This window comes from Emys orbicularis, chromosome 12 (assembly GCF_028017835.1).
Source record: "Emys orbicularis isolate rEmyOrb1 chromosome 12, rEmyOrb1.hap1, whole genome shotgun sequence".
NCBI lineage: Eukaryota > Metazoa > Chordata > Testudines > Emydidae > Emys > Emys orbicularis.
Window position 1 is genome coordinate 40,874,079 of NC_088694.1, and position 72,089 is coordinate 40,946,167.

Below are 72,089 nucleotides of genomic sequence, written 5' to 3' on the forward strand. Positions count from 1 at the left end.
AGATTAAAGACAGAGAATATCATAATACCACTATAAAAATCTGTTGAACATGTGCAGTTGAATACTTCATGCAGTTCTGGTCATCCCATCTCAAAAAGATATATTAGAATTGGAAAAAGTACAGAGAAGGGCAACAAAAATTATTAAGGGTATGAAACATCTTGTGTATGAGAAGAAATTTAAAAAGTTTGGGACTGTTCAGGTTAGAAAAAAGATGATGGGGGGGATAAGATAGAGATCTATAAAAACATGTATGGTGCAGAGAAAGTGAATAGGGAAGTGTTATTTGCTCCTTCACATAAGGAGAGCATCTTCGCCAGCAGGCTGGCTAACCTAGTGAGGAGGGCTTTAAACTAGGTTCACCGGGGGAAGGAGACCAAAGCCCTGAGGTAAGTGGGGAAATGGGATCCTGGGAGGAAGCACAAGCAGGAGAGCGCAAGAGGGGAGGACTCCTGTCTCGTACTGAGAAAGAGGGACGATCAGTGAGTTATCTTAAGTGCCTATACACAAATGCAAGAAGCCTGGGAAACAAGCAGGGAGAGCTGGAAGTCCTGGCACAGTCAGGGAACTATGATGCGACTGGAATAACAGAGACTTGGTGGGATAACTCACATGACTGGAGTACTATCATGGATGGATATAAACTGTTCAGGAAGGACAGGCAGGGCAGAAAACTTGGGGGAGTTGTGTTGTATGTAAGAGAGGAGTATGACTGCTCAGAGCTCCGGTATGAAACTGCAGAAAAACCTGAGAGTCTCTGGATAAAGTTGAGAAGTGTGAGCAACAAGGGTGATGTCGTGCTCGGAGTCTGCTATAGACCACCAGACCAGGGGGATGAGGTGGACGAGGATTTCTTCTGGCAACTAGCAGAAGTTGCTAGATCACAGGCCCTGGTTCTCATGGGAGACTTTAATCACCCTGATATCTGCTGGGAGAGCAATACAGCGGTGCACAGACAATCCAGGAAGTTTTTGGAAAGTGTAGGGGACAATTTCCTGGTGCAAGTGCTGGAGGAACCAACTAGGGGCAGAGCTTTTCTTGACCTGCTGCTCACAAACAGGGAAGAATTAGTAGGGGAAGCAAAAGTGGATGGGAACCTGGGAGGCAGTGACCATGAGATGGTCGAGTTCAGGATCCTGACACAAGGAAGAAAGGAGAGCAGCAGAATACGGACCCTGGACTTCAGAAAAGCAGACTTTGACTCCCTCAGGGAACAGATGGGCAGGATCCCCTGGGAGAATAACATGAAGGGCAAAGGGGTCCAGGAGAGCTGGCTGTATTTTAAAGAATCCTTATTGCGGTTGCAGGAACAAACCATCCCGATGTGTAGAAAGAATAGTAAATATGGCAGGCGACCAGCTTGGCTAAACAGTGAAATCCTTGCTGATCTTAAACGCAAAGAAGAAGCTTACAAGAAGTGGAAGATTGGACAAATGACCAGGGAGAAGTATAAAAATATTGCTCAGGCATGCAGGAGTGAAATCGGGAAGGCCAAATCACACTTGGAGTTGCAGCTAGCAAGAGATGTTAAGAGTAACAAGAAGGGTTTCTTCAGGTATGTTAACAACAAGAAGAAAGTCAAGGAAAGTGTGGGCCCCTTACTGAATGAGGGAGGCAACCTAGTGACCGAGGATGTGGAAAAAGCCAATGTACTCAATGATTTTTTTTGCCTCTGTCTTCACAAACAAGGTCAGCTACCAAACTGCTGCACTGGGCAGCACAATATGGGGAGAAGGTGACCAGCCCTCTGTGGAGAAAGAAGTGGTTCAGGACTATTTAGAAAAACTGGACATGCACAAGTCCATGGGGCCGGATGCGCTGCATCCGAGGGTGCTAAAGGAGTTGGCGGATGAGATTGCAGAGCCATTAGCCATTATTTTTGAAAACTCATGGCGATCGGGGTAGGTCCCGGATGACTGGAAAAAGGCTAATGTAGTGCCCATATTTAAAAAAGGGAAGAAGGAGGATCCGGGGAACTAAAGGCCTCACCTCAGTCCCTGGAAAAATCATGGAGCAGGTCCTCAAGGAATCAATTATGAAACACTTAGAGGAGAGGAAAGTGATCAGGAACAGTCAGCATGGATTCACCAAGGGGAAGTCATGCCTGACTAACCTAATTGCCTTCTATGATGAGATAACTGGCTCTGTGGATGAGGGGAAAGCAGTGGATGTGTTATTCCTTGACTTTAGCAAAGCTTTTGATACGGTCTCCCACAGTATTCTTGCTGCCAAGTTAAAGAAGTATGGGCTGGATGAATGGACTGTAAGGTGGATAGAAAGCTGGCTAGATCGTCGGGCTCAACAGGTAGTGATCAATGGCTCCATGTCTAGTTGGCAGCCAGTTTCAAGCGGAGTGCCCCAAGGGTCGGTCCTGGGGCCGGTTTTGTTTAATATCTTTATTAATGATCTGGAGGATGGTGTGGACTGCACTCTCAGCAAGTTTGCTGATGACACTAAACTAGGAGGCGTGGTAGATACACTAGAGGGTAGGGATCGGATACAGAGGGACCTAGACAAATTAGAGGATTGGGCCAAAAGAAACCTGATGAGGTTCAACAAGGACAAGTGCAGAGTCCTGCACTTAGGACGGAAGAATCCCATGCACAGCTACAGACTAGGGACCGAATGGCTAGGTAGCAGTTCTGCAGAAAAGTACCTAGGGGTCACAGTGGACAAGAAGCTGGATATGAGTCAACAGTGTGCTCTTGTTGCCAAGAAGGCTAACGGCATTCTGAGCTGTATAAGTAGGGGCATTGCCAGCAGATCGAGGGACGTAATCGTTCCCCTTTATTCGACATTGGTGAGGCCTCATCTGGAGTACTGTGTCCAGTTTTGGGCCCCACACTACAAGAAGGATGTGGAAAAATTGGAAAGAGTCCAGTGGAGGGCAACAAAAATGATTAGGGGTCTGGAGCGCATGACTTATGAGGAGAGGCTGAGGGAACTGGGGTTGTTTAGTCTCCAGAAGAGAAGAATGAGGGGGGATTTGATAGCAGCCTTCAACTACCTGAAGGGGGGTTCCAAAGAGGATGGAACTCGGCTGTTCTCAATGGTGGCAGATGACAGAACAAGGAGCAATGGTCTCAAGTTGCAGTGGGGGAGGTCTAGGTTGGATATTAGGAAACACTATTTCACTAGGAGGGTGGTGAAGCACTGGAATGCGTTACCTAGGGAGGTGGTGGAGTCTCCTTCCTTGGAGGTTTTTAAGGCCCGGCTTGACAAACCCTGGCTGGGATGATTTAGTTGGGAATTGGTCCTGCTTTGAGCAGGGGGTTGGACTAGATGACCTCCTGAGGTCTCTTCCAACCCTGATAGTCTATGATTCTATGATTCTATAATACACAAACTAGAGGTGACCAGTGAAATTAATAGGGAGCAGGTTTAAAACAAACATAAGGAAGTACTTCTTCACACAACACACAGACAACCTGAGGGTTTTGTTGCCAGGGGATTTTGTGAAGGCCAAAATACAACTTGTTTAAAAGAAGAATTAGATAAGGTCATGAACGATATGTCCATCAATGGCTATTAGCCAAGATGGTCAGAGATGCAACCCCATGCTTCAGGGGTTCCTAAATCTCCAATTGCCAGAATCTGGGCCTGGATGACAGAGAATGCATCACTCAAAATAGCCCTGTTCTGTTCATTCCCTCTGAAGCATCCAGCACTGGATACTGTTGGAAGACCAGGTACTGGAGTAGCTGGACCCCAAGTCTAACCCAGTATAGCCTTCTTATGTATTTATGAGCAGATTATGAAATAGACTAAAATTTAGCCAAACTAAATGAAAAAAAGTACTTTAATTTCATTGGTGTACAATTTTTCAGAAATCGTCTGCTTCAAAGATAAAATGTGCTATTTATTATGTATTTTGATGTGCTGAATTCAAATATGACAATTAAAACAACTGATTGGCTACTGTTTCTAAGATATTTAAGTTTTTACATTTTATGTCTATGTATATTGTGTAGATAGTAGAGTTTTAATCATAAATTGTAAACCTAGGTCTTTTCATGTGTTTAGGGTTGCTTTACATGATAATATTTCACCTGTCCTGTTTATGTAACACTTTAAAAATCAGCCAAAGGGTTATATAAATAAAATTTATTATGAAACAAAAGGCAAAAAACTATTATGTACATAGTTTAGTCCTATTCAATGTCTACTCGGCGCTTCTTGGCTTGTCTCTTGTATTCATTAAATGGAGCATCACTTGTCACTGTCCAGCAATAGTCTGCAAGCATTGATGGGCTCCATTTGCCCTGATAGCGTTTCTCCATTGTTGCAATGTCCTGGTGAAATCGCTCGCTGTGCTCGTCGCTCACTGCTCCGCAGTTCGGTGGAAAAAAATCTAGATGAGAGTGCAAAAAATGTATCTTTAGTGACATGTTGCAACCAAGGCTTTTGTATGCCTTGAGGAGGTTTTCCACCAACAACCTGTAGTTGTCTGCCTTGTTGTTTCTGAGAAAATTTATTGCCACTAACTGGAAGGCTTTCCATGCCGTCTTTTCCTTGCCATGCAGTACATGGTCAAATGCATCATCTCGAAGAAGTTCACGAATCTGAGGACCAACAAAGACACCTTCCTTTATCTTAGCTTCACTTAACCTTGGAAATTTTCCACGGAGGTACTTGAAAGCTGCTTGTGTTTTGTCAATGGCCTTGACAAAGTTCTTCATCTGACCCAGCTTGATGTGTAAGGGTGGTAACAAAATCTTCCTTGATTCAACAAGTGGTGGATGCAGAACCTCTTGCACAACTATCCCATTCACAGAGAAAACAGAAGTACTTTGTGTATCCAGTCTGCAGACCAAGCAAGAGAGCAACAACCTTCAAATCGCCACAAAGCTGCCACTGATGTTGGTCATAGTTTATGCACCTCAAAAGTTGTTTCATGTTGTCATAGGTTTCCTTCATATGGACTGCATGACCAACTGGAATTGATGGCAAAACATTGCCATTATGCAGTAAAACAGCTTTAAGACTCGTCTTCGATGAATCAATGAACAGTCTCCACTCATCTGGATCGTGAACGATGTTGAGGGCTGCCATCACACCATTGATGTTGTTGCAGGCTACAAGATCACCTTCCATGAAGAAGAATGGGACAAGATCCTTTTGACGGTCACGGAACATGGAAACCCTAACATCACCTGCCAGGAGATTCCACTGCTGTAGTCTGGAGCCCAACAGCTCTGCCTTACTCTTGGGTAGTTCCAAATCCCTGACAAGGTCATTCAGTTCACCTTGTGTTATGAGGTGTGGTTCAGAGGAGGAGGATGGGAGAAAATGTGGGTCCTGTGACATTGATGGTTCAGGACCAGAAGTTTCATCCTCTTCCTCGTCTGACTCAAGTGAGAATGATTCTGGTGCATCAGGAACCAGCAGTCCTTCTCCGTGGGGTACTGGGCGTATAGCAGATGGAATGTTTGGATAATGCACAGTCCACTTTTTCTTCTTTGACACACCTTTCCCAGCTAGAGGCACCATGCAGAAGTAACAATTGCTGGTATGATCTGTTGGCTCTCTCCAAATCATTGGCATTGCAAAAGGCATAGATTTCCTTTTCCTGTTCAACCACTGGCGAAGATTTGTTGCACAAGTGTTGCAGCATATGTGTGGGGCCCACCTCTTGTCCTGATCTCCAATTTTGCAGCCAAACTAAAGGTGATAGGCTTTCTTAACCATAGTGGTTATACTGCGCTTTTGTGATGCAAAAGTCACTTCACCACAAACATAGCAGAAGTTATCTGCACTGTTCACACAAGTACGAGGCATCTCTGCTCACTTTGGCTAAACAGAAATGTGTCCCTTTGCAAAATCAAACACTGACAAATAAGAGAGCACGACACTGTATGATTTCTAGAGCTGATATAGGGCAATTTGTTCAGCAGAGTGATGTAAGCTTCGTTATGATTGCATCATCCATGACTTCTAGGAATAACATGATGCAATTCATATCATGTATGACACAATACCAGCTTCAGATTGCATCATTCATTGTTTTGCCTAAAAAGCAAGTACTGTCCAAACCCAGTCATAGATTTATTCATAGATCCAGTCAAAGATGTATTTTAGTCATTTCTGGTTTAAATTGAGATCCCTTCCCTTTATAACTCACGTATCCTCCGCCATTCCCAAGTCAAGGGTCGTATATACTGACCCAATAGCATATCTTGAAAACTAGAGCCAATCAACAATTTTAAGCATCATTTTCGTTCTCAGTGACCCAGAATTAGTAAAGTTTGACTACATTTATTTCAGAAGCATTTTGGCTGTAGAGCAGTGTTTTATGTGTTTGTCATGGTACTGAACAGGATCAGGTCTTTTTGTACCCAACTGTGAAACTTGTTTAACACTCTTTAGTGTTGGACAGGAGTGGGTTATGTTAATGCCTTTGGCCCATTTATTCTGATGCAACAGGTCTGAGGAAAGTAACTCTACAGTGAGGATTGCAAATCATCCTGGGTTTGCCCCTTCCAAAATCTACCCCCAAATAAGATGTATTTGAATACTGCTACATAGTTAATATTAACAAGTACCATCTGAAACAGAAAAGGGCTTTTCAACTCCTCCAGCCATATATCTGTAATCATCAGTCATCATCATCATCATTAGGTTGTTGTGTGACATGATCTAGGGACCCTTTACTCCACTTCATAATTCATAAACTGCTGTCTTGTGTGACGGTGAAAATAAATATTCAATAAGTAGACAAATAGTGAGAATAATTACCATTAATTTTAATAGATGATATGTCCCAAAACACATTATTTTGGATTGAAATGCTTAATTCAAAAGTTTAGTTGATGTATTTATTGATATTTATTCCTCCAAGACTTGACATTCTGGCCATTGCCAGATGTGCAATGTTTCAATTCAACATCATTGTTCTGCTCCAATTAGGCACTAGATGGGATATGAGAGTAGAGGAACAATTTGTCTGATCTGTCATGTCAAAATTGGGTTACCAGAGAAGTGTGCAGTTGTTATCATTGTTATTGATCTGAGATGGCATGGGGAGGTCTGAAGAGATATTAGCGTTCAATTCTAGGATTAAGACACTTGCCCAAAGTCTAACTTTAGTCATAAAACTAGGGCTGGTAACCAGGTGAGGAGTTTTTATACTTTTATAGAATTAAATGGTGACATTTCATTAACTTTTAACTCTATGCTCTTCTGATTCAAATGCACCGTTTGTTTCATTGTTCCTAGTCTCAAACCATGGCAGACATGGACTGGGGAAACCAAACGACCATCACGAAATTCCTCCTCCTGGGATTTGGGGATTTCCCTGACCTGCAAATTCTTCTCTTCCTGCTGTTCCTAGTGATCTACATCACAACTCTGGCTGGGAACATCCTCATCATATTGCTCGTTGTGGCTGATCAGCATCTGCACACCCCCATGTACTTCTTCCTGGGGAACTTGTCCTTCTTGGAGACCTGCTACAGCTCCACCATTCTGCCCAGGATGCTGGCCAGTCTCCTGACTGGGAGCAGAACCATTTCTGTCAGTGGCTGCATCACACAACTATATTTCTTTTGTGCTCTGGCATCTACAGAGTGCTATCTGCTAGCTGTGATGTCTTATGATCGGTATTTAGCGATATGTAAATCCCTTCACTATTCATCTCTTATGAATACCAGAGTTTGCCTTCAGTTGGCTGCTGGGTCATGGGTAAATGGTTGTTTGGCTATTACCATCTTCACATTATTCATGTTGCAGTTCATATTCTGTGGCCCGAACAAAATTGACCATTTCTATTGTGATTCCATCCCATTGATAAAACTCTCCTGTGGGGACACACGAGTTATCATATTGCTGGATTTCATCCTAGCCTGTATATTCACCCTGCCTCCATTTCTACTAACCTTGACATCCTACGTTTATATCATCACCACAATCCTGCAAATCCCTTCCACTACCAGGAGGCAAAAGGCCTTTTCCACCTGCTCCTCCCACCTCATTGTGGTGACAATTTTCTATGGGACACTAATGATTGTCTATCTGCTTCCGAAACTTGATACACTGAGATTCTTAAAGAAAGTTCTCTCTCTTTGTTACACAGTCCTGACTCCCCTGGTAAACCCCCTCATCTATAGCCTGAGAAACCGAGAAGTCAAAGAAGCCTTGCACAAAGCAGTCAGTAAATATGTGACGTTTACAAGGAACATAGAGAACCCTATATAATGACTAAGCTCCAGATTTTTAAAGGTGTTTATGCCCCAAGTGGGATCTTGAAATCAGTGAAGGCCTCAAGACACTTTTGAAACTCCCACAAGGCACCAAAATACCTTTGTAAATCTGGCCCTTACACTGAGGTTTTCAAAGCTACTGGGGTGATTTGGGCAAAAAGTCCCAATTGAAATTAAGTTGAAAACTCATATTGAAAATCTCATTGCTCAGGTTAAAAAACAGAGATAATCTGCATGGATTTACTGAGATGGAGTCATTATGGTTGCTCACTGTGTCCACAAAAAATAGATAAGTGAGACTTTGAACCAGTCCGTTAACCTCTCATGTTCAGCATTGATACAGGCATTGGGATAGTGTCTTTTCTCTTTGGGCCTGGCTAAACATTCACTCTGCATCAGAAGGGTGTACAGTGCCTTTTTGTGTATATTTTGTTTAAGGCACAATCTCCACTAAATATGGAAGCCAATACCTATGTATATTCCCTGTTGTGGATTGTTTCTCTATAGTTTGCAGTGTTGTTGTAGCTGTATTGGTCCAGGATATTCTTTCTCTGTGTTAGATCATAAAATCTTGTAATCAAGTCTGTGGTTCCATGAGAAAAGCCATTTCATGTGAAAATAAATATTTGGGTGAAAAAAACAAAAAAACAACCAATTATCTTTTGGTGGAAAATATGTGGGGACATAACTACAGGAAACCTGCTACCTCTGAAGTTATGCTATTGTCTTCCCTGTCACATGGGCCTGGCAAACTAACTACTCTTCATTACACTCACATAAGCCAGATGCAAAGAGCCTGGCATTAGCAGCAACCTATGGACACAGCACCAGGAAAATATTTATCACTCTCATCTGAGCTCAGTCCCTGCTGGGAGGAGCTGGAAAAAGGAAACCGCAGATAGCTCATAGGGGCCTTGGAGACAGGGAGATTGGGCAAAGCCAAAGAAGCAGAGTCAAAGCCTAAGTCAATGAGGACAGTCCTGACCCAACTGGGCGTTTGCCAGGGCACTAGGGGATGCACACACGTAGAGCCGAGTCTGTTCCTGTGATCCAGGCCTTTCCAACAGTCCCTAAGCAGGGACTCAGCATGTGGCACTGCAGGGCAGTGGACACTCAGCTGCTGCCAAGTACATGAAGCAATTCCAAGGTTGGGAGCTGCTACAATGAGTGTCCCCAAAACTGACTGTAACAAGCATAAGGCCCGAGAGGGCTAGTTCTCAGGGCATGGTGCTACCGTCCCAGGTGCTATAGTCAGCTCTACTGCTCCATGCAGGTCGCCTGGCAACATACTGAGACCCCTTAGAAGCTTTGGGACATGACAAGGAATTATTTACAAATATATGGCTATGGTGGGAGTCACCAGGTGGCGCAGTTACATATTGTCTTAAAAGTTTGTGATTTTGTTGGCATGTGAGCAGTACGCAGCCTTTAAAGAAAGCTGCATTGCTCACACAGCACCTTGCTATTTTCTCCTTGTGAATGAGCTCCTCCTTCCACTCCCAGAAACCCAGGCTGGTCGGCCCACTTTGTAAATGAAGCAGCACACACTGTCCAGCAGGGTATCTGCCCTGAGTGTCTTTCTTGTTATTTATGCTCCAGGTACATCACAACATAGCAGCATTTATGTGGAGCCTCCCCCTTCCTACTCCCCGCCTCAGCCTTTTAGCTCCTAACAACACCCTGTCAGCCTTCTCCAATGGGAACCAATCTTCAAGGCCCTAAATTCTGCTACTGTTCACCAGAAGCGAGAGACTATTGTTAAATAAATGAATAAAGATTAAAAATCACATCAAAGTTCCTTGGATAAATATTTCCATTGGGTTTGTGTGTCAGTGTGAGAGAGAGATTTCCTTTCATTCAAAGCTTCCATTTGCAAACTATGGATTAAATTTACATTCTTTCTCCTTCATTTTGGTAAACTGCATGGCTTGACCACCCAATACAGCGTGCCTGACTCATCTTAGCCATTGTTACTCGTGGAGTTGTTCCACTGAAGGCAATGGGACAACTGACATGAGCAAAGATTACTCAGCAGAGTCACTCTGCATGGCCATGCACTCTATGGGCTCTGTGTTACATTTCAGCCATGCAGAGCAGTGATCTCATACAGCAGGGAGAAGGAGGTGTGGGAGGTTGATTGCATCAGGACAGTTGTTTGCACTGTCTGCACAGAAAACACAGCGCTAATTCCCCCAGCTCAGCCCCTTCGGAGATGGACTCAAGGGAAACGCAGCCTGCCATGGAGAAAGACAGAAATACAAGGAGACCTCTGCACTTTGTACATGGGAGGCACAGCATGTTCTAACACACATTGAAGCAGCTGCTCGTCCATTCAGGTGGATGCAGGTCTCTCCACTGAGACGATCCAGATTCTTCAGAAGGATGGGAGACGAGAACCTCAGCTGAGGAACCTGAGTCCTGTCTGCCAAACCCTTGAGAAATACGAGCTCATCGCTTCAAGCTTGGGGTGTCCTGTGGTTGCAGGTGAGCTCCATCTGCCAGAAGTCATTTCTATCCCACCTTCCAAGCAGGGGCATGAATGTGCTTTGTGAATATTCACAGTTTTAGCCTCACCTCCCCACAGCAGTGCCTGTCGGAGTTAATAGCACCATTTCAGAACAGGGAAATTGAGATGCTTGCCTGGTGCGAGGTCCTCAGCTAGGGATCTGGCCCATTGACTCCAATGGAGCGATGGATGATTTACACTGGTGGGAGAGCTGGCCTGGCCCCATTGATTCCAAAGGAGCTATTGATTATTTACACCAGCGGGCGATCTGGGTCAGTGTGAATAGGATGAAGCCTGGAACAGGAGAATGGGAATCCAAATTAAGCAAAGTGATAGAAAAGAACAAAACAAGGGCATGTAAAATATAAGGAGGAAATTAGCAGGGTAGCACAAGGTGTGCTGGCCGTTTAAGGGAAGATGGGCTCAGCACAACCTGTGCCTTCTCATCTGAACAGAGATGATGAATTTGGGTTTGGGTGACATGATGGCAGCTCATGGCTGGGGCTTCCTAAAAGAAGAGACCAGCCGAGCTCCCCTGCTCAGAGAGGTCTGGGGAGCTGTCAAAGAGCTGGGCCTGATAGCCCGGCAAAGAGCAGAGACCTGAAAGGAGACTTCTGTAGGGCATGCAGAGGGGACCCAGTGTCAGAAAGGAGTGGGAAAGAAACTCTCCATAGCAGCGGTAAGGGACAGGAGCAAACCCTAGATGGAATCAGGAGGGGCTTGCTGGGAGATTCTGTCTCTGAGTTAAACTGTTATTTCATGTCACAGACAAGATCTCAGAAGGGAGAGTAATTCAAATGCACCAGCTGTGGCAGATTGTTTGACTTGGGACGAGGAGAAATTAAGGCAGTGTCTGATACAAGATGAGATCAGACTCTCAGAGAGGGCCAGAGGGAACTTGAAGTATAAGTGCTCTAGGTAAAACGCAAGCAACAAACCAATTCAGTATGTCTGAGTCAGGGAACTGGAAGAGGCTCTGTGGATCCACTGAACCATCAGGGAATAAAGAGAAGGACAAGAGTTAGTGGGAAAGTGTCCAGTGACACTCAGTTTAATTGGAAAATGTCAATTTGGCAGAATGAAATATGTAGTAGAATCGTAGAAATATAGGGCTGGAAGGGGAATTGAGAGGAAATCTAGCCCAGTCCCCTGTGCTGAGGCAGGACAAAGGAAACTTAAGGAAATCCCCAACAGGTGTTTATCCAACCTGTTCTTTAAAACCTGAGATGATGGGGATTCCCTAACCTTCCTTAAAAGCCTATTCCAGACCTTAACTCCCCTTAAAGTTATTTGCAGTGTTGTGGTAGCTGTGTTGGTCCCAGGATATGAAAGACACAAAGTGAGTACTTTCTTTTATTGGACCAACATCTGTTGGTGGAAGAGACAAGCTATCGAGCTCCACAGAGCTCTCCTTCAATACAGCTGCCCATGCCCAACACTTGCTTTGACAATGTCTGTTCAACCCCCATTTGTGCTAGGTCTCCCAAAGAGTTAAGGCAGCCAACCTGACCTCAACCCCTGAACAAGCTCTTCTTCTAAGCTGCCAATATACATTGTTGGCCTTTTTCCACGCAAAAAATAAGGATCTGTTCAAGAACTGTCACTGGATAGAGGTTTGTGACTTGAACAGGAGCATACAAATGCATAGATGAAATCTTCTCTCTGCCCGTAAGCTGAAGACCTGAAGAAGAGCTCTCTGGAGCTCAAAAGATTCTCTTTCCCCAACATAGGTTGGGCCAATAAAAGATAGTACCTCACCCACCTGGTTTCTCTCATACCCTTATAGTTAGAAAGCTTTTCCTAATTAGATCATAAGTAACAGTCAGCATGGATTTGTGGAGACCAAGTCATTCAAATCAACCTATGATCCTTTTTTGACTTGTATATAAGGAGGAAGCAGTAGATGTGATCTATCTCAACTTTAGTAAGGCTTTTGATACTGTCTCGTATGACCTTTTCATAAGCAAATTAGGGAAATATAGCCTAAGTGAACCTATTCTAGGGTGGGTGCACAACTGGTTGGAAAACCATACTCAGAGAGTAGTTATCAATGTTTCACAGTCAAGCTGGAAGGGCATATTGAGTGGGGTCCTACAGGGATTGGTCCTGGGTCTGCTTCTATTCAGTATCTTCATAAATGATTTGGATAAGGGCACAGAGAGTACACTTATAAAGTTTGTGGACAATACCAAGTTGGGAGGAGGGTGTTTGCAAGCACTTTGGAGGACAGGATTAAAGTTCAAAATGATCTTGACAAATTGAAGAAATGGTTCAATAAGCACAAAGGCATAGAACTACACTTCAGAAGGAATATTCACTTGCATAAATTGTAAGCAAGACATGAGAAGTAATTCTTCCACTCTACTCAGCACTGATAAGGCCACAGCTGGAGTATTGTGTCCAGTTCTGGGCACCACACTTTGGGAAAGATATAGACAAATTGGAAAATGTCCATATGAGAGCAACAAAAATCATTAAAGGTCTAGAAAACATGACCTAAGAGGAAAGATTGAAACAATTGGGTTTGTTTAGTCTGGAAAAGAGAAGACTGAGAGGGGACATGATAGCAGACTTCAACTTTATAAAAGGCTGTTATAAAGAGGAGGGTGATACATTGTTTTCCTTAACAACTGAGGACAGGAGAAGAAGCAATGGGCTTAAATTGCAGCAAGGGAGATTTAGGTAGGATGTTAGGAAAAACGTCCTAACTGTCAGGGTAGTTAAGCACTGGAAAAAATTACCTAGGAAGGTTGTGGAATTTCCATTACTGAAGGTTTTTAAGAACAGGTTAGACAAACATGTGTAAGGAATGATCTAGATAATACTGAGTGCAGGGGACTGGACTAGATGACCTATCGAGGTCCCTTCTAGTCCTATAATTCTATGATTCTAATATCTAAGATAAAGCTTTGCTGCAGACTAAGCCTATTACTTCTTGTCCCACCTTTTGTGGACATGGAGAGGAATTGATAACCATCTTCTTTATAACAGCCCTTTACAGATTTGAATGCTCTTATCGGGTCCTCCCTCAGTCTTCATTTCTCATGACTGGTTTTTTTGTTTGTTTGTTTTTTTAACCTTTCCTCAGAGGTCAGCTTTCCCAAACATTTTATCCTTTGTGTTGCTCTCCTCTGGACACTCTCAGGTTAATCAACATCTTTCCTCAAACTGCAGTGCCCACAATTGGACATAGTACTCCAGCTGAGGCCTCATCAGTACTGAGTACAGCAGGACAATTACCTCCCATGTCTTACATATGAGACTCCTGTTAATACACCCCAGAATGGTTTTACAGTTTCTGCAATCCTTGTCAGCAGTACTACCACTGCTGCATTTTTTAACTTCCTAAGAGAACTACTTTGTACATTTTTTATTGAATTTCATTTTCTTGATTTCAGCCCAATTCTCAATTTTTTCAATGTGATTTTGAATTCTAATCCTGTCCTCCAAAGTTCTGGCAACACCTCCCACCTTGTTGTCATCCATGAATTGTATATGCATACTATCCATTGTACTATACATGCCATTAATTAAAATGTTGACTAGTATCAGAGGCAGGACTGAACCCTGTGGGACTTCGCTAGATACACCCTTCCAATTTTTACAGGGAACCGTTGATAACTGCTTTTTGAGTATAGTCTTTCAACCAGTTGTAGTAATTCCATTCAGACCACATTTTCCTAGTTTGCTTATGATACTATCATGTAGGACTGTGTCAAAAAAAAACTTACTAAAATCAGCAAATATCATGTCTATAGCTTCCCCCTGTCCACTAGGCCAGGAACCTTGTTTTAACAAGGACATTGGTTTTGTTCGGCATGATTTGTTCTTGACAAATTTATGTCAGCTCTTCCTTATAATCCCATCATCCTCTAGGTGCTTACAGAATGATGGTTTAATAATTTGTTCCTGTATATTTCCATGTATTGAACTTTGGCTGATTGTCTAAAATTCCCCAGGTCCTCTTTCTTCCCCTTTTCAGAGATTGGCAGTATCTTTGCCCTTGTCCACTCCTCTGGGGCCTCGCCTGTTCTCCATGAGTTCCCAAAGATAATTGCTTAGCTGTTCAGCTAAGTTAGTTCCTTAAGTGCTCTAGAATGAATTTTATCAGGCCCTGCCAACTTGAATACATCTAATTTATCCAAATATTCTTTAACCCTCTCTTTCCCTGTTCTGGCTTGTGTTCTTCCCCCTTGTTGTTTATATTAACACTATATTCAAATTTCTTGTATTAAACTTCCATCAATCATTATCTCCCCTCCCAGCTCCAGGGCCTGGAGAGGCAGAGCCCCAGGGTTCTCTGTCTCCCCACACCCCAGCTTGGAGGACAGGTAGTGCCTTTCTGGCTCTTGGAGTTGGGAGGAACTTGGGGAGCCAGTGGTCAAGGTCTCTGCCTCTCTAGAAGCCAGGCTGGAAGGCTAATCTCAGTTTCACTGATATTGACCATAGTTGGGCTTGACACAATTCCATTTTTCTTTGTCTTTTAATTTTGACAAATAACCTTGAAGTTTATTTTAAAGCATTTTTACCAATTTAAATATTCACGACAGTATGTAATTATAGGTTCCATGTATTTTTTTTCTGATTGCTATCAAAATACATTTTCACAGTTGTGGGATATTATGGGGTGGGGAAGATAATTATTTTATAAAAGAAGACATTGAGATTCAAAAAGTTAATGCTTTATAACTGTTAAACCACAAATTGTCAACATCACATGTCAAAATATACAAAGTGAATATCCTTAAATAAACAGTTCACACCTGTATTTACTGTTCATCCATTAGTCCAGTTATAACAAGCCTAATTCAAAAGTCTAAATCAGTGTATTCTAACTCTAAGAAGTTCTCAGGCAGCATTTTTCTTTGTTTGCCTATATGTATATTTCAATGATTATTTATGGAAATATTTTTGTCCGTTTGTGTGTGTATGGTGACATCCACATTACCAATAAAAATCAAATCCTGCCAAACCTAACAATAGCCAACATTAAGGGCCATTGGAAAGCTCAAAAATTCCTTTTAATCTCTCCTGAAATGAAATTTTTATTTTACCTTCCTTTATGGGAAAATGTTCAGGGTTTTGACAGTTTAATCCGGTTTGGGATAAAACATTTTGCTGAAAATCTCAACATTTTCCCTTAAAGGAATCCTATCCTTTTCAGCTATCTGTAGTAAGACATTGCAGAGAGGGTCAGGGTGATATTTCCAAAGTCACCTCAGAGATCAGGATACCCAGTTCCCCTAGACTGCTCTGAAATTCTCTTAATTGTATTGACCACAAAGTATGTTGGGAAGTTACTGATGTCCAATCTCTCTTTACGGGTAACAAAGACAACGTGCTTTCTTAGGATGAAACATCAAAGGAGTAGGTTCTTGAACCAACTTGAATTTTCATTTTTATGTGCCATGCCGCAGAAGGCCTTCCGTGGATAGGGAACAGTAGGGTTCTTCAATGGGGCCCTTTAGTTCTCAAAGAATAGAGGACCAAGTCCTATGCATTAGAGAGGGGTGAACCTAAATTGCAGAGAAGCTTATGCCAGATATTTAGACTGTGAGTTCATAGGCAGCATCTTTCTCCTTCAGTCCCTTTCTCATTCCTGTATTATCAATCCATGATCATTATGGACTGTTGAATGAATTCCGATGGAATCTATGATCCATAGGTGTTAGTACAACAATTGATTATAAATACGGTAGAACCTGAGTGTTACGAACACCAGAGTTCTAAACTGATCGGTCAACCACACACCTCATTTGGAACCAAAAATGCACAATCAGGCAGCAGCAGAGACCAAAAAAGAAAGCAAGTATAGTACAGTTCTCTGTTAAAAGTAAACTACTAAAAAAATAACGAGAAAGCAGCATTTTTCTTCTCTATAGTACAGTTTCAAAGCTGTATTAAGTCAATGTTCAGACTCTAAGAGCTTTCTTGAGTGGTAACAGCTAATTTACACCACATCATTTTGCATGTACAAGTAGGATTATGTTTTCCAGGGTTCATAACTCTAAAGTTTTGAAAGAACAACTATAATGTTTTGTTCAGAGTGATGAATATTTTAGAATTACAAACAACCTCCATTCCCGAGGTGTTCGTAACTCTGACTTTCTACTGTAGTTAAAAAAGGAAACACTTATTAATAAAGAGTATAGCAGTAGGAAAATAGTACTGACCACCTGACCAGGATGGTGACAGTGATTGTGAAATGGTCAGGATGATTTGAAAGGCTACCAAAACAGGAAACCTAATAGTTAAATGGAAATTAAAAGGATTAGTCACAACAGTGAAATGCCTACAAGCTGCATGGATACTATTTAAAAACACCATAACAGAGAAAGAGGTTAAATGTATACCCCCCCAATACTAAAAAAAATAACCCAGTAAGACGATCAGAAAAATGATACCATGGCTAACAACGGAGTAAAAGAGGTGATTAGAGGCAAAAAGATATACTTTAAAAATTGAAAGTCAAACCCTACTGAGGAAAATAGAAAGGAACATAAATTCTGTCAAGTTAAGTGTAAAAGTATAATTACACAAGTCAAGGAAGTACTTCTTCACACAACACACAGTCAACCTGTGGAATTTATTGCCAAGGGATTTTGTGAAGGCCAAAAGTATAACTGGGTTCAATGAAGAATTAGATAAACTCATGGAGGATAGACCATAGAATCATAGCACTGGAAGGTGTCACACCCCAATGGCCCCCTCCCCGGAGGGATTCCGCCTTGAGAGGTCATCTAGTCCAGTCCCCTGCACTTGTAGCAGGATTAAGTATTATCTAGACCATCACTGACAGGTGTTTGTCTAACCCACTCTTAAAAATCTCCAATGATGGAGATTCCACAACCTCCCTAGGCAATTTTTTCAGTGCTTAACCACCCTGACAGTTAGGAAGTTTTTCCTAATGTCCAACCTAAACCTCCCTTGCTGCAATTTAAGCCCATTGCTTCTTGTCCTATCCTCAGAGGGTAAGATTTTTTTTCTTCCTCCTCCTTGTAACAGCCTTTTACATACTTGAAAACTGTTTTCATGTCCCCTCTCAGTCTTCTCTTTTCTAGACTAAACAAACCCAATTTTTTCAATCTTCCCTCATAGGTCATGTTTTCGAGACCTTGAATCATTTTTATCGCTCTTCTCTGGACTCTCACAAATTTGTCCACATCTTTCCTGAAATGTGGCACCCAGAACTGGACACAATACTCCAGTTGAGGCCTAATCAGTGCAGAGTAGAGTGGAAGAATTACTTCTTGTTCTTGTATACAACACTTCTGCTAATACAGCCCAGAATGATGTTTGCTTTTTTTGCAACAGTATTACACTGTTGACTCATATTTAGCTTGGGGTCCACTATGACCCCCAGATCCCTTTCCACACTACTCCTTCCTAGGCAATCATTTCCCACTTTGTATGTGTGCAACTGATTGTTCCTTCCTAAATGGAGTACTTGGCTATTAGCCAAGATGGTCAGGGATGCATCCCCATGCTCTAGGTATTCCTACACCTCTGATTACCAGAAGCTGGGCCTGGATGAAAGGGGATGAATCACTCGAAATTCCCCTGTTCTGTTCATTCCCTCTGAAGCATCTGGCACTGGCTACTGTTGGAAGAATGGGTACTGGGCTAAATGGACCAATAGTCTTACCCAGTATGGCCTCCTTATGTTCTTATGAATAGGTGGCTCATGCAATTGATAAATCAAAATTTAGTCAAGCTCAAGGGGAAAAAAAGTACTTTACTTAATTATGTGTTTGCCATGATACTAAGCAGGCTGAGGTCTTTGTGTACCCAAACCTGAAACTTGATTAACACTATTTAATGTTGGACAGCAGTGGGTTATGTTAATGCTATTGACCCACTTATTCCAAAGCAACAGGTCTGAGGAGAATCACTCTACAGTGAGGATTGCAAATCATCCTGGGTTTGCCCCTTCCAAAATCTACCCCTAAATAAGATGAATTTGAATACTGCTACATAGGTAATATTGACAAGTATCTTCTGAAATAGAAAAGGAATTTACATCTCCAGATATCTGCAGTCATCAGTCATCATCATCATCATGATTAGGTTTCTGTGTGACATGATCTAAGGAAGCATTTACTCCACTTAAGAATTTATGGTATAAACTGCTCTCTTGTGTGACAGTGAAAATATATACTCCTTTGCTTACAGAACACTAAAATATTCAATAAATAGGCATATGGTAAGAATAATTAACATTAATTTACATAGATATGCCCCTAAACACATTACTCCGGATTGAAATGCATAATGCAAAATTTTAGTTGAAGTATTTACTGATATTTACTCCTCCAAGACCTCACTTTCTGCTCATTGTCAACTGTGCAATGTCCAGTTCAACATCATTGTTCTGCACCAATAAGACAATAGATGGGACATGAGAGTAGAGGAGCAATTTATCTGAACTGTCATGTCAATATTGGTTACGAGTTAAGTGGGCTGGTTTTATCATTATTATTGATTTGAGGTGGCATGGGGAGGTCTGAAGGGATAGCAGTGTTCAGTTCTAGGACTAAGACATTTGCCCAAGGCCTCACTTTAGACCAGTGTTTCCCAAACTGGGGTTCGCGAACCCCTCGGGGTTCGCACAATGTTACAGGGGGGTCGCCAGAAAAATTTCCTTAATGGTGGCCAGAGGACCCCAGGCATGGGAGGCAGCAGGTGTGACCCAGTTGCGGAGCAGACAGCCCTGTGGAGCGCTGAGTGGGCAGTTGAGCCCCAGTCAGCGCGGGGCCGGGCAGTTGGGACCAGAAGGCCGGGCAGTTGGGGCCGGCAGCCCGAAACCCAGCAGTCAGCAGGGGCCAGCAGCCCGAGCCCTGTGTAGTGTGGAGCCGGCAGCCCAGACCCCAGTGTGGGTCCAGCAGCCTGAGCCCCATCGTGGGCAGGGAGGCAGCTGAGACCCCAGGCACGCAGGTGGCAGCTTGGACCCCTTGGCAGATGGGAAGTTGGGTGGCATGATGGGCAGAGTGAGCAGGGGCCATGCTGTACGTGGGGGGTGGTCCAGGCTAATTTGTCCCTCACCGGGCACCCTCCTAGGGATGGCCCTGGTGGTGGAAGAAAAGGTGTTTGCACGCCAAACCAGCCGGAACCAGGTAGTAGTCAATGTAGCAGTGTCCAGGTGCCTCAGTAATTCAATACTAAGTCATTTTCTCTGGAGTGCTGTTTTGCTTCAGTGAGAGGTGAGTGAATGTTAGCATCACACTGAGAAGATTTAAACTTTAATCCCTGGAAATATTCATTTTTAGGAAAGGGGTTCAGGAGAGTTCACATTTTAGAGAAAGGGATTCACGGGTTGTTAAAGTTTGGAAACCACTGCTTTAGACCTAAAGTTAGGGCTGGTAACCAAGGGAGGGTAAGGAGTTTTTAAACTTTTATGTAATTAAATGGTGAGACCTGATTAACGTTTAGCTCTATGTTCTTCTAATTCGAATGCACAGTTTGTTTAATTGTTCCTAGTCTCAGCCCATGGAAGACACGGACTGGGGAAACCAAACCACCATCATGGAATTCATTCTCCTGGGATTCGGGGATCTCCCTGACCTGCAAATTCTTCTCTTCCTCGTGTTCCTAGTGATCTACACCACAACTGTGGCTGGGAACACCCTCATTGTGCTGCTTGTTGTGGCTGATCAGCACCTGCACACCCCCATGTACTTCTTTCTGGGGAATTTGTCCTGCTTAGAAACCTGCTACACCTCCACCATTCTGCCCAGGATGCTGGCCAGTCTCCTGACTGGGGATAAAACCATCTCAGTCAGTGGCTGCCTCACACAACTGTACTTCTTTGGTGCTCTGGCATCTACAGAATGCTATCTGCTAGCTGTGATGTCTTATGATCGGTATTTAGCAATATGTAAACCCTTGCATTATTCATCTCTTATGAATATCAGGTTTTGTCTCCAGTTGGCTGCTGGGTCATGGTTAAATGGGTGTTTAGCTATTACCATCTTCATATTATGTGTGTCACAGTTCATATTCTGTGGTTCAAATGAAATTGACCATTTCTATTGTGATCCCATACCACTGATAAAACTCTCCTGCGGGGACACTCGCCTGATCATATTGGTGGATTTCATTCTAGCCTGTGTATTCACCTTGCCTCCATTTCTACTAACCCTGATGTCCTATGTGTGTATCATAGCCACCATCCTGAGAATCCCGTCCACCACAGGGAGGCAAAAGGCATTTTCCACCTGCTCCTCCCACCTCATTGTGGTGACAATTTTCTATGGGACACTAATGATCGTCTACATGCTACCGAAAGTTGATACACTGAGAGTCCTAAATAAAGTGCTCTCGCTTTGCTACACAGTGCTGACTCCCCTGGTGAACCCCCTCATCTACAGCCTGAGAAACAGAGAGGTCAGGGAAGCCTTGCACAAAGCGCTCAGTAAATACATAACTTTCACAAAGAACATAGAGAATCCTAGATAATAACTAAGCTCCAGATTTTTCAAGGTGTTTACTCCCCAAGTGAGATTTTGAAATCAGTGGAGGCACCAATATGCTTTTGAAACTCCCATGAGGTACCTAAAAAACCTTTGAAAATCTGGACCTTAGCCTGAGGTTTTCAAAGCTACTGGGGTGATTTGGGCAAAAAGTCCCCATTGCAATTAAGTTGAAAACTCCCATTGAAAATCTCATTGCCCGTGTTAAAAAATAGAGATAATTTGCATGGAGTTACTGAGATAGAGTCTCTATGGTTCCTCGCTGTGTTCATGTAACACAATAGAAGGGAAAGTGAGGCTGTGGACAACTCCATCAACCTCTCATGTTTAGCACTGATACTTACAGTGGGTTAGTGTCTTTTCTCTTTGGGATTCGCTAAACGTTCACTCTGCGTAAGAAGGGTATGGCGTCAGATTCTATATGGAACTGACATGTTGTGTAAAGCACAATCTCCACTAAATATCAAAGCAAATCCCTGTGTACATCCCCTGTTGTACATTGTTTCTCTATAGTTTGCAGTACTGTTGTTGCTGTATTTTTTCTCTGTGTTAGATCATAAAACCTTGTAATCCAATACAGAAAACCTAATACAATCAATGTGGAGACAAAATATCCACATGGTTTGTGTTTCCATGAGAGAAGCCATTTTATGTCAAAATATATCCTCAACCCTGCTGTGAGCAATTGGCAAAAGGAAACTGCAGATGGCTCATAGGGCCCTTGGAGGTGGGGATGTTGGGCAAAGACAATGAAGCAGACTCAGAGCCCAGGTCAATGGGGACAGTCCTGACCCACCTGGGGGTTGCCAGGGCACTAGGAGATGCACACACATAGAGCCGATTCTGTTCCTGGGGCTGGGCCTGTCCAACGGTCACTGAGAAGGGACTCAGCACGTGGCACTGCAGGGCAGTGGACACTCAGCTGCTGCCAAGTACATGAAGCAGTTCCAAGGTTGGGAGCTGCTACAATAAGTGTCCCCAAAACTGACTGCAACAAGCACAAGGCCTGGGCGGGCTCATTCTCAGGTCATGGTGTCTAGCCAGACACAAGTACCCCTTCCTCAGGGAGTGAGGCAACCTATGACCAGAGGAAGTGCCTACCACCTACCAACAGGCAGAACTCCTGTAATGCCAAACTCAGAAAAACAGATGAAATGTTTTTTTAAAATAATCTATTTTCAATTTCTTTTTTTGCTGAAACAAAAATTATTTTTTGCTTGGCTTTTCCATTTTGAAGATTTCCCCCCCCTACTTTCCTTTCCCATTGTTCTGGAAAAGAAGGGTGATGGAGGGAAAAGGGGGGGGGGGATGGGAAAAAATACAAAACAATGTTTTTCTTTTTAATTACTAAAATTTAAAAAGAAAAAGAAAGAAAGAAAGAAAGAAAGAAAGAAAGAAAGAAAGAAAGAAAGAAAGAAAGAAAGAAAGAAAGAAAGAAAGAAAGAAAGAAAGAATTTCTGGTGTTTTCGACAACTTATTCATTGGAAAAGGAGGGGATAAAGGTAAACCGCCAAACTATTTTTTTCATTGTTTGAAAACAGAAAAGGAAAGCATTTTCATTTTCATTTAGTCAAAAGAATTGACAACATTCCCCAGCTTTTTTATTTTCTAAGGTAAAACATTCAATTTTTCATGAAGCTAATTAAAACCAAAACACACAAACAAAAAATGCCTGCCTCTATATGCAACTTGTGTGCGAACTGAAACAGTGAAAATTGATCATTCGTGAAATTGTGCCTATTGCTATCCCCATCACATGCCCCTGCAATCCAGCTACTGCTCATTACACTCACACGGGCCACAGGCAGCCAGTCGCAAAGAGAGGCCACCGGACACTTCACCATGAACATCATTATCACTGTTATCTGGGCTAAGCCTGGCTGTGACCAGCTCCAGCAAAGCAACAGCACCGGGCTCACTGGGCCCATTGATTCCAGGGAGGTTGGGCAACCACAAAGAAGCAGACTCAAAGACCAGAGAGTCCTGACCCAGTTGGGGGTTTGCCAGGGCACTAGGAGATGTGCACATGTAAAACTGAGGCTGTTCCTGGGGCTGGGCCTATCCAACAGTCACCAAGAAGGGACTCAGCATGTAGCACTGCAGGGCAGTAGCTGTTCTGCTGCTGCAATTACACAGAGCAGTTCCAAGGCAGGGAGCCACCACAATGAGTGTTTCTGAAACTGACTGCAAGAAGTGCAAGGTATGAGAGGGCTTGTTCTGAGAGCATGGCCACCATCAGTCTTAGGTACCATAGAAAGCTTTGCAGCTCCATGCAGGCCCCACTGCAATCTATAGCTGTCTGAGACCCAGAGAGTGGGTCTATACAGAGCTCTCTGAGACCCCCATGACAAGGAATTATTTCCAAATATATGACTGCAGTGGTCATCACCAGGTGGCACTGTTACACACTATCTTAAAAGTTTGTGGTTTTGTTGGCATACGAGCAGTGCGCAGCCTTTAAGAAATGCTGCGTTGGTGTTAGATTTGTGGTGCAGTTTCTTTTTGCAGCAAGCAAAAAGAGTTTGTCTTCTGCTTTCATGTCTCTAAATAGAGTCAAATATTGGGGTGGAGAGGTTTCTTGGGAACCAGGAGTTGGTACATGGGTAGAGATCCCCACAAGAGGGATGTTGTTTGTGGCCACCTCTGCTCCAGAACTGGTGTATATAGTGTCCATGAGCAAGAAATTACCCACACTCTATAACACCGCTTTCTCCTTGTGAACGAGCTCCACCTTCAGCTCCCAGAAACCCAGACTGGTTGGCCCTCTTTGTGGATGAAGCAGCACACACGGTACATATGATGGGGATTCCACAACCTCCCTTGGAAGCCTATTCCTGAGCTTAATTACCCTTAGAGTTGTTTGTAGTGTTGAGGTAGCTGTGTTGGGCCCCGGATATGAGAGACACAAAGTAGGTACTTTTCTTTTATTGGACCAACTTCTGTTGAATCATAGAAGGTTAGGGTTTTAAGAGACCTCAGGAGGTCATCTAGTCCCACCCCCTGCTCAAAGCAGGACCAACCCCAACTATATCATCCCAGCCAGGGCTTTGTCAAGCCAGACCTTAAAAACCTGTAAGGATGGAGATTCCACCACCTCCCTAGGTAACCCATTCCAGTGCTTCACCACCCTCCTAGTGAAATAATAATAGTTAAATGTAAATTAAAAGGAATTGTCACAAGACTGAAATGCCTACAAGCTGCATGGAGAATATTTAAAAACACCATAATAGAGACTGAAGCTAAATGTATAACACCTCCCCCCCCAAAATAGTAATAAAAAACAACCCAGTAAGAGGATCAGAAAAATGCAACCATGGTTAAACAACAGAGTAACAGAGGTGGTTAGAGGCAAAAAGATATACTTTAAATATTGAAAGTCAAATCCTACTGAGGAAAATAGAAAAGAGCATAAATTATGTCAAGTTGAGTGTAAAAGTATAATTGCACAGGTCAAAAAAGATTTTTTTGCAAAAGATACAAAAACGAACAGAAAAAAATTAAGTACATCAGAAGCAGGAAGCCTGCCAAACAAGCAGTGGGGCCATTGGACAACAAAGGTGCTAAAGGAGTACTCAAGGAAGTCATGGCCACTGTATAAAAGCTAAATGAATTCTTTGCATGAATCTTTACTGCAGAGGATGTGAAGAGATTCCCACACCTGAGCCATCCATTCTTTTTTTGGTGACAAAACTGAGGGACTGTCGCAGATTGAGATGTCAATACAGGAAGTTTTGGAACAAAATGATACATGAAACATAAATAAGTCACATTGGCCATATGGTATTCAGCTAAGAGTTCTGAAGGATCTCAAATAAGAAATGTCAGAACTACTAATTAGTTTGTGAACTATCATTTCAATCAAACTCTGTCTCAGATGACTGGTGAATAGCTAATGTAAAGCCTATGTTTAAAAAAGATTGCAGAGATGATCTTGGCAATTAAAAGGCCGGAAAGCCTAACTGCACTACCAGGAAAATTAGTTGAAACTATAGTAAAGAACAGAATGATCAGGCATATAGATAAAAACAATATATTTTGAAAGAGTTAATATGACTTTCGTAAAGGGAAATCATGCCTCACCAATCTATCAGAATTCTTTGAATGTGTGAATAAGCATGTGGATACAGTGTACTTGGACTCTCAGAAAGCCTTTTATAAGGTCACTCACCAAAGGCTCTTAAGCAAAGTAAGTATTCATGGCATGAGGGAAGGTCCTCTGATAGATCAGTAACTGCTTAAAAGATATGCAACAAAAGGTAGGAATAAATGTTATGTTTTCACAGTGGAGAGAAGTAAATAATCAGGTCTCCCAAGGACCAGGAGTCTTACCCAGTATGGCCTCCTTATGTTCTTATGAATAGGTAGCTCATGCAACTAATAAATCAAAATTTAGCGAAGCTGAAGAGAAAAAAAAAGTGCTTTCCTTACTTATGTGTTTGTCTAGATACTAAGCAGATGGAGATATCTGGGTACCCAACCCTGAAACTTGGACAGGAGTGGGTTATGTTAATGCTATTGGCGCATTTATTCCAAAGCAACAGGTCTGAGGAGAGTCACTTTATAGTGAGGATTGCAAATCATCCTGGGTTTGCCCCTTCCAAAATCTACCCCCAAATAAGATGAATTTGAATACTGCTACATAGGTAATATTGACAAGTATAATCTGAAACAGAGAAGGAATTTGCAGCTCCTCCAGATATCTGCAGTCATCAGTTATCATCATCATGATTAGGTTTTTATGTGAAATGATATAAGGAAGCATTTAATCCACTTCAGAATTTATGGTATGAACTGCTCTCTTGTGTGACAGTGAAAATCTAGACTCCTGTGCTTACAGAACACTAAAATATTCAACAAGTAGGCATATGGTGAGAATAATTACCATTAATTTTAACAGAAGATATGTGCTTGAACACATTACTGTGGATTGAAATGCTTAATTCAAAATTTTAGCTGAAGTATTTATTTTTATGCCTCCAAGACCTGACATTCTTGCAGTTGTCAACTGTGCAATGTTGCAATTCAGCATCATTGTTCTGCACCAATAAGGCACTAGATGGGATATGAGAGGAACAATTTGTCTGATCTCTCATGTCACTATTGTGTCAGTAGGGAAGTGGGCAGTTATCACTATTGATCTGAGATGTCATAGGGAGGTCGGAAAGGATAGCAGTGTTCAGTTCTAGGACTGAGATACTTGTCCAAGGTCTAACTTTAGAACTAAAAATAGGGCTGGTAACCAGGTGAGGGTGAGGAATTTTTAAATTTTAATGGAATTAAATGGTGACACTCTATGTTTTTCTGATTTGAATGCACAGTTTGTATACTTGTTCCTAGTCTCAACCCAGGGCAGACACGGACTGGGGAAACCAAATGGCCATCATGGAATTCATCCTGCTCGTATTTGGGGATCTCCCTGACCTGCAAGTTCTTTTCTTCCTCCTGTTCCTAGTGATCTACATCACAACTGTGGCTGGGAACACCCTCATCATTGTGCTAGTTGTGGCTAATCAACACCTTCACACCCCTATGTACTTTTCCCTGGGGAATTTGTCCTGCTTGGAGACCTGCTACACCTCCACCATCCTGGCCAGGATGCTGGCCAGTCTCCTGACTGCCGATAAAACCATCTCAGTAAATGGCTGCATCAAACAACTGTTCTTCTTTGGTTCTCCAGCAGCTACAAAATGCTATCTGCTAGCTGTGATGTCTTATGATAGAAATTTAGCGATACGTAAACCCCCGCACTATTCATCTCTTATCATTATCAGGTTCTGCCTTCAGTTGGCTGCTGGGTCATGGGTAAATTGTTGTTTGGCTATTACTATCTTCACATTATGGGTGTCACAGTTCATATTCTGTGGCCCGAATGACATTGACCATTTCTATTTTGATCCCATCCCACGGATAAAACTCTCCTGTGGGGACACACGCCTGACCATATTGGTGCATTTTATTCTAGCCTGTGTATTCACCTTGCCTCCAATTTTACTAACTCTGATGTCCTACATGTGTATCATCTCCACCATCCTGTGAATCCCTTCCATCATTGGGAGGCAAAAGACCTTTTCCACCTGTTCCTCTCATTTCATTGTGGTGACAATTTTCTAATGGACACTCATGATCGTCTACATGCTACCGAAAGTTGATACACTGAGAGTGCTAAAGAAAGTGCTCTTGCTTTGCTACACAGTCCTGACTTCCCTGGTAAACCCCCTGTGAAAGTTCCTTCCCCACTCTGAACTTTAGGGTACAGATGTGGGGGACTTGCATGAGAAGCTCTAAGCTCAATTAACAACTTAGATCTGGTCTGGCTGCCACCACTCCCAAGCACTAATTCTCTTCCCTGGGTAGCCTTGAGAGACTTCTTCACCAATTTCCTGGTGAACACAAATCCAAACCCCTTGGATCTTGAAATAAGGAGAAATTAACCATCCCCCCTCCTTTCTCCCACCAACTCCTGGTGGATCCAGATCCAACCCCCTTGAATCTAAAAAACAAGGAAAAATCAATGAGGTATATAAAAAAAAAGGCTTTTAATTAAAGAAAAGAAAGGTAAAAGAAAACCCTCTGGGAGAGATTAGCATACCAGCTACTCTCACAGACAACAGATTCCAAACACAGAGGATGTTCCCCTGGGCAAAAACTTAGTACACAAAAAATACCCAAATACCCAATTTGATTATTCCTCTAATTGCACAAGACAGGTTAAAAAGAAATAAATATAAACTTATTAATTTCCTAGGAGCTGTTAACTATCTCATAGCATCCCCCACCTCCAACATAAAGCCTAAGGTATACCATGTTAATTCTCTTAAGCCCTTTTATTCCAGAGAATTAAAGGTTTCCCAGTTTACAGCCCAGGAAACAGATGACGCGGAGTGGCCTGAAGGTGTCTTCTACGAAGGAAAAAGTAATGGTGGCGTGGAAGAGGTGAACCTCTCTGCGACCCTTGGATGTCTGCAGCGGCAGCAGATCAAGGAGCTGTGCACTAGCTTTGCAGCAATGTTCTCAGCCACCCGAGGACGGACCGAACGGGCATACCACTCTATTGACACAGGTAATGCTCACCCAATTAGAACCCCACCCTACCGGGAGTCACCTCATGCCCAAACTGCTATAAAAAGGGAGATCCAGGACATGCTACAGATGGGTATAATATGCCCCTCTAAGAGTGCATGGGCATCTCCAGTGGTTCTAGTTCCCAAACCAGATGGCGAAATACGCTTTTGCGTGGACTACCGTAAGCTAAATGCTGTAACTCGTCCTGACAACTATCCAATGCCACGCACAGATGTGCTTTTGGAGAAATTGGGACATGCCCAATTCATCTCTACCTTAGACTTAACCAAGGGGTACTGGCAAGTACCACTAGATGAACCCGCCAAGGAAAGGTCAGCCTTCGTCACCCAGGCAGGGGTGTATGAATTTAATGTACTCCCTTTCGGGCTGCGAAATGCACCCACCACCTTCCAAAGACTTGTAGATGGTCTCCTAGCGGGATTGGGAGAATCTGCAGTTGCCTACCTCGATGATGTGGCCATTTTTTCTGATTCATGGACAGAACACCTGGAGCACCTGGGAAAAGTCTTCGAGCACATCAGGCAGGCAGGACTAACTGTTAAGGCTAAAAAGTGTCAAATAGGCCAAAACAGAGTGACTTACCTGGGGCACCAGGTGGGTCAAGGAACTATAAATCCCCTACAGGCCAAAGTGGATGCTATCCAAAAGTGGCCGGTTCCAAAGTCAAAGAAACAGGTCCAATCCTTCTTAGGCTTGGCAGGATATTATAGGCGATTTGTACCACACTACAGCCAAATCGCCGCCCCGCTGACAGATCTAACCAGAAAGAAACAGCCAAATGCAGTTCAGTGGACTGATGAGTGTCAAAAGGCTTTTAACTAGCTTAAGGCGACACTCATGTCTGATCCTGTGCTAAGGGCCCCAGACTTTGACAAACCGTTCCTAGTAACCACAGATGCGTCCGAGCGGGGCGTGGGAGCAGTTTTAATGCAGGAAGGACCGGATCAAGAATTCCATCCTGTTGTGTTTCTCAGCAAGAAACTGTCTGAGAGGGAAAGCCACTGGTCAATCAGTGAAAAGGAATGCTACGCCATTGTGTACACGCTGGAAAAGCTACGCCCATACGTTTGGGGACAGCGTTTCCAACTACAAACAGACCATGCTGCACTACAGTGGCTTCATACCGCCAAGGGGAATAACAAAAAACTTCTTCGGTGGAGTTTAGCTCTCCAAGATTTCGATTTTGAAATACAACACATTTCAGGAGCTTCTAAGAAAGTGGCTGATGCACTCTCCCGGGAAAGTTTCCCAGAATCAACTGGTTAAACATTGTTCTTGGAATGTGGAACATATTGTTAGTTTTTATATAATCAGTAGTATGTCTAAAGGTGCATGTGTCTTATTAACTCTGTTTTCTCCTCGAGCTCCGGGAAGAAATCACAGCCAGTGTGGAACCGGCTGTCCAACACTATCTGTGATTTGGGGGGCATGTCATAACTATAAAGGTAAGGGTAACAGCCCTCCTGTGTACAGTACTATAAAATCGCTCCTGGCCAGAGACTCCAAAATCCTATTACCTGTAAAGGGTTAAGAAGCTCAGGTAACCTGGCTGACACCTGACCCAAAGGACCAATAAGGGGACAAGATACTTTCAAATCTTGGTGGGGGGAAGGCTTTTGTTTGTGCTCTTTGTTTTGGGGGTTGTTCGCTCTTGGGACTGAGAGGGACCAGATATCAATCCAGGTTCTCCAAATCTTTCTGAACAAGTCTCTCATATTTCAAACTTGTAAGTAAACAGCCAGGCAAGGCGTGTTAGTTTTTATCTTTGTTTTCTCAACTTGTAAATGTACCTTTTTGCTAGAGTGTTTATCTCTGTTTGCTGTAACTTTGAACCTAAGGCTAGAGGGGATTCCTCTGGGCTCTTTAATTTTGATTACCCTGTAAAGTTAGTTTCCATCCTGATTTTACAGAGATGATTTTTGCCTTTTTCTTTAATTAAAAGCCTTCTTTTTAAGAACCTGATTGATTTTTCCTTGTTTTTAGATCCAAGGGGGTTGGATCTTGATCCACCAGGAGTTGGTGGGAGAAAGGAGGGGGATGGTTAATTTCTCCTTGTTTTAAGATCCAAGGGGTTTGGATCTGTATTCACCAGGGAATTGGTGAAGAGTCTCTCAAGGCTACCCAGGGAAGGGAATTAGCACTTTGGGAGTGGTGGCAGCGGACCAGATCTAAGATGGTAGTTAAGCTTAGAAGTTTTCATGCAGGCCCCCACATTTGTACCCTAAAGTTCAGAGTGGGGAAGCAGCCTTGACAACCCTTAACTATCTGTTTATGACACCCCCTCATCTACAGCCTGAGAAACAGAGAGGTCAGGGAAGCCTTGCGCAAAGCACTCAGCAAATAGGTAACTTTCACAAAGAATATAGAAAATCCTAGATAATAACTAAGCTCCAGATTTTTAAAGGTGTTTATGCCCGAAGTGGGATTTTGAAATCAGTGGAGGAACCAAGACGCTTTTGAAACTCCCACAAGGCACCTAAAATATCTTTGCAGATCTGCCCCTTACCCTGAGGTTTTCAGAGCTACTGGGGTGATTTGGGCAAGAAGTTCCCATTGCAATTAAATAAAAAAGTCCCTTGAAAATCTCATTGTTCATGTTTAAAATAGAGATAATCTACATCGAGTTACTGAGATGGAGTCTCTGTGGTCGCGTACTGTGTACATGTAACACAACAAATAGGAAAATGAGGCTGTGGACAGCTCCATCAACCTCTCATGTTCAGCACTGATACATACAGTGTGATAGTGTCTTTTCTCTTTGGGGTTGGCTAAACGTTCACTCTACGTGAGAATCATCTGGTACTGCACAAAGCCGACATGTGGTCTAAGGCACAATCTCCACTAAATATCAAAGCAAATCCGTTTGTATATTCCCTGTTGTATGTTGTTTTTCTATAGTTTGTAGTGTTGTTGTAGATGTATTGGTCCCAGGAGATTGTTTTTCTCCATTAGATCATAAAATTTTGTAATCATCTTCAGAAAATCTAATATAATCTGTTCCTGGGCTGGCGCATCAAATGGCCACCGAGAAGGGACTCACTCAGCATGTGACACCGCAGTGCAGAGGTTGATTTGCTGCTGCCAAGTTCATGGAGCGTTCCAAGGCAAGGAGTTGCTATAATGAGTGTCCCCAAAACTGAATGCAACAAGCACAAAGCCCAAGAGGGCTAGTTTTCAGGCTGTGGTGTCTTGCCAGCCACAGGTATCATGTTCCCCCACCCCCTCTTTTGCAAGAGGAAGTGGCTACCACATACAAATGGGCAGAACTCCTGGGATGCCAAACTCAAAAGTCAAGGTGAAACCTTTTTAAAAATAATATACTTTAAATATTATACTTTACAATATACTTTGCTAAAAGAAAAGTGATTTTTGGATCGTTTTTTGCATTTTTTAGATTTTTTTGTCTTTCTTTTTTTATTCTGCTGGACAAGAAGGGTGGTAGAGAAAAAAGCGGGGAGGGGAGGAAAAAATGATTTTTTTAAACGACTAAAATTTTTAACAAGTTTTCAAGAAAGAAAGAAAGAAAGAAAGAAAGAAAGAAAGAAAGAAAGAAAGAAAGAAAATTGTTCCACTCACACATGCAAAATCATTTACTTTTGTTACGAATTTTTCATCGCATTTTTTTGGCGGGGGGGAGGTTACAAGTCATTCACTGGAAAAGGAGGGGATAAATAAAAACCTCCAAATTTTCTCTCCTCCCCAATGTGGCAGCCCACTTTTCTGACTCTGGTAACTAGGCCACAGAGTCCTGACCGTAAGGGCAGTTATACTGACCCTGGCCACTAGGCCGCAGAGCCCTAACCCAAGGACAGTTCTACTGAATCTGGCCACTGGGCAGTGGAGCTCTGACCCCAAGGGCAGTTGTACTGACTCTGGCCACTAGGCGGCACAGCCCTGACCCCCAGAGCAGATATACTGATTCTGGCCAATAGGCCGCTCAGCCCTGACCCCAATGGAAGTTGAACTGATGCTGGCCACTTGGCCGCTCAGACCTGACCCGAGGGCAGTTATATTAACTGTTGCCACTAGGCCGCTCAGCCCTGACCCCAAGGGAAGTTGTATTGACTCTGGCCACTAGGATGTTCAGCCCTTACTCCCAGGGCAGTTTTACTAACTCTGGACAATAGACAACTCAGCCATTATCCCCAACTCAGTTGTAGTGACACTGACCACAAGTCCGATCAGCACTGACCCCCAGCAGTTGTACTGACTCTGGTCACTAGGCCGCACAGCCCTGACCCCAAGAGCAGTTGTACTGACTCTGGCGAGTTCATCACACAGCCCTGACCAAAGGGCAGTTGTATTGACTCTGCCACCTGGCCGCCCAGAGCTGACCCCAGGGCAGTTGTACTGACTGTTGCCACTGGGCCACACAGCCCAGACCCCAATGGAAGTTATACTGCCTATGGCCACAAGGTCACGGAGCCCTGACCCCTTGGGCAGTTGTACTGACTGTTGCCACTAGGCCACACAGCCTGGATTCATAGAAGAATAGAATATTAGGGTTGGAAGAGACCTCAGGAGGTCATCTAGTCAAACCCCCTGCTCAAAGCTTGACCAACACCAACTAAATCATCCCAGCCAAGGCTTTGTGATGCCGGACCTTAAAAACCTCTAAGGATGAAGGTTCCACCACCTCCCTAGTTAACACATTCCAGTGCTTCATCACCTTCCTAGTGAAATAGTGTTTCCTAATATCCAACCTAGACCTCCCCCACTGCAACTTGATAGCATTACTCCTTGTTCTGTCATCTGCGACCACTGAGAACAGCCTAGTTCCATCCTCTTTGGAACCCCCCTTCTGGTAGTTGAAGGCTGCTATCAAATCCCCCCTCACTCTTCTCTTCTGTAGACTAAATAACCCCAGTTCCCTCAGCCTCTCCTCTTAAGTCATGTGCCCCAGCGCCCTAATTATTTTTGTTGCCCTCCACTGGACTCTCTCCAATTTGTCCACATCCCTTCTCTAGTGGGGGGGGGGGACCAAAACTGGACACAATACTCCAGGTGTGGCCTCACTGGTGCTGAATAGAGGGGAATAATCACTTCCACTGTAATCCCCAGGTCCTTTTCTGCAGAACTGCTGGTTAGCCAGTCGGTCCCCAGCCAGTCGTGGTGCATGGAATTCAACCTTCCTATGTGAAGGACTCAGCACTTGTCCTTGATGAACCTCATCAGATTTCTTTTGGACCAATGCTCCAATTTGTCTAGGTCACCCTGGGCCCTATTCCTACCCTCCAACGTATCTACCTCTTCCCCCCAGCTTAGTGTCATCTGTGAACTTGCTGAAGGTGCAATGCATCCCATCATCCAGATCATTAATAAAGATTTTGAACAAACTGGCCCCAGGACCGACCCCTGGGGAACTCCACTTGATACCGGTTTCCAACTTGACATTGAGCCGTTGATCACTACCCATTGAGCCTGACAATCTAGCCAGCTTTCTATCCACTGTGACAGACCCAGACCAGTGGGGTACAGGAGTCTGGTAGAGGGCAAATATACTGGTCACTGGATGAGTAGTTTTCTGTTCCCTGAGTGACCAGAGCAGGGGCTGCACTAGAGTAATCAGGAACCTGCTAGAACAAGGTAAGGCAGGCAGGCTAATTAGGACACCTGGAACCAATTAAGAAGAAACTGCTAGAACCAATTAAGGCAGGCTAATCAGGGCACCTGGGTTTTAAAAGGAGCTCACTTCAGTTTGTGGTGTGAGTGTGAGGAGCTGGGAGCAAGAGGAGCAAGGAGCTGAGAGTGAGAGGGTGTGATGCTAGAGGACTGAGGTGCACAAGCATTATCAGACACCAGGAGGAAGGTCCTGTGGTGAGAATAAGGAAGGTGTTTGGAGGAGGCCATGGGGAAGTAGCCCAGGGAGTTGTAGCTGTCATGCAGCTGTTACAGGAGGCACTAGAGACAGCTGCAGTCCACAGGGCCCTGGGCTGGAACCCAGAGTAGAGGGCGGGCCCTGGTTTCCTCCAAACCTCCCAATTGACATGGACCATGGGTTCTTCCAGAGGGGAAGGTCTCTGGGCTGTTTCCCAACTCACATGGTGAATCTCTGAGGCAAGAAAATCCGCCAATAAGCGCAGGACCCACCAAGATTGAGGAGGAACTTTGTCACACCACCTTATAGTCCATTCATCCAATCCATACTTTTTTAACTTTCTGGCAAGAATACTGTGGGAGACCATATCAAAAGCTTTGCTAAAGTCAAGATATATCACATCCACTGCTTTCCCCATATCCACGGAGCTAATCATCTCATCATAGAAGGCAATCAGGTTGGTCAGGCATGCCTTTCCCTTGGTGAATCCATGTTGACTGTTCCTGATCACCTTCCTCTCCTCCAAGTGCTTCAAAATGGTTTCCTTGAGGACCTGCTCCATGACTGAGGACCTTCAGAATGGAAAGGCAGGAAATGGGAAGTTTTTTTTGCCCCAGATCCCGATGGCCTTCTCAAGGCCCTCTCAAGGCCAATGCTCAAACCACTGAGCTATCCGTCCCCCATTAGATAGAGACATAAGGGGGAGGGATAGCTCAGTGGTTTGAGCCTTGGCCTGCTAAACCAGGGGTTGTGAGTTCAATCTTTGAGGGGGCCATTTAGGGATCTCGGGCAAAAAAATAGTTGAGGATTAGCCCTGCTTTGAGCAGGGGGTTGTACTAGCTGACCCCTTGAGGTCCCTTCCAACCCTGATATTCTATAACAATAATCAAAAACATCTGTGTTCAGCTAGTGCATGGACCATGGGCTTCTTCCATGCCCTGCTTAATACTAATTTTGCTTTCAAGTTGCATTTCAGTGGGCCCAATTCAACTTTCATTTCAGCTTTGAGCTCCCCTCCTCTTTTACAAGTGTCCTGCTCTGAGACCCCTCACCAATCAAGTGGTGCTTCTCACTTATGCTCTCATATCTGGGATCAAGCTCCTTCCTCCTCACCCTGATCTTCTACATTCACGTCATCTCCACCATCCTGAGGATATACTCTGCTGAGGATACATCCTTCTCCACCTGCAGCTCCCACCTCATTGTGGTTGGCTTATTGCATCTGACAGGTTCTTTCCAGTACATAAAACTCAGCTTAGTCACTTCTGTGGTTCTGGATGAAATGTTTGCCACCCATCTTGACCCCCCCCCCATGTTGAACTCCATCATCTACTGCCTGAAAAACAAGGAGGTGGAAACAGCTCTAGGGAAAATGCTGGGGAAGTGCACATTTCTCAAGTAGCGTTGATGTTCTGATATTTTAAATAGGAGAACATAGAACTGTGGATAACTAGTGTTTGTGACATTCTGAGATCTGAGTTTCTACTGAAGTCCTATACATAGTAGGAAGGAGTGCTGGCTCTCTGCACACAGGTGAAAATTGTTCTTAAAGGCAGATCCCCAGCTGTCTGAAACCATTATAGCTGCCCTGAAATAAATGGGGCTGTACTGATAAATGCCAGCTAAGGATATTGCCTCCATGGGTAAAAAGATGTGTCTCAGAATCCACCTGCTGTCAAAGGTTGACTTAAAGAGGATGTGGGCTGGGATAAATGAGGACTCAACCACAAGGTAGAGATTTTCAGAAGACTCTGGGGAAGTGCAATGTCCAACTCCTATTTGATGAGAAACTTTTAGCCCAGAAAGATGCCCAAGGTCAACTAAGAAAGTGTGGAGAGCAAGACATTGAAACCTGAGCTCTTCTTCAGTGCCAGTCCAGAGTCTATAACGACAATTCCATCTATGTGCCCACTGCTAGTGCCATAATCTCTTCCCATGCCAGCCTGGTGTCCATGTAATATCCCCTGTCCAGATAGCAATTCTCCCATTTTCACTGGGAGAATTTCTTCTTTCACACTCTTCATAGAAAATGGATCGAGGTGGTTAAAAATGGAATATTTTCATTAAAAAACATGTCCCTCTTTCTCCTCAACATTCCAAATTTCTGCAACCAGCTCATTGAACAAAAAATAACTCTGCTCAGATATTCTTACCTCTGATTTTTGCAGGATGTCCTTAGAGTTACTCTCTAGCAGTATAAACTCTTCATGATAGGACTCAGGAGTGCTTTTCTAAGTTTGTTAGTTCTGCTCAACATTTTTCCCATGAATATTTTTTTCCAGTCTGAAAGTTTGGTTACATCATGATAGAAATTTTCTGTGGGAAAATCTGAATTTTGAAGAAAAATATTTGATTTTATATTGGGAAAGAAGAAGAAGAAGATTTGTCCTCTTAAAATGACATGACAACTTTCACATTTTGAATTGAAATTTTAACTTAAATTGACAGTAAATGCCGCAGACAAATTATCTGTCTTCCTCTCCTGTCTTCCACAACTCATGCGTACAACCACCCTCCCAACAGCGGTGCACACCAAAACACCACCACCCTCACTTTATGAAAATGTTGCATAGGGAAGAAAGAGAGGAGGTCTCGAGTGAATGGACTTTCTTCATTCATCTTTTATAATTTCGTGCATTTCTTCTTCTCTGTAGATGTGATACTGCATGCATGTGAGTGTTCATACTAACTGGACATGCCTCTACATCCTGTCTGCAAGGAAGAGCTCCAACTGAGTGACATGAAAAAAGTTTTGGGATCCTGGTAATTTTTTATTCTTTCTTGTCTAGGTGTTGGGGTGATGATGTGTTTGGAGGTGCATTTGCTCTGGGGCTTGGCTGGGGCAGGATGGAAGCAAGGGGGTTCTGGCTGGTTGGGGCTGGCTGGGGTGGGAGGGGAGCAAGAGGGGTCTCTGGTGGGGATGACTGGAGTGTGGGGGGGTCTGGCTAGTGGGGCTGCTGGGGCAGGAGGGGAGCAAGGAGGGTCTGGATGGTGGGGCTGACTGGTTTTAAAATTCAACTTTATCTAACTGGCTGAGTGACGCGAGGCCCTGCACTCAATCATGATGGCGTTCTCTGTCTACCTGTGTGTATCTAATAAGATAACTTTTGAAAATCACATCCAACCAGATTCCAAAATGTCCGGAAATATAGTTGGCCCTTGTATTTCTGCTTAGTTTCACCTTAATTGTCAATTTCCTGGTTTCCAGTGTTTCATTTTGGGTTAACTACAACTCCCTTCTACTGTAGTTTACTCTGAATTGCTGATACGCACTACCAGCCTTTACTGTGTGTTAATGTTGTGTGTAATTGGCAGTAGTCTCAAGATTAGCACAGATTATATTGTATTGGAAGAACACAGATGCTAAATCTCTGCTTTAAATGCAAAATGAATCTGAGCCTTAAGTACAGACTTGCAACCAGGGCCTCCAGAGACATGTGTTTTTTTTTAATTTTAGGGCCAGATTCCCTCGTAATTTCTGGTTGCTTTGTGCTGCTCCTGAGTGGTGTAAAGGAGCCAGAGCAGATTGCCCAGTGAAACTGAGATTATTTTGATTGTAAGATCTGTGGGGCAGGGACTGTCTTGTTCTGTGCTTATACTGAACCTAGCACAATGGGGTCCTAATGAACAGTGATCCTAGATGTTATGAAAATACAAATAATAATGATAATAATAATGCATGGCTGTTTTGTACTGAGAAGTGTGAAGTACCTAGAATGCAGTGGTTCTCAAACTGGGGGTCATGGCCCCTCAGGGGGTCGCAAGGTTATTATGTGGTGGGTCACGAGCTGTCAGCCTCCACCCTAAACCCTGCTATGACTCCAGCATTTATAATAGAGTTAAATATAAAAAACTGTTTTTAATTTATAATGGGGGGTCACACTGAAGAGGCTTTGTTGTGTGAAAGGGGTCACCAATACAAACGTTTGCGAACCACTGCTAGAATGTATTCTTGTATCTGTTTCTCCATTTGCAGTTGGCTGACAGGTTTTGTTATTTGGGTTATTGTGCAATTAATAATAATAATAATAATAATAATAATAATAAATCATTAATAATAAAATTAGCAAGTAAAGGTGGGATTTGGAAAAGTGCTTAAATACCTCCAAGGACAACAGAGTTAGGTCAGCACTGAATGCTTGGAAAATCTCATGCTAAAATATGAAATGTGACTCATGTAGTTGAAAGGTAATAAGGCAGGGGGAGGATTCCGAAAAATGTGATTTAAGAGCACAGTTCCCATGGATGTAAAGGTTGATAGAACGTATCAGTACAGTAGATGCTCATTAGTAGAAACATATTGGTGCCCTTTTGTGATGTTGCTCCTATGCGTCATTTGTTAAGGGGAGCGTCATTTGACCCAAGGTGTATGAAGAGTTAAGAGCATTTTGGAAGGGGTGGGGCAGCCACGGTGTGGGGGGAGGAATTTATGGGGATGGGGAGGACCCCATGTTTGGGGGAAATGGGGCAGGGGAACCCTGGGTTTGGCAGGGGAGGCCCCAGTCAGCAAAATGGCTGAGTGAACCTGGCTGCTGGGGACAGGCTGAGGATGCTCCTGCTGGCAGCTCCATGCCCCACCCTGCGGAGGAATAGATGCCTGGGGAGGGCACCGGGTGCACCTGCAATGGAGGGGGGATGGCTCCTAGCACAGACAGCGGAGACAGGTGGGGGAAGGGGAAAGGACAGTGCCCAGGGAAGGGAGGTCCCATGACCCCCCACTGAAAAACATCGCACCCACACCTCGCCAGCAACAACCGAAATGGAGGGGATAGCTCAATGTATGGAGGGGGGTGCCCCTATACTCCCCATTTCAAATTAGCAAAAAACTCCCCTCCCCCACCTGTAAGCCAGATGCTGAGGATGGGAGGATGAAACTTTCCAGCTGGGCCTCTGATGCTCCCCCTCAGTCCCCCCCCCCACTGAAAAATCCCTCTCTTCCAGACCAAACAACCCCCTACACATGTTCTCCAGGCAGTCTCTGTCAGGCAGGGCAAGTGGACCAGGCTGGGTGCCCTGGAGCTGTGCTGAAGGGCCAGGGTCGTGTGGGGAGTGGAAAGATGGAGTTTGGAGGTGGAGCCCAAGACCTCTGCCCCTGGATGTGACATCACAACATCACAGATGTTGCTCTCCTGCTTCCGCTCTGTTGCTGCTGAATTGGGAGTGCTTTGTTCCAGGTGGGCCTTGAGTGGGCCTGACTAGTATAAAAAGGCAGTGAGCAGCGAACCAGCTGAGCGGCGAACAGCGGAGGCTAACAGAGGGAGTTTGCCTGGGAGTTTGCCCACAGAGAACCCACTGAGGCTTACATCTCGTGGACTTCTGTGAGTTGCTGCAACAGCCGAGGAAGCTCTTAGAAGGAAGGTAATATGGAAAGTGAGCGTTCAGTTGTTGTAACCTGCACAGGTTGTGCCATTTTTGTCTTTCTTCCACAGGACAGAAACTACTTCGTCTGTACAAAGTGCAAGCTGGTCTCCATATTGGAAGAGAAGATTTGAGGTCTGGAGCAACAAGTATCGAACCATAAGAGAAAATGAAGATTTTCTGGACAGACGTGAGGATATGCTTCTACGGTCTCAACGTTCTGAAGAATCGGAGCAGGTTGCGCAGAGGGTACTGAGGGATGGTGTAGAAAATTGGCAGCATGTGACCTCCAGAAGAAGAAAGAGAAGCATCCATGTACCAGCAATGGAGATACAGGTGAGCAACCGTTTTCATGTTCTCTACACAGGTACTAATACGGAGAGTGGAGTAGATGATACATCTGAGGGAAGGGAGCAGAAGGAGACTCCACCGATTGGAAGGCATGAGATGCACTGTCCTAGGGATGGGGGTTCCATGACCATCGCTCCCAAGAAAAGGAGGAGGGTGGTGGTGGTCGGGGACTCCCTCCTCAGGGGGACTGAGTCATCTATCTGCCACTCTGACTGAGATAACTGAGAGGTCTGCTGCTTGCCAGGAGCTAGGATTCACGATGTGACAGAGAGACTGCCGAGACTCATCAAGCCCTCGGATCGCTATCCCTTTCTGATTTTCCACCAATGACACCACTGCCAAGAATGACCTTGAGCGGATCACTGCAGACTACATGGCTCTGGGAAGAAGGATAAAGGAGTTTGAGGCACAAGTGGTGTTCTCGTCCATCCTCCCTGTGCAGGGAAAAGGCCTGCGTAGAGACCGTCAAATTGTGGAAGTCAACAAATGGCTACGCAGGTGGTGTCGGAGAGAAGGCTTTGGATACTTTGACCATGGGATGGTGTTCCAAGAAGGAGGAGTGCTAGGCAGAGATGGGCTCCACCTAACGAAGAGAGGGAAGAACATCTTCGCAAGCAGGCTGGCTAACCTAGTGAGGAGGGCTTTAAACTAGGTTCACCGGGGGAAGGAGACCAAAGCCCTGAGGTAAGTGGGGAAATGGGATACTGGGAGGAAGCACGAGCAGGAGAGTGCAAGAGGGGAGGACTCCTGTTTCAGACTGAGAAAGCGGGACAATCAGCGAGTTATCTTAAGTGCCTATACACAAATGCAAGAAGCCTGGGAAACAAGCAGGGAGAACTGGAAGTCCTGGCACAGCCAAGGAACTATGATGTCATTGGAATAACAGACTTGGTGGGATAACTCACATGACTGGAGTACTGTCATGGATGGATATAAACTGTTCAGGAAGGACAGGCAGGGCAGAAAAGGTGGGGGAGTTGCATTGTATGTAAGAGAGCAGTATAACTGCTCAGAGCTCTGGTATGAAACTGCAGAAAAACCTGAGAGTCTCTGCATTAAGTTTAGAAGTGTGAGCAAAAAGGGCGATGTTGTGGTGGGAGTCTGTTATAGACCACCAGACTAGGGGGATGAGGTGGACGAGGCTTTCTTCTGGCAACTAGCAGAAGTTATTAAATCGCAGGCCCTGGTTCTCATGGGAGACTTTAATCACCCTGATATCTGCTGGGAGAGCAATACAGCGGTGCACAGACAATCCAGGAAGTTTTTGCAAGTGCTGGAGGAACCAACTAGGGGAAGAGCTCTTCTAGACCTGCTGCTCACAAACCGGGAAGAATTGGTAGGAAAAGCAAAAGTGGATGGGAACCTGGGAGGCAGTGACCATGAGATGGTCGAGTTCAGGATCCTGACACACGGAAGAAAGGAGAGCAGCAGAATATGGACCCTGGACTTCAGAAAAGCAGACTTTGACTCCCTCAGGGAACTGATGGGCAGGATCCCCTGGGAGAATAACATGAGGAGGAAAGGAGTCCAGGAGAGCTGGCTGTATTTTAAAGAATACTTATTGAGGTTGCAGGAAAAAAACATCCAAATGTGTAGAAAGAACAGTAAATATGGCAGGCGACCAGCTTGGCTTAACAGTGAAATCCTTGCTGACCTTAAACACAAAAAAGAAGCTTACAAGAAGTGGAAGCTTGGACAAATGACCAGGGAGGAGTATAAAAATATTGCTCAGGCATGCAGGAGTGAAATCAGGAAGGCCAAATCACACTTGGAGTTGCAGCTAGCAAGAGAGATTAAGAGGAACAAGAAGGGTTTCTACAGATATGTTAGCAACAAGAAGAAAGTCAAGGAAAGTGTGGGCCCCTTACTGAATGAGGGAGGCAACCTAGTGACCGAGGATGTGGAAAAAGCTAATGAACTCAATGATTTTTTTGGCCTCTGTCTTCACGAACAAGGTCAGCTCCCAGACTGCTGCACTGGGCAGCACAGTATGGGGAGAAGGTGACCAGCCCTCTGTGGAGAAAGAAGTGGTTCAGGACTATTTAGAAAAACTGGACATGCACAAGTCCATGGGGCTGGATGCGCTGCATCCGAGGATGCTAAAGGAATTGGCGGATGTGATTGCAGAGCCATTGGCCATTATCTTTGAAAACTCATGGCGATCGGGGGAGGTCCCGGATGACTGGAAAAAGGCTAATGTAGTGCCCATCTTTAAAAAAAGGAAGAAGGCGGATCTGGGGAACTACACGCCAGTCAGCCTCACCTCAGTCCCTGGAAAAATCATAGAGCAGGTCCTCAAGGAATCAATTCTGAAGCACTTAGAGGAGAGGAAAGTGATCAGGAACAGTCAACATGGATTCACCAAGGGCAAGTCATGCCTGACTAACCTAATTGCCTTCTATGAGGAGATAACTGGGTCTGTGGATGAGGGGAAAGCAGTGGATGTGTTATTCCTTGACTTTAGCAAAGCTTTTGATACAGTCTCCCACAGTATTCTTGCCAGCAAGTTAAAGAAGTATGGGCTGGATGAATGGACTATAAGGTGGATAGAAAGCTGGATAGATCGTCGGGCTCAACGGGTAGTGATCAACGGCTCCATGTCTAGTTGGCAGCCGTTTCAAGTGGAGTGCCCCAGGGGTCGGTCCTGGGGCTGGTTTTGTTCAATATCTTAATTAATGATCTGGAGGATGGCGTGGACTGCACTCTCAGCAAGTTTGCAGATGACACTAAACTGGGAGGAGCAGTAGATACACTGGAGGGTAGGGATAGGATACAGAGGGACCTAGACAAATTAGAGGATTGGGCCAAAAGAAACTTGATGAGGTTCAACAAGGACAAGTGCAGAGTCCCGCACTTACGACGGAAGAATCCCATGCACTGTTACAGACTAGGGACCGAATTGCTAGGAAGCAGTTCTGCAGAAAAGGACCTAGGGGTTACAGTGGACGAGAAGCTGGATATGAGTCAACAGTGTGCCCTTGTTGCCAAGAAGGCTAACGGCATTCTGGGCTGTATAAGTAGGGGCATTGCCAGCAGATCGAGGGACGTGATCGTTCCCCTCTATTCGACATTGGTGAGGCCTCATCTGGAGTACTGTGTCCAGTTTTGGGCCCCACACTACAAGAAGGATGTGGAAAAATTGGAAAGAGTCTAGTGGAGGGCAACAAACATGATTAGGGGGCTGGAGCACATGACTTATGAGGAGAGACTGAGGGAACTGGGCTTGTTTAGTCTGCAGAAGAGAAGAATGAGGGGGGATTTGATAGCTGCTTTCAACTACCTGAAAGGGGGTTCCAAAGCGTATGGATCTAGACTGTTCTCAGTGGTACCTGATGACAGAACAAGGAGTAATGGTCTCAAGTTGCAGTTGGGGAGGTTTAGGTTGGATATTAGGAAAAACTTTTTCACTAGGAGGGTGGTGAAGCACTGGAATGGGTTACCTAGGGAGGTGGTGGAATGTCCTTCCGTAGAGGTTTTTAAGGTCAAGCTTGACAAAGCCCTGGCTGGGATGATTTAGTTGGAAATTGGTCCTGCTTTGAGCAGGGGGTTTGACTAGATGACCTCCTGAGGTCCCTTCCAACCCTGATATTCTATGATTCTATGCTATGGAGTGGACAATTCACAACAGGGAAAATGTTCCCAGGGAAAATGTTTCTTGTAAGCGGCAGTTGCTCTTACAAGGTGTTGCTGCAGAGAAGTGTCTAGTGTAATATAGTATACACTGCAATAGAAGGAAACTTGTAATTATCCTAAAGTGAAGCATTGGAAATCGGGAACTTGACAATTAAGTTGAAACTAAACAGAAATACAAGGACCTAGAACATTTCCTCAAATTCTGGAATTGATTGGATGTTATTTTCAAAAGTTACCATGTTAGATAAACACAGTCATACAGAGAAACTCCACCACATTGAATGCTGGGCCTTACATCACTTGGCCAGTTAGATAAAGTTGAATTTTAAAAGCACATTTTCTGTTACCCTTCCTGGTGTGAGATTCTGGAAGTCTCAATGAGCTACAATCCCAGCTGTGTCTGCAGAAGCAGTTCCAGGCAGGCGGGGTGATTCCCTGCACAGCCCGGGCAGAGGCAGCGTTGCCCCTTTCTCTCCCCTCATTCTAAAGGCTTGGCCCGGAACCCTGACACAAGGTTGTGTGAGCTGGGTACATGCTGCGAAAAGCCCTGAGGCCCCCCACTCAGGCTGGTGCAGAGAGGGGAGCAGAGCCCGGAGGCCTCCAGCCTGGCTCTCTCTCTCCTTCTCCTCTCCACCTAGTACCTTGTGTATTCTGCTGCGGCTGGGCTGAATCTCGCCCCAGGGGGCCCAGCCGAGGGACACCCCATCTCTCTCTCGCTCTCCCTGGGGTCTCTCCCGGAGTCAGGGTCACCGTCCACTGATGGAAGAGGTGCCTGGCGGTTGCGGGGAGTCTCGCTTGCTCAAGTGGAGATGACTTCGTCCAAGGCAGAGTGGCACCTGCCGACATTCCCCACATCGGCGGGGTCTGTCCACCAGCTACCTCGTCCCTCGAGTGCAAGGTCTCGCCTCTGCCCCACATGGAGGGAGCCTTCATTGCTCAGTGTATAACAGGGGGGTCTCTTAGCCTCCTGTACAACACGAGCAAGAGCCTTGTGTCCAGCAAGTATACATGGGAGTGGTTCTCCCCAGGCTTTGTCTGTGGGTCTGGAAGCCGGGGAGGGCGCCGCCCCTCACTCCCAGGCTGGTGTGGCCGCATGGCCGGAGTGAGACTGCTGTCTAGCACTCTCCCTGAGTGGCAGAGAGAGGGGAGCAGGTCCCTGAAGCTCCTGATGTGTGTTTTGGGAGCACAGATCCCAATGGACTCTCTCACCCAGCAGATATTGGTTCTATTGCAGAATTTAAAAAAAAATACTATTTATTTTAAGTTTTAAATTTTATTTTATATGTTTTAAAATGTTTTTTTAAAATATATTATTTTAATTTACTTTCTATTTCTTTTAGATTCTGGCCAGGCCCTACAGCCACTCTCTACCCCTCTCCCACATGAGCTTAGCCCCTGGAGCCAGCCCCATCTCCACCCCCTACACATGAGACCGCCTATCCCAGCCCTCGTCCCCCCTGCCCAATTTGTCCAGTTCTTCCAGCCAATTCCTTGCTCTTCCACTCCAGTCAGACCCCTGCACCCCGCACACACTGTCTCTCTAGCCAGATGCCTCCACCTTGGATCCCTGACTCCCCCTACTCTGGGCAGTCCCTCCAGCCTGACCCCTTGCCCTCCCACTCTGGCCAGCCTCCATAGCTGGGTCCTTCACCCCTCCCTTCCTACACTCTAGTCAAGCCCCGCCAGCCAGACTCCCTCACCCGCCATATTCTGGCCAGCCCACCCCCCCCCCAGTCCATTCCCCCTCACTCTGGCCAGCACCTTATGCCTCTTCCTGCTTCAGCCACCATTGCAGAGGACATGCTTCCATCCTGATGACGGTTTCTGCTTGATAATGATCCAAAGCAACGTGGACTTGATTGATGCATGTTCATTTCCATCAACCTTCTGCTGGTGGCATCTGACTCAGATGATTTTCTTTTTTGGTGGTTCAGGTTCTGTAGTTTCTGCATCACAGTGTTGCTCTGTTAAGACTTCTGAAAGCATGCTCCACACCTCGTCCCTCTCAGATTTTGGAAGGCACTTCAGATTCTTAAACCTCGGGTTGAGTGCTGTGTAGCTATCTTGAGAAATCTCACACTGGTACCTTCTTTGCGTTTTGTCAAATCTGCAGTGAAAGCATTCTTAAATCAAACAACATGTGCTGGGGCATTATCCTAGACTGCCATAACACTAAATATATGGCAGAATTGCAGATAAAACCACAGAGCAGGAGACATACAATTCTTCCCCAAGTTTCAGTCACAAATTTAATTAACACATTATTTTTTTTAAATGAGCATCATCTAGCACGGAAGCATGTCCTCTGGAATGGTGGACAAAGCATGAAGGGGTGTACGGATGTTTACCATATCTGGCACATAAATACCTTGCAATGCTGGCTACAACAGCGCCATGTGAATGCCTTTTCTCACTTTTAGGTGATGTAAATAAGAAGTGGGCAGCATTAACTTCCATAAATGTTAAACAAACTTGTTTGTTTTAGCGATTGGCTGAACAAGAAGTAGGACTGAGTGGACTTTTGTAGGGTTTAAAGTTTTATATTGTTTTATTTTTGAGTGTTGTTTATGTATGTGTAACAATAACATTTCTACATTTCTATGTTGCACTTTCAAATTAAGACATTGCACTATAGTACTGGTATGAGGTGAACTGAAAAATACTACTTTGTTTGTGTTTATCTTTTTTATGATGCAAATCTTTGTAATCAAAAATAATATTATAAAATGAGCACTGTACACTTTGTATTCTGTGTTGTAATTGAAAGCAATATATTTGAAAATGTAGAAAACATCCAAAATTTTTATAATAAATTTAAATTGGTATTGTATTGTTGTTTAACCGTGTGATTAAAACTCTGATTAATTGCAATTACTTTTTTAATTGAGTTAATTTATTTTGAGTTAATAGCTTGAGTTAACTGCAATTAATTGACAGCACTAATTCAAACACATCAACACTCAACACCTAGACAAACAAGAATTAAAAATTACCAGACCCCAAGAAATGTTCCATGTCAATCAAGAATGTGAAGTGTAGGCCTAGAATCTGGAGTACGCGCTATATTGGTGATCCATAAATCCTCAAGACTGTTAGGTATAAAGGCCCCAAGAAACTACCTTAGTAATTTGCAGATTGTAATTTGGTTGTCATATCTATCTATCTATCTATCTATCTATCTATCTATCTATCTATCTATCTATCTATCTATCTATCTATCTATCTATCTATCTATCTATCTATGTTATCATCCTCTTGAAAGGGGCTATCTATCTATTGATTTCTCAGTCTATTGACCCATTCATCTATCAACCTATATACATTTTTATATCACAATCTTTGTTAGGTGCTGGATTGTGTTGAGAAGGCTACACCCCCTTGTTTGGGCTACATCTATTGTTGATCACCATGTACTGGAGTATTATATCCTCCATGGGGAAGAGACTCCATAACTTGTGTACATGAAGGGAGGTAAACCTGCAACAGGAGGACATTGCTGTGCCTAGGAAAGGGAGAGTGTGGAGCTGGGCACTGGGAACCAGATGGTGACTCTCAGGGGCTGCTGGCTGGGATTTTCTCCTTACACAGGGAAGATTGTAAAAAGACAATTTTGCAGTATAATATCTGAACCCCTTGTTGTGCTGAACTGAACTGAAATCGGCTTCTTCTGCCTTAGTCCCATCTATACGGGGTCGGGTCTTTGGGTCACTTTTCTCCATTCCAGACTGTCTTCCTTCAGCCCAACAACTCTCAGCTCTCACATAGCAGGGAGGGCCTAGTGCTGACTCCATGGCCCTCACTCTCAGTGCTACAGCTGGCTTCAGCAGTACCAGGCCCTGGTCTACACTACAACTTTAGGTTGAATTTGGCAATGTTAAATCCATTTAACCCTGCAACCGTACATACAACAAAGCCATTTTTGTTGACTTAAAAGGCTCTTAAAATTGAATTCTGTCCTCCCTGATGAGGGGATTAGCGCTGAAATCGACATTGCCGGGTCAAATTTGTGGTAGTGTGGACGCGTTTCGATTGTATTGGCCTCCGGGAGCTATCCCAGAGTGCTCCATTGTTACCACTCTGGACAGCACTTTCAACTCAGATGCACTAGCCAGGTACACAGGAAAAGCCCTGGGAACTTCTGAATTTCATTTCCTGTTTGGCCAGCGTGGCGAGCTCATCAGCACAGGTGACCATGCAGTCCCAGAATCGCAAAAGAGCTCCAGCATGGACCCCGAATGGGAGGTACTGGATCTGATCGCTATATGGGGAGACGAATCCATGCAAAATTTGCAAAATTTGCAAAATCTTTGCAAAAATCTTTGCAAAAATCTTCAAGGGCATGATGGACAGAGCTACAACAGGGACCCGCAGCAGTGCCGCATGAAAATTAAGGAGCTCAGGCAAACCTACCAAAAGACCAAACAGGCAAATGGCGCTCCGGGTCAGAGCCCCAGACATGCCAATTCTCTGATGAGCTGCATGCAATTCTAGGGGAGGGGGGCCTACAACTACCCCACCCCTGTCCGTGGACACCTTCAAAGGGGGAGTCTCATGCAACAGGGATGAGGATTTAGGGGATGAGGAAGATGAGGAGGAGGAGGATAGCGCACAGCAGGCAAGCAGAGAAACTGTTCTCCCCGACAGTCATTCTGCACTTGCTCAGCCTATAGTTGAACAGCTCCTTACTACTGTCCAGGGTGCCTGTGTATGGCTTAATGATCCATGGCATTAAGGGGTAGGCTGGGTCCCCAAGGATAACTATAGGCATTAAAACACCCCCAACAGTTATTTTCTGGTCTGGGAAGTAAGTCCCTGTCTGCAGCTGTTCAAACAGACCAGAGTTCCTGAAGATGCCAACGTCATGTCCCTTTCCCGGCCATCCCACATTGATGTCAGTGAAACATCCCTTGTGATCCACCAGTGCTTGCAGCACCATTGAAAAGTACCCCTTGCGATTTACTGGCTGCCAAGGTGGTACGGGCCCAAGATATGCATTCCGTCTATCGCCCCACCACAGTTGGGAATCCCATTGCAGCAAAGCCATCCACTATGACCTGCACATTTCCCAGAGTCACTACCCTTGATGGCAGCAGCTCAGTGATTCTGTTGCTACTTGGATCACAGCAGCCCCCACAGTAGATTTGCCCACTCCAAATTGATTCCCAACTGACCGGTAGCTGTCTGGCATTGCAAGCTTCCACAGGGCTATCGCAACTCACTTCTGAACTCACTTAATCAACAGGCAACATTAAGAAATGGACGCCTGTACGGACAGAGCCTGTATGGAAGGAAATATCAATCTGTGGACCTAGGCTTCCAGTCTCATCTCTGCCAGTACAAATAGAGAAAAGTGAAAGGGATCCTTGAGCCTTTAGACTCTGGTGAATGGGTCTGACTGCCCCTTGTGACGGTGTACTCCATATGATGTTATGAAAATATGCTAATGAGTGGGAATATAATTTAACTGTAATATGCTTCATGGAAAAGGTCTTTTGTAAGATATCATTACAAAGCTTATAATCTACTGAGTGTGTTCATCCTATTTGTATGAATGTATCATTCGTGTATCTGAAACTAGGAATATAAAATATAACTCTGAGGTCCTATTGTAGTTATGCAAAGTGTGGGCCATTAATGGTGGTTTAGAATCCTGATTGCTCCCATAGACTAGGATGGCTGTAGATGGCTTTGATTGTAGATGGCTTTGTTTACTTGCAAGCCTTCCTGTGAGTCAGGCCCAGAAGAATGAAGGCTTGGGGTCTCACAGGACATGTGACCATGTCACCTGGCACTGGAATCCATCTTAAATTTGGTGCTTTTCCATTTAGAAGGAGGGGTGGGGACCCAGAGAGACAAAAGATTCCCGCCTTGTGCCAACGCTATATAAGGGGGTGGAACAGAACAAAAGGGGTTCCAGTCATGAGAAATCCCCTAGTTAACACCTGAGCTGGAGCTAACAAGAACTGTACCAGGGAAATGATTGGACCCAGATTAGGAAGGCGTCTAGTCTCTGAAAGAAGCTTATTGGAACATCTCTGAGGGTGAGATTTACCTGCACTTAGTTTCCCACTGTATTAGGCTTAGACTTGCGTGTTTTTGTTTTATTTTTCTTGGTAATTTACTTTTTTTCTGTTTGTTATTACTTGGAACCACTTAAATCCTACTTTTTATACTTAATAAAATCACCTTTGCTTATTACTTAAACCAGAGTCAGTGACTAATACCTGGGGGAGCAACCAGCTGTGCATATCTCTCTATCAGTGTTATTGAGGGCATACTATTGATTACTTTACCCTGTATACACTTTATACAGAGTAAAACGGATTTATTTGGGGTTTGGATCCCATTGGGAGCTGGGTGTCTGGGTGCTGGAGACAGGAGCACTTCTTAAGCTGTTTTCAGTTAAGTCTGCAGCTTTGGGGGATGTGGTTCAGACCCTGGGTCTGTGTTGGAGCAGACTGGTGTGTCTGGCTCAACAAGGTAGGGTTCTGAAGTCCCAAGCTGGCAGGGAAAACGGGCTCAGAGGTAGTCTCAGCACATCAGGTGGCAGTCCCAAGGGGGTCTCTGTGACCCAACCCGTCACACCCTCCCACTTACACCAGTGTCAATCAGGAGTAAATCCGCCAGAGCCAGGGAGGCTGCTCCCCCCTAACTCACCCCAGGGTAAGTCAGTGGAGTTCTGCTGCAGTACATCAGGGCTAAGTGGGAGGAGATTTAGGCCCTCTGACTCTGGCCCACACCACATCTTTAAGGTGCCTACTTGAACCCCTCTTACTCTAGCTGCTCAGTGTCTCCCTCCCTCTACCTCACAGAGCCCAGGTCCCAAACAAACACCTACAGCCCCATATACCCTCTTTCCCCCCTCACAACCCCAAACACCACAGACCCTCTCAGCCCCTGGTGTCTGAGATCCCCCTCCCAGAGCCAATTCCCCACCCAGAGTTCCTGACTCAGCTTCCTCAGAGATCCCTGCTTAACCCCTCCTTAACTCAACAGACACCTCCTCTGCTCAGCCCCACTCCACTGATATGGCCCCAGCTCCAGGGAACTGCCCCCCCACCACTGCTGCCTTTTTCCCCTGTCCCAAGCACCAGCCCATTCTCTTCTCCTTATCTACACTGGCAAGCACTGGACACCACTTCCTTCTGACCCCACTCTCCTCCTTCCTCTGCCTGACCCAGCCCCTCTGTTCTAAACAGCGCCTCCAGGGCGACTACTGCAGAAAACCACACAGCACACAGCTAATCTGGGGAACTCACTGTCACAGGACATCACTGAGACAAAAAGTTCAGCAGGATGAGCCATTGGCATGGATCATGAGAGCCACCATGGTTACATTATATCAGAGATTGAATTAAACCACCATGGTTCAGGTCTCCAGCCAGCCACTAACTCACAGAATTGTTCACTGGGGCTACAGCAGGTGGGGCTGGTCCCTCCAGGAGTCACTGCTCTGAGCAGGGCTGTTCCCAGGAGCCTGGGGAAAGAGGCACATTTAATACCAAAAATCTCTGCCAGCTCTAAGGGTTCAGATACTCTAGGGCCATGCATGGGGCTCTGCCCCCTTAACCCTGTGCCCCATGTAGAGTGGCGGTGGTGGTGGAGGGGCCTGCAAAGAGAGCCTGGGACAGTGACATGGGATCCCCTGCTCCCTCCCAGAAAAGGAGCAGGTGACTCTCTCCCACTCCTTGGGAATAGCTAGGTGCCCATTGAGAGGCAGGGTGCAGTAGAGGTCCCCCCAGTCCTCACCTCCCCAGCCAGGGTGTATCTGCTTGGGTGATGGGGTGGGGACAGCTGAGGAGCTCTTCCTCGCCTCCTGAACACAGAGCCCCCTTCTGGGCGTTGGTGGGGTTGGGGAGGGGGTCCTGAGAGCAGTGGGGTTGGGGTTCGAACCCATGGAGAGATGCCTGGAGAAGTTCCCCTCTCCCAGAGCCATTGTCTCAGGCTCTCTGCAGACTCAGGCAGATTATGCTTTAGTGACTAAACTCAGGGCAGCTCCCCCCCACACACATGAGCTGTTGCTTCAGGCTGTGGGTGGTGCAGCATCAGGTGCTGACCTGACCCCTGTCATACCCCAGACACTGGACTCTGGCAAATTCTGTGTTCCTGTAGAAAATAGGCAATTTCTGTTTGAAGAAAATCTGATGAGTATTTCACCCAGATCTATGAAAATTCAGTAAGAGCTCAAACAAAACTGAATCATGGATAAGCCATCCATTACACCATCCATTATAAATTATTCATCCGGTGTCAGGTCTTGTCCCCCAGGTTATAGGTGGGCCAGCTGAGGCACAGAGAGTTGAGATAATTTAGTTGTCTAGCTGGGTTTAAATCACAAAATCTCCATGTGATTTGACTTCCCCTCTCTAGCCCCTGCTGCCTGGCTGCACTTGTTATAATTTTCAGCTGGGATTTTCAAGGGAGTTAGGCCCCCAAGATATACATGCCTATTCCCTTAGGCTCCTTTGCAAATCCCAGCCTTCATATTTATGAAACTCAAGAAAAGTCCAGGCCTTGGAAATTTACAAGATAGAACCAGGGCCAGGATTACAAAGGGGTTTGGGCACCTAAAGAACTTGCTAGTTGCTTAGTGGGATTGGCAGTAGCACCTAAGCAAGTTAGGTGCCTAACTCCCATTGAATGTCCATGGGACTTAGCTTATCTGGCTGACTTGGAGCTTTGATAAATCCCAGTAGATGCATGTCTCCAACTTTAGGTGCCCAAATCCCTTGGTAATCCTGGTCAACAGATACACAGAAGCTGGGCTGGAGTCAGGAAACCCTGGGGGGGGGGGAATCCTAGGGGCTGTGCTAGGCAAGGGGCAGATGACAGAGGATCAGAATGGCTCCTTTTGGCTTTAAATGTGATGAATCGAGGAACTTTTGCCTCTGCTTCTGAGCTGTGCAGGGCCCTAGGGAGTGAGTCCCACAAGCCCTTAGGAAATAGACATGGATAAGTCACCTTCCCACAGCATCACTACTTTAATGCCAGTGACACTCAAAGCCAGCTCCAAACAGCTCAGCTGCAGATAGCAGTTGGTCTGAGTCTACTTCTGTCAGTTCAGTCTCACAATGAGGGCTAAGAGAACTCATATGCATGTGTCTTTGACTTATAGATAGATAGATACCGAAGAATCCTGGAGCTGGATGACCAAATGCATCACCTGTTGGGGAAAAATCCACAAAGGCCAGTACAGTAAGTTTCCTATTTCAATTAAATATGTTTGGGGATTAACATACAAGGGAAATTTAAGAACATGAATCAGAATTGCTACCAGCACTCACTAAGGATTTCACTATTAAATTACAACTAGAGATAGAAAAAAAATCCTCATGTGACAAATTTCAACTTTTCATCAAAACCCCAAGACCCATTTTTTCAGCTTTAGGTAACTGAAAACTCTGAGGTGAAAAGTGTAAAGTTTAAGATGAAAACCAAACAAGGTTGCTTCTTTGAGTATTCAGCTTTCCAACAAAAATTCACAGATTTTCAGGGAAAACAGACACATTGTTAAAAAATGCTCTTTTGCTAAAAACCCAATTTTCCAAACAAACAAACAAACAAACAAGCAAAATTCAACTGAAAATTTCCAACCAGATTTCCACTTTAAACAAGGGTGGGGATCCTTGCTGTTGTCTAATAATAGCATAACTGGAAACCCATTGATTCTATTGCATCTGTTTCGATTTCAGTTTCAAAGGAAAGTAAAACTGAATAAACAGCAAAGCTGCTACTTTCAGAATATGTTTTTTATGCACGAGGACTTTTGAACCCAGGTTCGGAGTTGAATCCAGCAGCCAAACCTGTCTATCCTGACATGGAAGATAGATGGACATGGAGAAGGTCAATAGGACTAGAACCCAGTTCTCTTTGTCTAGCACCATATCCCAGGTCCAACAGTGCTGCCAGCTAAGCACAAATACTGTAACTATGTGCACAGAACAGACAATAAGAAAGACCATCCCCCAAAGAGCTCATTGTCCTAGCAGACAAGGCAGAGACAGGGAGGAGGGGAAAGAGAGTCAAAATGAGGGGAAGTGACTGGTCCAAGGTAACACAGCAGGTCAGTGGCAGAGCCAAGAACAGAACCCGTGTCATGACAGCCACTGACCCTCACAGCACAGACATAAAATCACAGAGGGAAGCAACACAACACAGCAGTAACTGAGAGATTCTACTAGTTCATCATCACACAGCTATGTAAGCATAGCTGGCATTGGGTGCCATTAAACAGTATGTGAATAGGCAGCAGTGAGAGGTTGGATCCTGAAACCCCCTTGGGAACTGCCAACTTATGTGCCAAGGCTACTTCTGCCCCTGATTTCCACTCCAGCACCCTGTCTTTTTGAGGCAGACACGCCCGTCTGCTCCAACACAGACCCAGGGTCTGAACCAAGTGCCCAAAAGCTGCAGACTTAACTGAAAGCAACTTACAAAAGTGTTCCTGTCTTTAACACTCAGATGCCCAACTGATTTTAGTCAATTAGGCATTAACGTGCCATCGCGGGTAAAATGAGGGTCCGGCTGTAGAATCTTGCCTGTATGCTCGGGGTTCTGCTGATCGCCATATTTGGGGTCGGGAAGGAATTTTCCTCCAGGGTATATTGGCAAAGGCCCTGGAGGTTTTTCGCCTTCCTCCGCAGCATAGGGTAGGAGTCGCAGGCTGGAAGATTCTGTTGTGGGTGGGTCAGCTTTTGTGGCCTGCATCATGCGGGAGGTCAGACTAGATGACCATATTGGTCCCTTCTGACCTTAAAGTCTATGAGTCTATGAGTCCCAATGGGGTCCAAATCCAAAATAAATCCGTTTTACCCTGTATAAAGCTTATACAGGGTAAACTCATAGATTTTTCGACCTCTATAACACTGATAGAGAGATATGCACAGCTGTTTGCCCTTCCAAGTATTAATACATACTCTGGGTTAATTAATAAGTAAAAAGTGATTTTATTAAATACAGAAAGTAGGATTTAAGTGGTTCCAAGTAGTAACAGACAGAACAAAGTGAATTACTGAGTAAAATAAAACAAAACACGCAAATCTAAACCTAATATGGTAATACAACTGAATACAGGTAAAATCTCACCCTTAGAGATGGTTCAATAAGTTTCTTTTCCCAGACTGGACACCTTCCTAGTCTGGGTAAAATCCTTTCCCCTGGTACAGCTCTTGTTCCAGCTCAGGTGGTAGCTAGGGGATTCCTCATGATGGCTCCCCCTTTGATCTGTTCCACCCACTTATATATCTTTTGCACAAGGCGGGAATCCTTTGTCCCTCTGGGTTCCCACCCCTCCTCACTGGAAAAGCACCAGGTTAAAGATGAATTCCAGTTCAGGTGACATGATCATATGTCACTTTAAGATCCCAAGCCTGCATTCCCCCCAGCCTGACTCACAGGAAGGCTTGCCTGCAAACAGAGCCATCCACAGTCAACTGCCCTGGTTGATGGGAGCCATCAAGATTCCAAACCACCATTAATTGCCCACACTTTGCATAATTACAATAGGCCCTCAGACTTATATTTTATATTTCTAGTTTTAGCTACAAGAGTGATACATTTATAGAAATAGGATGAACATACTCAGTAGATTATAAAGTTTGTAATGATACCTTACAAGAGACCTTTTGCATGAAGCATATTCCAGTTACAATATATTCACTCATTAGCATATTTTTATAAAATCATATAGACTGCAACGTCACACCCTCCTTCTGAACTTACTTCCAGAGGCTTGGACACTGACCATGGCGGAGGCAGTATACCTAAAATTCCTCTTTGGGCTCCCCTTTGGGGCAGACACTCCTGTGTCCCCAAAAAGGGAAAGAGACCCTGATCCAGCTGTGAGCTCACAGCTAACAGCTATGATGGACCTTTCACTGGCCAGCAAAATCCGCCCCCCCCCTTTCACTCAGGTTGGGCTTGCTTCCAGCTACAGAGTCCTTGGGGTTTGTTCCCACTGCAGCAGTCACCAGGACCCCAACTTCCAGCTCCAGAATATATGTCTCTGTGCACCTCTTCCACCCCATTACAGCCAGTTCATGCCTCTGGATCTTAATTGCTTTGTCCAGGGTTTGCTGTTAGGCAGCCTTTTACTGGGCAAATTGAATATCAATTTCCATCTGTTTTCCCTTTAGACCATCACTCAATGAGCTGGGATTCTACAGAAAGCCCCCTTCTGCCAGAACAGGCACCTCTCCCCTCCTGTCTTGCTAAGTTAGACACTCCAGTCAGCTTCAGGACAGACACAGAGGTTGGGCCACACCCGTCTGCAGTTCACTGAAACTGAGATGCACTCAGATCAGGGGCTTCTTAGTTAACAGAGACTTTCCCAGTGCCCAGTGTTCAGCCTTTCTGTGATGGTACCTTCCATAAGGCTTTATGGAAATATGCTTATGAATGTATATATATAACATAACTAGAATGTGTTTTATGCTACATATGCCATGTAACATATCTCTGTAAAGGTTATGATCTACTGAATCTATTAATCCTATTTGTATGCATGTACCATTTTTGTATTTGAAGTTATGAATATTGACTGCATGCTTGTTTGATTCTAAGTAGGCTGTAGTGAAGCAGTTGGTCAGCTTCCTGAGAAAAGACTATTCTCAGTAAGTGCCCAATCGAGAAACACTTAAGCCAGCAATGAACTTGGAGACACCAATCCACATCTGGGCTTTCCCAGGAATGTGGCTTGGCTGGTAAGGAACTCAGTCATGCATGGACATGTGACTTGCCCAGGTAACTCCAAAATTCCATTTTGTAGCTGGACTTTGCATAGGAGAGAGGAGGGGGTCTCCACCCACAAGAGAAAGTTTATTTAAGCCCAGGGGAGACCCCTCCATTTGGTCTTCAGCTGGCTAAAGAGAAAGCCTCTCCACCCCCCAAAGATACCTGAAAGAAACTGGAACGAAGAACAGTAACTGCAAGGGGTGTGAGTGATTGCTGGACCCAGACTAGAAGGAGATTAGTCTGTAAAAGGAAACATACTGGAACTGGTGAGGATTTTATCTTTATTCAGTTGGATTAGACATAGATGGGCGTGTTTTATTTTATTTTACTTGGTAATTCACTTTTTTCTGTGTGTCACTACTTGAAACCACTTAAATCCTACTTTCTGTATTTAATAAAATCACTTTTTACTTATTAATTAACTCAGAGTATGTATTACTACCTGGGAGGGGTAAGCAGCTGTGCATATCTCTCTATCAGTGTTATAAAGGGAGAAAAATTTGTGAGTTTACCCTGTATAAGATTTATACAGGGTAAAACGGATTTATTTGGGGTTTGGACCCCATTGGGAGTTGGACATCTGAGTGTTAAAGACAGGAACACTTCTGTAAGTTGCTTTCAGTTAAGTCTGCAGCTTTGGGACAAGTAATTCAGACCCTGGGTCTGTGTTGGAGCAGATGGGCATCTCTGGCTCAGCAAGACAGGGTGCTGGGGTCCCAGGCTGGCAGAGGGAAATCAGGGCCAGAAGTAGTCTTGGCACATCAGTTGGCAGTTCCCAAGGGGGTTTCTGTGATTCAACCTGTCACACTGGGCAATTTGCAAATTGTGTAGTTCTAGCTTCTTCTGATCTTCATTCTTACTTATTTTGCTTCCTTTTCTGTCCCTACTTCCCTTACCCAAAATACGCAAACATAAAATAACAAACCAGTAACCACTTTGTCTGTTCTCCAGCCACCACACTTAAAATTCACTTAAAATCACTACCAGTATCTCAAAACAATCAGCTGTGCACAGATCCTGCTCGACTACACCACTGTGACGGGTTGGATCACAGATCTTGGCCAGATCTTCAGATAGTGTAAACTGACCCAGCCTCACAGGCTTCAAAGATTTGTGCCAATTAAGACTCGTGTGATAACGCACTGGACTAGCGGTCTCATTGTCGTCGGTGAGGAGCACTCACCTCTCCTGCTCAATGGAAGTGACGAGCGCTCTGCTCCTGTGACAGTCACATCAGGAGTTACTTTGCACAGGGGAATTGGGACCAATCCCTCTGTCACTCTAATCCTGCCCATTGCCCTTCTCCTTCCCTCCATAGGCATCACACAACGTGCTGAGGTAGAAAATGTCCAGTCAAACCACCGTGACCGAGCTCTTTCTGCTGGGATTGTCTGACATTCAGGAGCTGCAGATTTTGCACTTTGTCATGTTTCTAGTGATTTACTTGGCAGCCCTGATGGGAAACCTTCTCATCATCATAGCCGTAGCCCTTGACCACCATCTTCACACCCCCATGTACTTCTTCCTGGTGAATCTGTCCATCCTAGACCTCGGCTCCATCTCTGTCACCATCCCCAAATCCATGGCCAATTCCCTCATGAACACCAAGTCGATTTCTTATCCTGGATGTGTCACCCAAGTCTTTTTCTTCCTCTTTTTCATAGGAGCAGATTTTTCCCTTCTCACAGTCATGGCGTATGATCGATACATTGCCATCTGTCAGCCATTGCACTATGAGAGAGTGATGAACAGGGGAGCTTGTGTCCAAGTGGCAGCCAGTGCCTGGGCCAGTGGCATTCTCAATTCTGCACTGCTCACTGGAATCATGTTTGCAATATCCTTCTGCAGAGGCAACATGGTTGATCAGTTCTTCTGTGAAATGCCCCAGTTACTCAAGCTCGCCTGCTCTGATTCCTACCTCATTGAAACTGGGCTTCTTGTCTTTAGTGCATGCTTATATTTAAGCTACTTTGTTTTAATAATTGTGTTGTATGTTCAGATCTTCAAAACAGTTCTGGGAATCCCCTCTGAGCAGGGGTGGCTTAAAGTATTCTCTACCTGCCTTCGTCACCTCATTGTGGTCTCCTTGTTTATTTGCATTGGCACATTTGCCTACCTGAAACCCACCTCCAGGTCAACGTCAGGTCTGGATCTCGTGATAGCTGTTCTCTATTCTGTGGTGTCTCCAGTAATGAATCCAATCATCTATAGCATGAGAAATAAAGAGCTCAAAGCTGCCATGAGGACAGGGTGGAGATTATTCACTGAGAATAAAAGGTCCATCTTTCTCCTTTGACTGTCATTTCATTGTGTTTCTATATAAATGGAATCAATAGATGACATTAGTGTCTCCCTGAGAATATGGGAGGGATAGCTCAGTGATTTGAGTATTGGCCTCCTAAACCCAGGGTTGTAAGCTCAATCCTAGAGGGGGCCATTTAGGGAGCTGGGGGGAAAATAGTTGGGGATTGGTCCTCCTTTAAGCAGGGGGTTAGACTAGATGACCTCCTGAGGTCCCTTCCAATCCTGAATTCTATGCTTTGCAATGTCTTTGCATGCAAAGGGGGTATTTAATTGGCAAAAATGCAGACAAACTCAAGTCAGTAGATTTACTGTTGATTTACATGAGTGTTAATTCAATTGTAATCTATTTATCTAGCTATGTATCTATCTTGGATTTTTCTACTGCCACCCACCCCCATGTTGTCTGAGCACCTTTCACATAAAATCAGTAGCCAGATCAAAGTCCCTTATGGACTTCATGAGCTGTCTGGGTCTTCTCCATTTGGAGGTATGAACTCTGCTTGGGGCATGACGGCTGTTGGTTTATTGTTTGTTTGTGTAACTCAGTGGAATATGACCATGTGAAATCATAAACTGTATCAGTGGAATTATTGGCATGCTGACAGCACAAGTCTGCTGTTTCTCAATGGCAGTGTATTGGGCTGCATTCCAGACAACTGCCCTGCCTGGAAAAGGCGTTTGACACCCCATTGAAGGATCACCACTGACAGCCATCAAGACTAGACTTTAGGGTCATTGATGTTTATTGTCTCTCAGTGAATACCCTCCTCCTCCCCACGGAAAAATGATTGGCTGGAGAATGGAACATCACAGTTTGAATCCATGCCATGGAGACAGGGGCCTGTTAAACAGGCCGGTTCTGCTCCGTGCAGGGATGGTCCGATCATGGACACACATAAGAAGGACAGGAAAGAGCAACCCAGACCAAAACTGTGATGAACCTCTGACTTACAGTTTGGGTGAGAACAGTCCAAGTAAGGGGGCACCTCATGACTCTGTTGTTTTTACATAGTATCTAACTCTTCTGTGCTTTCAGAGTAAAGTGACTGTGCTTAAGAAATCCTTTTGCTTAGCCAGTGTTCCTTGTTTTCCTGCCACATTGTCCCTCAAGGGGTTCAACTGGAAGCTCATAGTGACCTCAGACTAGGCAGAGCTCTGGGGCAGTGTGTGTAAGTTACTGAGGGGCTTGTCGGAACACAGACACCGATTTTGAGGTCTAGAGCAGATGGACAGGGGCCTCTCCTGGCCAAAGGAAGGGCATCAGACAAGAAGGCTCCACTTGGGAGTGTGTCCTAGAGTCCCAGAGTTTGTGAGAATGACTAGACTTTACTTAGACCCAGCTGACTTAGAAGCAAATGGAACTCAGTGATTGGGTCCACTCACAACAGACTGGTGACTGTACAGTCAGGTCCTGGGCCAGGTTGTAACAGTTAGCCTGTCTGGATTCATTTTGTTATATTTTGTCAGTTGGCAGGGTTTTTTTATTTTTTGGCCAGGGAGCCATCATTGCAAATTTCCTGATGGAAAAACTTTTTTTCCCCCAAAATTGAATTTTTTAGGGTTGTTTGGGACAGTGCCTTTAAGGGCTGAGCTTCCCAGACAGACAGTCTGAGGGGCATTGAGAAGCTCTTGTTGCTATGTCCAGCCAGCTGGAACTGGACACAGTGGCACTCACTTTAAGCACTGAAAACCACCATTTTCTCATGGAAAATATTGATTTTGTGAATGGGCATTTTGTTAGAATATAGAACTTAGGTGTATTTTTATCACTTAGCTAGTTATAGAGGTATAAAACAAAGAATCAAAATCACAGTCAGCCTGTGCATGGGCCTTCTCTCACTAAGATAGGCTGAGGCCTTGTTCTTAGGCTAAGGCCTTTGGCTAAGCAATAGGGGCAGCCATAAGCTGGGAAGCGAATGGACACATCCTCACATCCCAAACCAGTCACACTGAAATAAGGTGATATTGGGCTGTTAGGAAGACGATCCTGTTGGGGCCCATCACCACCAGATAAAGAAACAGATCTTAAGATGGTTAAAGAAAACTTAGTTTGATAGCATTCTGTCTGGCAAGAAATCACTTATCAGTGGTTGTGAAACCCTCATTTCTGTATTGTTTTATCTTTATGGCCCCCACTATTCTATTGTTAATCAGTCTGGTTCTCTAATTTTTTCTGTCTGCTGTATAATTAATTTTGCTAGGTGTAAGTTAATTAGGGTAGTGGGATATAATTAGTTAGAGAATTATGTTACAATATGTTAGGATTGGTTAGTTACATTTCAGTAAAATTATTGGTTAAGGTATAGCTGAGACTATTACTATATAAATGGATCAAACAGGAAGTGGAAAGGAAATTGGACTCATGCTGGCTAAGGGGAGGTGAAACGGGAACAGGGAACGGGGAACAGGGACACAGGCAAGGCTCTGCGGCATGAGAGCTGGGAAGAGGACATGGGGTAAACACTCTGCGGCGTCAGAGCTCTGACGGGAACACTGGGGAACAGGCTCTATTGGCATATAGAGATAAGCCCGACTGGTGTGAAGGGCTTCTGAATATGCTTGCTTGGAAACTAGCCCCAATAAACGTTGCCTTGTTTGCACTTTGGACTTCTGGTCTTTTGCTGCTTGCTGTCTGCGTGACAAGAACCAGGGAAGAGGGTGAAAGGAAAGCCCTCTAACATGTTTTACAATGGAAAATTGTTCCAGGGGAAAATTCCCTACCACCTCTACCCATGCTCCTGGATGACACAGGGAGCAAGTCTATTGACACCAATGGGAACACGATTGGCACTTTGCTGGGATATAGCATGTAGGCTTACTCAGGCTGAGAGAAGAAATATTCCCCTTAGCAGGAAAGTGTCCACCTGAAAGACAAGCAGAGATGAGCCCAAGCCCAGACTCTAATCCACTCTGGGATCCCAAATTCCTCCAAGTTCAAGAGAGGAGCTTTGGCTCTTAGGTTCTGGATCTGACCTATCTCTACAAACCCCTCCACTAACTGGATGGGCAGACAATGTCTCCATTGCTGGTTGACCCACAGGTTCCCAAACTTTGACTAGCTGCTGGGGTCAAAATGGCCAGCAGTATTGATGGGGCAGTGTACACAAGACCTGGTCTCAGAGTGGGAGAGCCTTGAGATGCCACCTGAGGCAGACAGGGCAAGAGGCCGAACACCTGAGGTGGGTGCTTTCAGAAAGGTGATGGGCAGCTAGCCCCACACCCGTGACACCAGGCAGTTCTGCCCTTGACACATTGGTGACAGTGGCAGCTCTCGGGAAATGATGGCAGACTCAGAAAAGGACCCTGGGGAACAACTTCAGTCCATAAGGATGAGAAATGGCCTAAAGCTCCTTGGCTTCAAAAGGAGGAGACTGGGGCCTGCATGATTGCTCCAGGCAGCGCTCAGCTAGGAAGTGTGTGGGAAGGAAAGGCCCTTTTCTATGTGCTGGGTTTAAGAGGAGGGCAGTTTTAAGCCACAGATTACCTCTCAGTACTGCTTATCTTCACTGAGACCCACCTGCACTTTGATAGGGGTTTTACCAAACAGTGGAGATCTCCACCCACAGAGAGTCTCGAACCCATATTCTCAGCATTCCGTCAAGGTTCAAGCGTTTTACTGGTAAAGATGTCAGATGACTCAGTCTCAGTCACTTTATCAACCAAAAATAAATCAGCCCAGTAAAGAAACAGTTACTATTTTACCCAGAATGGGGAAGAGGTTTGCAGCTCACAACTCCCCCTTGCTCTGAATCATGGGCTTCTTTCTGGTCATATTTATAGTAACCTTGTTTACAATAAAAAGAAGGTTCTACACATTCCACGGTATTACCTAGGATTTATACACTAGTTCTTACCAGTTTATCTTGTTTTGAACAATTTCCCCCAAATCTGCAAATTTAGAGGCGTCCTGCACTAGCTGTCACTTGGTACAGAGGCCATGTTGGTAAAGCATCAACAGAATCATCTGTCTTAGCCTATATTTTTGGCATGTCTCTGAACTTAACCCTGATATCACAACACTACACATCATCCTTTGGTTACACAACTTCACAAAGTACAAAGCCTCCTAGGAAAAGCTTAAAATGAACAAAGTTCTTAGTTACACAGAAACATATTTGATATTACCTATAATATGGATATTGTGTACTAGTACTGTCTCACACACAAATTTCCCATACCTGACACACCTCTACGTCTCCACCTATCAGTGCAAACTACTCACCACCATGCAATGTGACCACCCCATGTGCAAGTTTCTGAATTTTATGACCTCCCCCAAATACCTCCCCTGACTACTTGAAAATATAGACACTGTGGCCCAGATTGTCCATGTCCATAGTGAAACCTGAGAGTGGAGATTTCACAAGGGATCGTGTAGTGAGGCGGCCTGGCTCCCAGCCACCCCAGAGAGGGACGAGCCCCTTTGAATGCCAAAGTGGGCGGAGCCACTGGAGCCTGCGCCTGCCCCCCAAAGGTTAAAGCGCAGGACAGGAAGTATAAAAGCCCCACCCCAGGGCTCAGAAGCGGCCTGGCTGCCGGAGAAGCCAGACGCTGGGGGCCTAGCTCCCGCTGGGGAGACTCTTGCAGCCTGTGACCGACCTGAGGACTGGCCATACCAGTCAAGGCCTGATGACGACCAGAACCCGGAGAAGCTGTTAAGTCTACTGGTGAGAAGCGACTCAGAGGAGCTGCCAAGCTTACCGCTCGCCGAGTACCCTGAGGAGCCCATGGTGCTTGATTCTGTGGAGGACACCGACCAGATGCAGGTACTGCTAGAGGGGGAGTTAGGAAGTAGCCCGGGGGCAGCCGACCCTAGTCTGGCTGTGACAAACCCAGAGCCGATGTCAGTGTGTTGCGGCCAGGATCCCAACTGCCACAGCAGCAGGCTGCCTGCCGCTGTAAGGGCCCCGGGCTGGGACGCAGTGGAGTGGGCGGGCCTGCGTCCCCCCTGCCATCCCACTCACGGGTGGCAGTCTCCCCCTCGCCCCAGATGCTCAGAACCAGGAGCCTGGGTTTTGTTCCTGAACTATTTGCTCAGCCCCTGCCTGAGGGCCTGAGCTCCTGCTTGTTTGCTGACACACCCTGACCCAGGGCCTGGGCTTGTTCCTGAACTATTTGCTCAGCCCCTGCCTGAGGGCCTGAACTCCTGCTTGTTTGCTGCCCCGTCCTGACCCAGGGCCTGGGCTTAGTAGTGAACTATTTTGCTCAGCCCTGCCTGAGGGCCTTAGCTCCAGACTGTGTGTTGCCCCCCCCCCCCCCCGACCAAGGGCCTGGGCCTGATTTTGAACTATTTGCTCAGCCCCTGCCTGGGGCCTGAGCCCTTGACTGTTTCCTGCCTCACCCAGCTAATTCCCCGACTCCCCAGACCTAAGTAGGGAGGCGGCCTGGCTCCCAGCCGCCCCAGAGAGAGGCAACCACAACCAAGCCCCTCTACACGTGGTACCAGAAGTGGGGAGCGATCCCCTGATCCCTGTGAGGAGGGATCTGAGGAGACACGCCCGGGCAACCGTGGACATGGACATTATTAAATTCTTAGCGGAGAGCCAACAACAGCAGCAGGCGGCCCCGCTTCAGCAGCAGCAGAAGCAGGCCACCGCGCAGCTCCAGCAGCAGCAGCAACTGGTCCAGCAGCTCGGGACACAACAGCAGCAGCTGATTCTGGAACTGGGATGCCAGAACCGGGACCACCAGCAACAATGCCTACAGCAGTTGGCGACACTGCTGCCCCATCCTGCAGAGCCCCAGCCAGGGGGCCCCCCACGGCAACCCAGCAGCGCCCCGCCCATCCGGTTGACAAAGATGAGCCCCAACGACGACCCAGAGGCCTTTCTGGTGACGTTTGAATGGGTGGCGGTAGCTGCTGGCTGGGTCCCTGACCAATGGGCTACCCTCTTGGCCCCTTACCTGACCGGGACCGCCCAAACCGTCTATCGGGGCCTGTCCACAGACGTGGCACGGGACTATAGTCAGGTAAAGGCGGAAATTTTAGATGCCTTAGATGTGAGTCTGGAAACCTTCCGGCAGCAGTTCCGGAGCTTGGCCTACCCTACAGTTGCCCAGCCCCAGCTGGTAGCTCAGGAGCTAAGGGAGGTGTGCAAGCGGTGGCTGCAGCCCGAAAGACGAACCCCGGAGGAACTCACCGAACAAATAGTGCTGGAGCAGTTCACTCATATACTCCTACCACGAGGAAGGGCCTGGGTGCTCCGCCATCGGCCTGTGATGCTAGCCACCGCCATCACCCTGATGGAGGATTTCCTAGCCGCTGAAGCACCGGTGGGTCCGACTATCTGGGCAGCCCCACCAGGATTGGAGCGCCCTAACGCAGAGAGAAGGGGGCCCACCCGGACTTACTCTCGGATTCCCCCACAGGGTCCGGAGCCCCGATCCCGTCCGGCCGAGGCCCCAGTGCGACAAGCTCTAGCACCTCGACCAGTTCCTCGAGGAACCAACTGGAGCCCTCCCCAGGGAGCTGGGGGAACACTGCCCCGGCCTGGACGGTCGGACCTTGGGCCCTGTTTTTCCTGCGGGAAATATGGCCATTTACAACGGGACTCTATAGCGATGGATTGCAGCTTCGGCCAGGTCTGCACAGGAGAAGCCCGTGCCCGACGTCCGCAAGCTACCAAGATTACGGTGCCAGTGGTTGGTGAGGGTTACCCAACTGTGGCCCTAATTGATTCAGGCTGCGGCCAGACGCTGATCCACCAAAATCTAGGCCTCCAAGCCGACGCCCGCCTGGGGACAATCCGGCTACAGTGTATTCACAGGGACGTACGACCCTACCCCAGTACTCGAGCCCAGCTAACTGTAGATGGGGTCACCAACCGATGGTGGCTGGTCTGGCCTTGCGCCTCGCATACCCGCTGATCCTGGGGCGGAACTGGCCAGAGTTCCCAGAAGTCTTCTGCTGCAACACCGGGGAAAGCCCGAGGGTCACCCCAGTCTTGGAAGGAGACCCCCCCGAGGCCTGGACAGAAGAGGGGGAGGCACCCGACCATAACGAACCGAGGGAAGAACCAGAGGACTCCCCCCCGGAAGCTATTGGTGAGCCCTCACTTTACACCGACTTTTGCCATGATCAAAGGGCCAATCCCACACTCAAGCGGGCGTACGAGCAGCTGGCTGCTGTCGATGGCGCCATCATTTAGCCACACCGGGTGACACAGTGGCCACACTTTTAACTGCAGCAGGACCTCCTCTACCGGGTCGAGCGGGACCCCCGCACAGGGGATTTCCAGACCCAACTACTTGTGGCCTGATGCCACTGGCGAGCTGTCATGAAACTAGCCCACGACGTCCCGGCGGCTGGACACTTGGGCCACGAGAAGACTCTGTCCCAAATCGTGAGGCACTTCTTCTGGCCTGGCGTATACCAGGACGTATACCAGGAACTACTGTAAGTCCTGCCCGGACTGCCAGTTAGCTGCTCCTCTGCAGACCCCCAAGGCCCCCCTGGTCCCCATGCCCTTGGTCGAGACCCCCTTCGAGCATGTGGCCATGGACCTGGTGGGACCTCTCCCAAAAAGCATCGCCGGGTTTCAGTATATATTGGTCATGGTGGATTATGCTACCCGTTTCCCAGAGGCAATACCCCTCCGAAGCATCACGGCCCGCACCATCGCGGTTGAACTCGTGAAGGTCTTTGCTCAGGTAGGCCTGTCCCGGGAGATTCTCACGGACCAGGGTACCAACTTTACTTCCTGGCTGTTGTGACAGGTGTGTGAGCTTCTGGGGGTCAAGCAACTACGCACGTCGGTCTACCATCCCCAGACCGATGGGTTGGTCGAACGGTTTAACCGGACCCTCAAGGACATGTTACGCAAGTTCCCCCAAGAAGATCTCCGCCGATGGTACCAGCTACTCCCACCTCTGCTCCTGGCGGTTCGGGAGGTTCCCCAATCCTCTACAAAGTTTTCCCCTTTTGAACTGTTATATGGTTGCCGCCCACGTGGACTGTTGGACCTAATGAGGGAGACATGGGAGCAAGCCCCGTCGCCTACCCAGGGCCTCTTAAAATACGTACTCCAGCTCCAGGAGCGCCTTACTCAGGCTGGGGCCCTGGCTCGGGAGAATTTGAAGGCCGCCCAGGATGCTCAGGACCGGACCTACAACCGGGACGCACGGACCCGCGACTTCCAACCCGGTGATCAGGTTTTACTCCTCCTCCCCTCAAGTGAGTCCAAGATTCTGTCCCTTATGAGGTGGTCCGAAAGGTCGGGCCTGTCACATATGAGATCAACCAGCCTGACCGGCGCAAGAAAACTCAACGGTACCATATCAACCTCCTCAAACCCTGGCGGGAGCAAGAGGGACTGTTAATTAACCTTTGCCCACCGGAACCCGAGCTGGGCCCCCATGTAACACATCTGGAGGACCCTGCAGGACCTCAGCTTGGGGATACACTGACTGAGGAGCAACTTAAGCAGACCCAGTGTCTCCTACAAGCGTTCCCGCACACTTTCACAGCCCAGCCAGGATACACAACCCTCGTCCATCATACTATTCAGACAGAGCCTGGGGTGGTGATCCAGGGTGCGACCAGGCCCTTGCCCTATCACGTGCGGCAGGTCGTTGAAGAAGAAATACAGGCCATGCTGGACCTGGGAGTCATTGAACCATCGCAGAGCGACTGGCGCAGCCCGGTAGTACTGGTACCTAAACCCGATGGCACACAACGGTTCTGAATCGATTTCCGATGCATCAATGCCATCTCAAAGTTTGATGCGTACCCAATGCCCCGGATAGATGAACTACTGGGCTGGTTAGGAGAGGCCCACTTCATCAACACCCTTGATCTGAGCAAGGGATACTGGCAGATCCCCCTCGATCTGGCCTTTGCCACCCCCACGGGTCTGAATCAGTTTACTCAGATGCCCTTCGGCCTCCATGGGGCCCCGGCCACGTTTCAATGGCTGATGGACCGCCTCCTCCAACCCCATCAGGTCTACGTGGTCATCTACCTTGACGATGTGGTTGTCTATAGCCGCCATTGGGAGAACCACCTAGAGCGGGCAGCGGCGGTCCTGAGAGCCCTGCGGGCAGCGGGGTTAACAGCCAACCCAAAGAAATGCCACATTGGCTGGCAAGAAACTACCTATCTGGGGTATACCATAGGGAACGGACAAGTGAAGCCCCTCGTGGGAAAAATTCAGGCCATTGAAACCTGCCCACCGCCTGCCACAAAACGCCAGGTACGTCAGTTCCTGGGACTTGCTGGCTACTATCGGCGGTTTATTCCCCAATTTGTGGTGATTGCAGCCCCCCTTGTCCAGGCTGTTGACCAAGGACAGCCCTCGGCAAGTAGTTTGGACCCGAAAGTGCGACAAGGTCTTCCAGACACTCAAGGCAAGGCTCTGCCATGAACCGGTCCTATATAGCCCCGATTTTGACCAGCCGTTCATCATCCAGACAGACACCTCGGACGTAGGACTTGGGGCCGTCCTATCCCAAGAAGTGGGCAGGGAAGAACATCCGGTCGTCTACATTAGCTGGAAGTTGTTTTCCCAGGAAAAGAACTACGCAGTGGTGGAGAAGGAGGCCCTTGCAGTAAAGTGGGCTTGTGACGCCCTGCGTTACTATGTCCTTGGAGCCCCGTTCACGTTGGTCACCAATCACGCTGCACTCCAGTGGCTGGCCCGGATGAAGGATAATAATATGAGACTACAGCAGTGGTACCTGGCACTACAGCCCTATGCCTTTACGATTTGCCATAGGGCCGGGAAGGACCATGCAAATGCAAACTTTCTGTCCCGCTTGGGAGGCATGGAAGGGTCTGGCTCCAATGAACGGGAGCCAGCCTTGAGTGGGGGTGTGTATAGTGAGGCGGCCTGGCTCCCAGATGCCCCAGAGAGGGATGAGCCCTTCTGGATGCCAAAGTGGACAGAGCCACTGGAGCCTGCGCCCGCCCCCCAAAGGTTAAAGCACAGGACAGGAAGTATAAAAGCCCCACCCCAGGGCTCAGAAGTGGCCTGCCCGCCGGAGAAGCCAGATGCTGGGGGCCTAGCTCCCGCTAGGGAGACTCCTGTAGCCTGTGACCGACCTGAGGACTGGCCATACCAGTCAAGGCCTGATGATGACCAGACCCCGGAGAAGCTGTTAAGCCTACCGGTGAGAAGCGACCCAGAGGAGCTGCCAAGCCTACCGCTCACCGAGTACCCTGAGGAGCCCATGATGCTTGATTCTGTGGAGAACACCGACCAGACGCAGGTACTGCTAGAGGGGGAGGTAGGAAGTAGCCCGGGAGCAGCCGACCCTAGTCTGGCTGCGACACAACCAGAGCCGATGTCAGTGTGTTGCGGCCAGGATCCCCACTGACATAGCAGCAGGCTGCCTGCCGCTGTTAGGGCCCCGGGCTGGGACGCAGTGGAGTGGGCGGGCCTGCGTCCCCCCTGCCATCCCACTCATGGGTGGCAGTCTCCCCCTCACCCCAGATGCTCAGAACCAGGAGCCTGGGTTTTGTTCCTGAACTATTTGCTCAGCCCCTGCCTGAGGGCCTGAGCTCCTGCTTGTTTGCTGCCCCGCCCTGACCCAGGGCCTGGGCTTAGTAGTGAACTATTGTGCTCAGCCCTGCCTGAGGGCCTGAGCACCAGACTGTGTGTTGCCCTGCCCTGACCCAGGGCCTGGGCCTGATCTTGAACTATTTGCTCAGCCCCTGCCCGAGGGCCTGAGCCCTTGACTGTTTTCTGCCTCACCCGGCTAATTCCCCGACTCCCTGGACCTAAGTAGGGAGGCAGCCTGTAGAAGCAGCTGGATCAGGTCACAAACTATTTGCATACCCAATAGCGGATCTGCATCTCTGCCAGGGTGAAAAAAGCTTGTTTTAACCTAGCTCTGGTATGAACTTTATCCACAGCTCTTAATGGTCTCTGAATGCCCTCTTTTAGAAGTCACTAATCCCACCGTGTTCTCAGATAGTTTCAGCTCCCACTGACTGTCTCAGGAAAAATGTCACAAGAGTAATGGGGATGTCCATGCATTTCAGCATCAGAGATTTTTACAGCACTGTAAGGCTCAGATGACATCTTAACTCAGGAGACACTAGCATACCCCTGCAGGTATGTTTACTAATGTGTAACTGACCAAGGGCTGGGTTCTGAGCTTGGTGGCACCAGTGTGACCTCTGATTGTGTTTTCACAGATCTCTTTCCATTATGAAGCATCCTGGAATGTGATCATGGCTGGTAGTTTGTCCCTTGCCCATAAGGGACTTCACATTCTGATGTATTTCTGGTGGTTGAGGGAAAGAAGAGATGGTCAGGACATTTATTGTTTGTTTGTTTTGTTTACTTGTTTGTTTGTTTTATTGGACCAACTTCTGTTGGTGATGAGGGAAGCTTTTGAGCTTCCACAGAGACATGAAGAAGAGCTCTGTGTAGCTTAAAACCTTGTCTCTTTCATTAACAGAAGTTGCTCCAATAAAACATATCACCTCACCCACCTTATCTCTGTAATATCCTGGGACCAACATGGCAACAAGAACCCTGCCAATGACAAGACTGAAAACATTTTTATTTTTGTCAAAATTTTCAGTGGAAAATTCTTTGTCAGTAACACCTGAAAAAGTTCAGCCAAAACAACAACAAAAAACCTTTAAAAAAAAATAAAATAAAAAAGCTTTTTGGTCAAACTATTTGGTGTTAGAAGTTCTGAGTTTTCTGAGAAAGATGTTTCAAGAAATGCCGACACTTAGTGAAAACATTGATTTGGCAGAAAACCCATATTCCCACTGGAAATAAGTTTCAGTGGAAAATTGTTGATCACCCGGAGCTGCCAGAGCTGCTGCCCGGTGAAACTGGGCAGCACCGTGTCTCTTGCTGCTTGTGCAGTGGCTGAGACAGGGAAGCAAGGAGGAAGAAGTAGCAGCTGTGTCTCTCTCTCCCTCCCGCCACCCCCCCTGCTGTTGCACCTATAATGGGAGGAAACATGATAGAAACACACAATTTTTCCGGGCAGAGCCTGCAGAACCATAACACAAAGTTCTTACTTAGCACTTTTCATGAGTAGAATTCAGAGCACTTCACCACCATTAAAGTATTTATCCTCCCAAAATCCCAGACATGGTAGGTAGGTGCTATTTGTCCCCATTTTACAGATGTGGAACTGAGGCCGAGAGGGTTAAGTGATTACAAATTTGGTTCCTAGTGGTAATTCACTTAGGCTTTTGTGAGGCTGTGACGTTCCCCTCTGGTATTATCTGGACTGGTGATCTGCTAGGCCTCTCCAGTCCTTGACTCTGGGAGCCAGCCTTACCCTGCTCTGCTGTGAGAACCCCCACTCCTGGGCTGTTCACACACAGCCTCTGGCATGTAAGCTGCTCCCAGCTACTTGCAAGCGAATGACACTAGCCAATATCTCCGGTCCCAGACACAAACCTAGGATCCACCGTCTTGCAGTGTCCAGTTATACCTGCTGGATGCTGCAAGCTTATATGAGTTCATCAATTTAACAAAGAAATTATTTTGTACCAGCTTGTTATCCCAAGGGGAGCCTCTGACACACTTCAAACCAAACGCACTGCTTCAGGTAGAATAAACAAACAGATTTATTAACTATAATTTCCACAGGGAAAGGGTATTTGCCCGGAGCCCACAGAGGAGTAGATCCTGGAGCCCACGGAGGAGTAAAGTTAGGTACCTTTCGCCTGGAGCCCTACAGACTGGGAAAGGGTGGGGTGCCTAAATTAAGAGGGTTACGCCTTGAGCCCTAGGAACTGGGTAAAGGTGGGTGCCTCTAGAGTGTGCAAGTAACAGAGAATTTTGTCAAGTATCAGAGGGATAGCCGTGTTAGTCTGAATCTGTAAAAAGCAACAGAGGGTCCTGTGGCACCTTTAAGACTAACAGAAGTATTGGAGCATAAACTTTCGTGGGTGAATGCCCACTTCATCAGACGCAAGTAATGGAAATTTCCAGAGGCAGGTATAAATCAGTATGGAGATAACGAGGTTAGTTCAATCAGGGAGGGTGAGGTGCTCTGCTAGCAGTTGGGGTGTGAACACCAAAGGAGGAGAAACTGCTTCTGTAGTTGGCTAGCCATTCACAGTCTTTGTTTAATCCTGATCTGATGGTGTCAAATTTGCAAATGAACTGGAGCTCAGCAGTTTCTCTTTGGAGTCTGGTCCTGAAGTTTTTTTGCTGTAAGATGGCTACCTTTACATCTGCTATTGTGTGGCCAGGGAGGTTGAAGTGTTCTCCTACAGGTTTTTGTATATTGCCATTCCTGATATCTGAGCATTGGTTGGTTCCTGAGTTAGAGTTGTTATGGTGCGGTGCGTAGTTGCTGGTGAGAATATGCTTAAGGTTGGCAGGTTGTCTGTGGGCGAGGACTGGCCTGCCTCCCAAGGTCTGTGAAAGTGAGGGATCATTGTCCAGGATGGGTTGTAGATCACTGATGATGCATTGGAGAGGTTTAAGCTGAGGACTGTAGGTGATGGCCAGTGGAGTTCTGTTGGTTTCATTTTTGGGCCTGTCTTGTAGCAGGAGGCTTCTGGGAACATGTCTGGCTCTGTTGATTTGTTTCTTTATTTCCTTGTTTGGGTATCGTAGTTTTGAGAATGCTTGGTGAAGATCTTGTAGGTGTTGGTCTCTGTCTGAGGGGTTGGAGCAGATGTGGTTGTACCTCAGCGCTTGGCTGTAGACAAT

At 46.0% G+C, this 72,089-nt stretch overlaps 2 protein-coding genes and 1 pseudogene across 2 annotated transcripts; all 3 read left to right on the plus strand.

The window, feature by feature from the left end:
- The first annotated feature begins 7,224 nt into the window (after positions 1-7,224).
- LOC135886199 (olfactory receptor 10A7-like) lies at positions 7,225-8,193 on the plus strand. Its single transcript, XM_065414046.1, has one exon. It carries the CDS (start codon positions 7,225-7,227, stop codon positions 8,191-8,193), a length of 969 nt encoding a protein of 322 aa, XP_065270118.1.
- Positions 8,194-20,190: 11,997 nt separating this feature from the next.
- On the plus strand, positions 20,191-21,159 carry LOC135887055 (olfactory receptor 6N1-like). The gene has a single exon (XM_065414836.1). It carries the CDS (start codon positions 20,191-20,193, stop codon positions 21,157-21,159), a length of 969 nt encoding a protein of 322 aa, XP_065270908.1.
- Positions 21,160-23,337: 2,178 nt separating this feature from the next.
- LOC135886200 (olfactory receptor 6N1-like) lies at positions 23,338-30,636 on the plus strand (annotated as a pseudogene).
- The last annotated feature ends 41,453 nt before the right edge of the window (positions 30,637-72,089 follow it).

What these genes read in the sequence shown, in the direction of transcription:
- LOC135886199 (XM_065414046.1), top strand. Translation starts at nt 7,225, where the DNA reads ATGGCAGACATGGACTGGGGAAACCAAACGACCATCACGAAATTCCTC.
- LOC135887055 (XM_065414836.1), top strand. Translation starts at nt 20,191, where the DNA reads ATGGAAGACACGGACTGGGGAAACCAAACCACCATCATGGAATTCATT.